The 72,089-nt window shown below is 43.3% G+C and overlaps 1 pseudogene; it reads left to right on the top strand.

Annotated features, from left to right (window-relative positions):
* The first annotated feature begins 52,441 nt into the window (after window positions 1–52,441).
* LOC137377879 (cytochrome c oxidase subunit 7B, mitochondrial pseudogene) lies at window positions 52,442–52,695 on the top strand (annotated as a pseudogene).
* The last annotated feature ends 19,394 nt before the right edge of the window (window positions 52,696–72,089 follow it).

Raw genomic sequence — 72,089 nt, 5'->3', positions numbered from 1 at the left:
CTTTTTGGAACATGTCCAAGCCAGACTAGACACTCAAGGCCCTCAATGGCTGGTACAGCTGGAGTTGTAAATATTGTTGCCAGTTCTTTGTGCAGCTACTAGATAAGATTATCTGTATTGCTGTCTTAAGGTCATCATAAGCACAAATGAATGAAGGCCATGTAACTTTCACCTGCTGATATCATATAGACAGCAAGTCTGTGGAATGATCAGCTATTGAAACTATGGTTAAAGTTAATGGCATGCAGGACATGAAGTAATGAATTTTGAGCCAATGGGCAAAAGTGAGACAATGTAATGCAAAGTTAGGAAGATCTGGGCCTGATAACTCTGCTACGGAGATATCAATTGTATTTGTGAGTCTCCTGCAGTCTTTGCATCCTTGTGTGTGTTGTCTGGCACTGTCAAATCCTCTAATAAATCTATAGAAGAAGTTCAACTTTCTCCTGCATACTGTAACCCCCTTGGAAAGTATTCTGTTTCAAGACAATTACTGAGCTACAAAATGAGGGCTGCATAATGGAGTTCTTTTTTTTTTTCTTTTCTTTTGGGCCTCCTTATCTCGAGAGACAATGGATACGCGCCTGGAGGTGGTCAGTGGTTTGTGAAGCAGCGCCTGGAGTGGCTATAAAGGCCAATTCTGGAGTGACAGGCTCTTCCACAGGTGCTGCAGAGAAATTTGTTTGTTGGGGCTGTTGCACAGTTGGCTCTCCCCTTGCGCCTCTGTCTTTTTTCCTGCCAACTACTAAGTCTCTTCGACTCGCCACAATTTAGCCCTGTCTTTATGGCTGCCCGCCAGCTCTGGCGAATGCTGGCAACTGACTCCCACGACTTGTGATCAATGTCACACGATTTCATGTCGCGTTTGCAGACGTCTTTATAACGGAGACATGGACGGCCGGTGGGTCTGATACCAGTGGCGAGCTCGCTGTACAATGTGTCTTTGGGGATCCTGCCATCTTCCATGCGGCTCACATGGCCAAGCCATCTCAAGCGCCGCTGACTCAGTAGTGTGTCTAAGCTGGGGGTGTTGGCCGCTTCAAGGACTTCTGTGTTGGAGATATAGTCCTGCCACCTGATGCCAAGTATTCTCCGAAGGCAGCGAAGATGGAATGAATTGAGACGTCGCTCTTGGCTGGCATACGTTGTCCAGGCCTCGCTGCCGTAGAGCAAGGTACTGAGGACACAGGCCTGATACACTCGGACTTTTGTGTTCCGTGTCAGTGCGCCATTTTCCCACACTCTCTTGGCCAGTCTGGACATAGCAGTGGAAGCCTTACCCATGCGCTTGTTGATTTCTGCATCTAGAGACAGGTTACTGGTGATAGTTGAGCCTAGGTAGGTGAACTCTTGAACCACTTCCAGAGCGTGGTCGCCAATATTGATGGATGGAGCATTTCTGACATCCTGCCCCATGATGTTCGTTTTCTTGAGGCTGATGGTTAGGCCAAATTCATTGCAGGCAGACGCAAACCTGTCGATGAGACTCTGCAGGCATTCTTCAGTGTGAGATGTTAAAGCAGCATCGTCAGCAAAGAGGAGTTCTCTGATGAGGACTTTCCGTACTTTGGAGTACACAATGAGAATCCCACTTTACATGATATCAAAGTTGAAGGAAGAGGAGGGTGTAAGAGAACCAGTTTAATCAGGCAGCTCCAAAGGTGAGCCAAACCATCCCAGTCCTACCCATTCAATAGGATGTATAGGCCCAAACACAATTTCCAAAATATTTTACAGAAACTCCATTACAGGAGCTTACATGTCTGTTAGGGAGACAACTCTATTTGTCACTGTAAATGTCCACAGCATGCACAGCTCTCACTGTGTCAGAGAACAAGAGCACAGTTCTCAACTTTTATGTTGCAAGATTATTCCAGGGAGCTGCAGTGGACTTTTGCTATATCAACAAATTGGCTGTGTACTCTTCTATAGGGCAAGTTACCAATGCTGTCTTTGCCAGCTCAAATCAATTTTTACAATATGAGAGTGCTGCAATATAAATGATTGAGATGACCATCAAATCTTTTTATGAATTGTTGCATTGCCAAAGTTTGTGAGAGCTGTTGATTACACGTATCAGACGCTGCATATTCCAAATGTAATCCCTCCCCCCCCAATATTTATTATGAACAGCAAATTCCCTAAATTTGCAATAAATTTGAGATGATATGCAAAGCTTCTTACACATGAATTAACTGAATGCTGGGAACTGTCATGATGCTTTCATATTTATTTGTCTAGTCTCCCAGTTCTGTTTCAACAGCAGTGACAAGAGGCAGGATGGTTGCTGGATAACAAGGGATATTTGTTGCACCCATGGCTCAGAGGACCTCTACATAGGATCACCAGGTCTGCAAAGGAGCGCAACTGTGATTGACACTTGAAAACAAGGATAAGAATTGAGTAAGCCATTGAGATTCTAAAAGGAGGGTTCGGTGTTTGGATAGTGTAATGAGTTCTTTTTATTATCTGATGCAACATAAATGAGATGCATGGAGTCCAGTTCATTGAAGATCTCTAGCAGGTTTATTAACAGCTAACCTATTAAAAACAGTACAGGGCAAACTATTTACAGAGCCTTCATCTGGGTGTTACAGTTGCAGAGTGACACTTGTTTGTAGTCACATGACTACATCCTGGCACTTGGCTCATTAGCATACTGCAACCTTAAAGGGACCTGTTGGCCAGGGGCTGTAAGAAACACAGAATCAGTTACAAACTGCTGGGATTGTTTGACCTGTAGTAACCTGGAGCTCGGACACTGGCCTGTGCTGGTAAAAACCAGTTTGAACTAATTACTTTATGGGATAAGACAAAGAACAGGACACAGGAAAAGGGCCTTATTTGGACACGGTGTGATACCGGGGTCTTTGGGCCTGGGCCAATTAAGAGAAGCTGTGAACGAGGTGAGCAAGCTTAAGCCAACCGGAAAGACACAGCTCAGATTTGGAGAGATAAGCAACAGGATAAGTATAGAGCTTTTTGGGCATAGAGCCAGCGAAAACTCCGGAGATCAATCATCGTGGAAGCAGAAGAACCTGCGTGAGCGACGCGGCGACGACGTAGAAAACGGAACGCCTGGCCAACGTTAACTCTCCCTTTTCGGGTAATATCCTTTGTATTCTGTGACTAGGTCAGGGAAAGGTCAGAGGAACCTAGTGGGTGTGCTTATGAATTCTAGATAGTTTTGTTATTAACTGTATAACTCAGTGGGAGTTGTATGTTTTTGTCTAACTAAATGTATAAGCCTTATTCTTACATTGTACAACAACGTGAATAAAGTAAATTGATAGTTAAAGAAAGGACTGAGTTCCTCCTCTTTGTGCTAAGCCAGTAACTGGATTAAGCTGGAGAGTGGCTTTCTTGAAATCCGATATCCCAAATACTCAACCTGAGCCTGACGGCCAGGATCAACTGGATATAGGGAATAAAGGGGACAAGAGGGAGCTGACTCCGCACCACGGTTCACAGACCACTCTTAAGGCGATCACACAACATCCCCTTTCTTTCCAAAGGTAAGTGCCATATGCTACAAGAAAAAACACATTAACTTAGATAACATTGAAAATTAGTTGTATAGGATCTAGATTATAAAATTTACAAGCATAAGAGTCCATATATCGTTTCGGTGATTTGACAACTCATCCAGATTTGGTTATGGTATAACCTTCTGGGGATATGGGTTTCATTCTTGGCTATTTTTGGTTTGCAGGCATATTGTCAATGTATTGGTTGTTGTCCTGTTGTTGCATCACACCCTCATCACGGAATATGTTCTTTCGAGTCTGCTGTGCAAATTTGGAGTATTGCATAACTCTCTTAGTTGGCTTTGGTTCCTTCTCAACACTGCTCCGTTAGATGTTGTAATCTCGTAGGACCTAGGCTCACTGCATACTTTGGATACCTCTGCAGGTAACCATGTTCTCATTGTGGGGTGTATGAACCTGGCCTTTTGTCCTACGTGTAACTGAAATAGTTCTGCCCCTGCATATCAGCCATGCACCATCTTCATTCTTCCTTGTTTTTTGAGCAGTGTCTCCTGCATCTCAGAGAACTTGGACAAATGATGGCTTGGCTGAGTCTTTCGCACCTGTCTTTTTTTTTATTCATTCATGGGATGTGGGCGTCGCTGGTCAGGCCAGCATTTATTGCCCATCACTAATTGCCTTTGAGAAGGTGGTGATGAGCTGCCTTCTTAAACTGCTGCAGTTCATGTGGGGTAGGTACACCCACAGTGCTGTTAGGAAGGGAGTTGCAGGATTTTGACCCAGCGACAGTGAAGGAACGGCGATATTGTTCCAAGTCAGGATGGTGTGTGACTTGGAGGGGAACTTGCAGGTGGTGATGTTCCCATGCAGTTGCTGCCCTTGTCCTTCTAGTTGGTAGAGGTTGTGGGTTTGGAAGGTGCTGTCTAAGGAGCCTTGGCGTGTTGCTGCAGTGCATCTTGTAGATGGTACACACTGCTGCCACTGTGCGTCGGTGGTGGAGGGAGTGACTGTTTGTGGATGGGGTGCCAATCAAGCGGACTGCTTTGTCCTGGATGATGTCGAGCTTCTTATCTGCCAAACATGATCTCTGCTGGTGAAGGTAATCCCATATCATCAGGTGCAGCTCTGAGGTGGAGCATGGCAATACGAAGATCTTGTTTCATTGTCCTACACTTCAGGATAAGTGATTTGACTGTGTGAACCATTCGCTTGGCAAAACCATTAGATCTAGGGTAATGTGGTGAGGCCCCATTTGGCACACATATCCCTGAAAGGTTTGTCTGTATACTGTGGCCCATTGTCAGAAATGGTTTCTTCAGGTGCACCGAATAGACTGAATATGGCACTCAATGTGCCTGTAATGACCGTGCTCGAAGTGTTTTTTACCTGTCTGACAACTGGAAATTTGGAGAAATAATTGGTGACTAAGACAAAGTCGTTTCCATTAACAGAAAATAGATCAGTGGTGATTTTGGACCAAGGGACTGATGGAATCTTATGAGGGTGTAAAGGTTTTTTGCATTGTTGTGGCTGGTGGCTCTGGCACGTCTCACACATCCTCACTAACCTTTCAATGTCACTGTTGATCCCTGACCAATAAACAGTATCTCATGCCAGTTGTCTTGCTCACTCTATGCCTATATGGCCTTGGTAAATTTGTGACAAGATGTCCTGTCGGAGAGCTTTGGGCACAATCACTTGTTTTCCCTTGAAGGTGATGCCTCTCGAGATACCAAGTTCATCTCTATCAGGCCAGAAGATTCAGAGGGTTTCTGGCACTGAAGTGATTTATGACTTTAACCCCTTATAGGGATGAAACCAAATCAGGAGTACATCCCTATGAACCACCTTTAGTCAAATTCTAACCAGTCAAATTTTCAGACACTTATTTGGGTCCAAAGAATTGTAGTAGCTTTCCCTCAAAGAAAGAAAACCAATAGAGAGTATTACCATCTTTTGGATACCCTATTTTTAATATTATGGCTAAGTCATAAGTATCCCAGATATTATCTCTCCACTTAAAGGAGACACAGAGAGGGGGTTCTTGTAGTTGTATACAGAATACTACATGAGACAATTTATTAACTTTTATAGATTTATTAAAGAATTTAACATGCAATAAACTTCTTAAGTGGATAAGTATATCACAATATCAAATATTACTGAGAGATGTAACACATATTCTTATTTCTAACATAGAATCCAAAAGTTTAACCTTGCTAATGTTACAGCAAAATTATCTCAGAATATCCAGAATATGCATCAAATTTAAAGTAAACTTTTTACCTTAAATGTCCCTCAGTTGAGAAGCATTGTTTGAGGTTCAGCACCTCTAATCTTTGCTTTCATAACCACTCATTTTATACTATTTCTAAGGTGTCATATGACCTCTTAGCATATAGGTGCTATCTTTCTCTGTGTGTTTTTCTTGCTTTCAAAATCCATATTTGGTAGTATCATGAATTAACTCTCCACTTAATATTTTACTGGAAACCCCCTGTTTTTGATTTAAGTTGTGAGCCTTGATCTGGTCAAAATGTTTATAATTGTGTTTACTTGGCCTCTTGTTCCTGTAAGTCCATTTTCAGTTATTGTTTTATTATCTATAATTTCCTTTTTTATGGTACCTTAAAGCAACCTCCAGAGCTGATTTGGCTGCATCAACAACCCCATAAACTAATTAAGTTTATTGCTACCTCTTACTGATGTCACACAGGATATTTCAATGTGTGTGTTTATCTTCCAATTCCCTGGCAACAGAAATTCTATTCTAACAGGGACCTTGAAATAGTTAACTCTATCTTCTTAAAGAGGAATTTCAGTATGTTCTGAAAACTGACCATTTATTCAATCTCTAACTCTAAAAGGTATAATATATTAACCATATCCAAATGCTACCTAATTAAGCCTTTTATACTTATATTCCATCACAGCACCTTTTTTACCATATCAGGACAACCTTCTATGATGACTCTCCACTGTGCCTTCAGTTGTCGGTCATTGGCTTTATCTGACTGTAGTTGATCACATTTCTGCTGACCAAAATGAAATAAATTGATTTTGAGCACATCTTCCACCTCGATGTCCATGCTGTCTACTTGTAGATCCAGTGGAACTTCTTCATTCTTGCTCGGGTTTGGCAATCTGCTCAGCATATCCGAGGTGACCATTTTGCTACCCGGTTTGTTGCAGACGTCGAAATCATACCCCTGTACTTTCACGAAGGTGGTGTGCTTGTCAATGGTTTGTGCCAGATCATCTCCAGTGGTTTGTGGTCGGTTTCCACTATGAACTGCTGACCGAACAGGTAGGTGTGGAACCTTGTGATCCCAAACACCAGAGCAGGTGTTTCACGCTCTATGTTTGAGTAATTGGATTGTGCTGAGGATAAACATTTGGACCCGAATGCAATTTGTTTGCCATCCTGCAGGATGCGTGCTCCTAGCCCTCTCTGTGAGGTGTCGACATCCAGGATGGCCTTCTTCCTTGGATTGTAGTACTGCAGGGTACAGGTTTCTACTGACAATGCTTGTTTGAGAGACTCAAACATATGCTGATAGTCCTCCTGCCATACAAATGGTACATCTTTCTTTAAGAGCTTTCTCAGTGATGATGCTTTGTCAGAAAAATTTGGAATGTATGGTGCCAAGAAGTTGAAAACTCCAGGACATCTCTGGAGGTCTTCCTTGTCTTGTAGGGCAGGCATATGCCTTACATCTTTGACTTTGCCTGGGTCAGGACGGATTCCACAACCTGAATAGACGGAGCCAAAGAAATTGATCTGACTTAGATTCTCCTGACATTTCTTGCTGTTAAAAATGAGCCCTTCGCGATGAGCTACTACCATCAGTGAATGAAGATTTCGATCATGCTCTTCATTGGTTTTGCCCATTAGTGCAATATCATCGGCAATGCATATACATCCAGGCACATTTTCTATAATTCAGTCCATGTGCTGCTGAAACAGATCTTGACTGACAGATAAGGTAGTCTCTGGAAGCAACATGTTCCAAATGGTGTTCTGAAGGTGGTAACTGCCTGAGATTCCTTAGCTAGGTGTATCGACCAATATCCATGTTTAGCATTCAACTTGGAGAAGAATTTTGCTCCTGTGAACTTGGGATTCAATTCCTCTATTGTCAGAATCTTGTGTGGATATCTCTTTAGAGAGAGGTTTAGACGCCTCGGATCTAGACATACCCTGATTGCTCCATCCTTCTTCAGTACACATGTAATTGAGCTGCATCATGTCATCTAACTCGCGCTTAAGCTTTTCTTGTATGTGCACGCTGCACTTTGGGAGGGTCGACTGACGGAATTGCATCCTCTCTGAGGCATTGCCTTTGAAATCTCCTATGGCGTCGAACCTGTCCAGGTACATCTGTTGATTGTCATGAACTGACTCAATATTGGTCCCCTTGGCCTCTTCAGCTGTCATAGGTAGCTTGGTGACCTCCTGGATAGTCACGATGTTGAGATCTTTACCTGCTAGTAGTCCTGCCACTGCTAGTATGCTCATGTCTACCAGGTGAAATATTTACGGTTTCCATGCTGACTTGCCATAGATGCACTGCATTGTTAGTGTGCCACTGCAGGGGATGGGTGACCCATTGAATGCCGATAGTTTTGCAATTGTCAGTTGTAGCATTGATTTCCAATGACTCCAATGTATAGCCTTCAGGATTCAGACTGGTAGGATATTTGCACTAGCTCCGGTGTCAACCTTAACCCTGAGTGTGTGTTTGCCAACTTTTGTTGGGCACATAATGTTAATAGTCGCAAAAGCTTTCAGTTGTTTGACTTCATCAACACAATGTGTCAGGTTCACAATGTGAAATTCCTCCTCATCTTGTGACTTCTCTCTGAGTCTTGTCTCAGGTCTGTTTCGCTGTGGATTTTGTGTATCAGCTTGTATTTACGCAGGTCTCTGGAGCTCTCATTCCTGCTGTTGCCCTGTTGCTGCACCTTTCATCTGTTTGTTTGTTTGTGTCCTACTGTGACTCGGTTGCGTCTTTGGATCGAGCTTTCTTGCATAGGCAGGCTTAGTGTCCTTTTGCACCACATGCCTTGCACAGATCTTGAAATGCAGAACAACGTCGCGGTGAGTGGGACAAACCACATTTACCACACAGCTTGTTTGCTCTTTTTGACCTGGTTATCGTGCTGCTACTCTTGACTGCACCTTGTGCTTGCAGATGCTGTTGTCCAGCTACAATGGCTTTGTATTTCCTGACATCTTCCAGCAGTGCATCAATGCTTTGACTTTTCTTTATCCCCCCAAGAGGTCTTTTTGAAATGTCTCAACAGGTGTGGAGACAATCACCAGCTCCATTATTCACTCTGACAGCTCGGTTTCTGAGAAATCACATTCATTGCCCTTACTACAGCATCTGCTGATGAACTGATCTATTGATTTATGTGGCTGTTGACTGTAGGACATCAATTCCAGGTGCTGAATTCTAAAATTCACTCGGAACTGGAGCTTACCTTCTCGCACTTTCCATATCTTTGTGGGATCTTTCTGGTCCTCGTCAGATAAGCCAGAGGTATTGATTCTGTGTAACCCCTCATTTCCAACTGCTATCAGTATTTTTAAAGCCTGTGTCTCTGGTTCTCCAATCACTTGTTCTGTGAAGCATAACTGCATTCTTTGTTTAAAAAGTTTGAACTTGTTGGTCTTCAATGGTCTTCCAGTTCATGCTGGAAAATTTGGTATTCCTCTTTCTGATGTTCTTTTGCTTTCTACACCATACTTAATTTTGTTCTATTCACTCTGCACTGTTCCCTCTTTAAGAAAATCTCTGTTATTTCGACTGGCTGCATTGATGGAGAGGAGCAGGTTTTTGACAGTGTTCTCTGTTTATCTTGCTGGCAGCACTTATGCTTGTCTGTTTATACAGCCATTCAATAGGCAGTTCAATTGCTTTCTTTTTTGCTTTTATGTTCTTCAAGCTTGAGTGGTTTAATTATTGTTTTTTTAGCTGTGGTTGTGTGCATGGAAACTTTTCTTCACGCTCAAGTGGTTTAATGATTTTTTAAACTTTGGCTGCATGAATGGAGGCTCTGCAGTGTTTGGTGGTTTCCCACACTTTTTGCTATCGGACACCTCCTGTGATGGTGCTGACCTCGATCAGCCTGGGAGTGGAATCAGATTTTCCCCATTTTTTTTATGGAGCCTTTGAAAAAAATCAACTTTTTAAGCACTTCAAAGCTTGTTTTTTTAAACAGGGATTCCTCGACTGTCAGCACAATGACTCACCCGATCGCAGGAATTTACTTGAAGCCTGTCATTCTGAGCTCTGTCTTCTACAGATGGAGATAAGTTCTTTTTTCTTTTCTCTGTTTGGGCTAGTATTTCTGTTGAACTTTCTCTCCTTTGGCTGTAGGAAGGGTCGTTTTCAGAGCTGTTTTACCTGTGGTCTTCAAATGTAGATTTTGTCTTTTCACCACAGCTGCCACCATGTAATGAGTTCTTTATGTTGTCTGATGAACATAAATGAGATGAGTCCATTTTATTGAAGATCTCTAACAGGTTTATTTACAGCTAAACTATTATATACAGTACAAAGCAAATTATTTACAGAACCAACATCTTGTTGCAGTTGCAGAGTGATGCTGGCTTGTAGTCACATGACTAAATCCTGGTACTTGGTTCATTAGCATACTGCAATCTTAAAGGGAGATCACTCTTAAGGTGATCACACAACAGATAGGCCCAGGGATGCCTTGTGGTATGCACCCAGCATCATCTCATGACAGCGCATTAAGTGCTTCACATCATAGCAATCAGGAAAGGCTAACGGTAGATGGCCTACAGGAGGTCTGAGAGGCTAATTATGACATTGCTGCTGCTATAGGCTTGGGCCCTGAAGAGCAGAAAGTAGTTACAGTGGCAGTGTTTGCCAGAAAGCAGAAATAGAGATTCACTTGGCACAGATGAATAGAATACTATTATTTAGAAGTCTCCACCCATCAAAAATCAGTCTCCTCTTAGCAATTACTGTATGATCTCTGTAAAATCCTTGTTCCCAATTGTCATACAGGAGAAACAAATACCAAATACACTTTACAGAGGGAAACATGACAGACTGTCTCTCTTCCTGAACATGCCTCAGATTTTTCCAAATTTCCCAAAATGCTCTATGAAACAGATACCAGTTTTCTAAACTCTATCTAACTTGGCCTGGTAAAAGCTGCCATGCACAGAAGAAGGTCTTGTGTGCACTATCGTTCTTTACCTTGCAGTGATTAATCCTTGCACCAGGGCTTCTGATAAACTTGCAGCAGCAGATCAAGGAACCCCAGCTAAATTTCTACCTTTTTATTTATGCAACCTTGCAGGGCACAAATTGGCTATTGTGTGTTTGCCTACATAACAACAGCAGCTAAAATATGAGAGCAATTCATTGCCTGTGAAGTACTTTGAGATATCCAGAGACTGTGAAACGTGCAATATTAATGTATGGTTGTTCTTCCTGTTCTACCTCTGTCGGAAGGATGTGTATGAGAATGCTCACAGTGAACCCTTATGACAGAGGATGAGAAGAAATGTATATCCCCAAAAGATAGTTTGCAGAATTGCTTAGTTCCACAGTTCACACAAGATTTTTCTAATCACTTTAGTCAAAGCTGATGATTCAGACAATGTTTGTGGATATTCAGTCCCATTAACCCTTTGAGCCTGTTCTACCATTCAATGAAATCACAGCTGATCTGCGACCTAACTCCCTATACCCACCTTTGTCCCATATCCCTAAATGCTTCAGGTTAACAAAAGTCTATCGATCTCAGATTTAAAATTAATAATTGTTCAAGCATCAACTGCTGTTTGCAAAAAAGAGTTCCAAACTTCTATCACCCTTTGCATGTAGAAGCATTTCCTAACTTCACTCCTGAAAGAACTGGCTTTAATTTCTAGGCCATGTCCCAACCAGCAGCAATGGTTTCTCTCTATTTATCCTATCCATTCCTCTTAATATCTTGAAAACTTCAATTAAATCACTCCTTAACCTTCTAAATTCTAGGGAAGACAACCATTGTTTCTGTAATCTCTCCTTGTAAGGACCTCAGGAAGGCAGGAAAGTGAGTGGCATAAAACTTTCAGGTGTCAACCCCCACAACTTTCATTACAGGGTCAGGAACCCAACGCTCATAACATTTCCCAGTCCCAAACCTGTGCCGCATAGCATTGCTGACACAGCGCTATTTTAAAATGGAAATCACTTAATTGACTTGGATACGTGTCCAGCACCCAATTGGAGGTACCGGAAGCATTTTGAATGTGGGAATAGGTCACTGAAGGCAATCTTAAAAGGCAGCCACGACTGGGCCAAAGTGGACATGCTGTATCGGTGCCGACATCCTCAGTATTGGGGATGGGGGTGGGGGCGGGTGGGCAGGAGTCAATGAAACCTGCACTGTTACATCATATGTTCTAAACGAGTACTTTGCATCGGTATTCACCGAGGAGAGGAACATGAAGGATGTTGAGGTTAGGAACAGATGTTTGATTACTCTAGGTCAAGTCGGCATAAGGAGGGAGGAAGTGTTGGGTATTCTAAAAGGCATTAAGGTGGACAAGTCCCCAGGTCCGGATGGGATCTATCCCAGGTTACTGAGGGAAGAAAGAGAGGAAATAGCTGGGGCCTTGACAGATATCTGTGCAGCATCCTTAAACACGGGTGAGGTCCCGGAGGACTGGAGAATTGCTAATGTTGTCCCCTTGTTTAAGAAGGGTAGCAGGGATAATCCAGGTAATTATAGACCAGTGAGCCTGACGTCAGTGGTAGGGAAGCAGCTGGAGAAGATACTGAGGGATAGGATCTATTCCCGTTTGGAAGGAAATGGGCTTATCAGTGATAGGCAACATGGTTTTGTGCAGGGAAGGTCATGTCTTACCAACTTAATAGAATTCTTTGAGGAAGTGACAAAGTTGATTGATGAGGGAAGGGCTGTAGATGTCATATACATGGACTTCAGTAAGGCGTTTGATAAGGTTCCCCATGGTAGGCTGATGGAGAAAGTGAAGTCGCATGGGGTCCAAGGTGTACTAGCTAGATGGATAAAGAACTGGCTGGGCAAGGAGACAGAGAGTAGCAGTGGAAGGGAGTTTCTCAAAATGGAGACGTGTGACCAGTGGTGTTTCACAGGGATCTGTGCTGGGACCACTGTTGTTTGTGATATACATAAGTGATTTGGAGGAAAGTATAGGTGGTCTGATTAGCAAGTTTGCAGACGACACTAAGATTGGTGGAGTAGCAGATAGTGAAGGGGACTGTCAGAGAATACAGCAGAATATAGATAGACTGGAGAGTTGGGCAGAGAAATGGCAGATGGAGTTCAATCAGGGCAAATGCGAGGTGATGCATTTTGGAAGATCCAATTCAAGAGTGAACTATACAGTAAATGGAAAAGTCCTGGGGAAAATTGATGTACAAAGAGATTTGGGTGTTCAGGTCCATTGTTCCCTGAAGGTGGCAACGCAGGTCAATAGAGTGGTTAAGAAGGCATACGGCATGCTTTCCTTCATCGGACGGGGTATTGAGTACAAGAGTTGGCAGGTCATGTTACAGTTGTGTAGGACTTTGGTTCGGCCACATTTGGAATACTGCGTGCAGTTCTGGTCGCCACATTACCAAAAGGATGCTTTGGAGAGGGTGCAGAGGAGGTTCACCAGGATGTTGCCTGGTATGGAGGGCGCTAGCTATGAAGAGAGGCTGAGTAGATTAGGATTATTTTCATTAGAAAGACGGAGGTTGAGGGGGGATCTGATTGAGGTGTACAAAATCATGAGAGGTATAGACAGGATGGATAGCAAGAAGCTTTTTCCCAGAGTGGGGGATTCAATTACTAGGGGTCACGAGTTCAAAGTGAAAGGGGAAAAGTTTAGGGGGGATATGCGTGGAAAGTTCTTTACGCAGAGGGTGGTGGGCGCCTGGAACGCGTTGCCAGCGGAGGTGGTAGACGCGGGCACGATAGCGTCTTTTAAGATGTATCTAGACAGATACATGAATGGGCAGGAAGTAAAGAGATACAGACCCTTAGAAAATAGGCGTCATGTTTAGATAGAAGATCTGGATCGGCGCAGGCTTGGAGGGCCGAAGGGCCTGTTCCTGTGCTGTAATTTTCTTTGTTCTTTGTTCTTTGTTGGCACCTTCCAACAGCGTAGAGACACTTACCTCGGTTGTGCCACAGTTCAGTGTAGAAAGGGGAGCATTGGGTGAACCTCACAGCATGTGCGAGCAAGAACAGGAGGGTGAGACAGAGTCACCAGTTGGCAGTCCCTCCCCCTCGGAGGATGGAGGACAGACACAGTGGTGCTTCACTGGTTGACGATGCTGGGCCTCGGGTGTCACAGACAAGGAGAGCCTTCCTCAAGAACCAGAGGCAGATAAGTCCATGTTTGTTGGAGTTCCCTGAGGCCTTGAGGAACCATGGCCAAACAATGGAGGAGTCCATGCAATTAGGGGTCATAGCGGTGAAATAACCCTGTGTGCCGCAAGGGCTCGGGAGAAATCAGGCGAAGTGCTGCTGAATCAGTGTGGATCTTGCTGCTATTCCAGCCTGCAGTTCACCTTGATGTGTGGGAGAGCAAGGCAGGGTGTCCTGTGCTGCCTGGTTGCTGGCCACCTCTGGAGCTATCCCTCCTGCCTCCTCTTCCTCCTCCTCTTCCTTCTCTCAGTCCTCCTCCGAGTTGGAGCTCCTCCTCTTCATCCATCTCCTGGCCTCTTTCCAGTGTCATGTTGTGCAGGTCGCAGCAGATGATCATGATGCGAAAGACTCTGGCTGGCTTGTACTGGACAGCACCACACAGCCGGTCAAGGCAATGGAAGCGCATCCTCAAGAGGCCAATGATCTGTTCAATGAAGGTCAGTGTTAGTAGATGGCTCTGGTTGTGGCACCTTCTCCATCCATGTCTGGGTTTCGAACAATTGTCAGGAGCCACCTACTTAACGGATAACCCTAATCGCCCAGCAGCCACCACGGAGTCTGGATATGGGCCTGAAGAGGTGCAGCACCTGGGACTCTCACAGGATAAATGAGTCATGACAGCTGCCTGGGAATCGGGCATAGACCTGCAAGATTCACTTCCTGTGGTCACAGACCAGCTGGACATTAAATGCTCTCACCTGGTTGACTCTAGCGAGTTCTGTGCACTGACTGGTAAAGCCAGAATGCCAGATTAAATCCTCAGCTAATTGCCTCTTTGAATATTTCAATTACATACTCGACAGCTGCATAAGGGTTCCCCACTTGCCTGCAAACCCACCCGGGTTAAACCTGGAAGTGGGTGTGATCATATCAGGTTCCCGACGCAACGCCACCTTTTGGGGTGTAACCCACCAACCCTCCCCGCCCCTCCCCACCCCCCAACCCTCCCCGCACCGCGCCCCCCCCCAACCTACCTACACCCAAATCAGCCTCTCTTTGGCAGTTCTGCCCATTGTTGCTGAAAACAACCCTGAAAATACTCAAGATATTTGCTACCTTTCTGACATGACCTCGTCTATTATCCCAATATGTATGAAAATTAAAATCCCCCATTAAACCACACTGCCTTATTACATGCTTCTCTAATCTCTGCATTCTTACATTCTGTCACTTTACATCTGCTAACCAGGGGCCTACTACAGTTATAATCCTTTTCTATTTCTTAATTCTACCGATAAAGTCTCCACAGTCTGCTTCCTGGTTTGACAAGTCATGTACAATTCTGGTGTAAATGGTGGAATTTCAGGCACAGCAGCAATGGCTCTCAGTAATGCTGTCTGATAATTGCATTATATGCATCATTTTTGTATGGAGCATCTTCTGCCATAAGCCAATTCTACTGGAACTTGGGGATATTATAAAACACCTGGAATTCTGGCATCTCAGAATTTGGACCCCAAATATTTTGGATTTAGCCCTAAACTAAATTACTCACAGTCCAAATTGTACTCCACACAGAATATATTGCTTAACTCCATTACACTTTGTTGTTTTACTTTAATAGGGCTGTGATTACACTCAGATAATTCAGTAATTCATAGCAATACCTTCCAAATTATTACACATTATTTTGTTGTAATGGAATCTAATCACACTGATAATTAATATATGGTTCCATGATGGCTCAGCTGGTGAAGCGAGCATGTAACTTAGCTATACAGATAAAAAGGTCAAAGGGTTGATTTTCTGTCTTCAGTGAGTTAGCTGATTGTAGCCAGGAATGGTAAGGATACAAGAATTAACTTTATTACCCATGAGTTTGAGAGGGGAATTATTTACCTGGATTACCACCACATAATGCTCTGGCTAGAAATGCACCAATGGGGGTGTCAGGTGAGGATAGGATTGGGATACACTCTGAGTTCAATAACCTGCCAACACTCAATAAACAAGTTCTAAAATGCAGAATAATGAGATGACAGAAACACTGAAAGGTTCCCAGTAACAATGGAATGGTACCGCTTCAAGATTCAGTTCTTTCAACAATTGAGGAATAAGAACAATTCGGCACAATTAAATCATATTCAGTAAATTAACCAATCCCTATCAGAGAATCATGCTCATAAGAGCAGGTAGAAGAATTGGCACTGAATTGTTATAGCTATATCCCTGACCAAAGTTCCCTCTGGGATGATAGAATCAATGACTTTACCCTATTAAATGGAGGTGATAAGTGGTCTCTATTCAAAACAAGGCTGAGAAACTGCACCAAACACCATATCTGTCAGTCCTACTTTACATGGTCTACAAATCATCAGCGAGCAATGGAGACTGGGTCATTGACTATAGTCAAGGCTGAGTTAGACAGATTTTTGATTGTCAAGGGAGTCAAGGGTTTTGGGGGGCAGGCCGGAAAGTGGAGTTAAGGTCGCAATCATGATCTTATTGAATGGCTGAGCAGGCTTGAGGAGTGGAATGGCCTGCTCCTGCTCCTATTTCTTATGTTCTTATGTTCTTATTTATCAACCAGTTCATGACTATCACAGTAAAAGTGTGATAGGCATTGATTTTATAGCCAACTTCAATTAACACAGAGAACATTTACTGAAGAGCAGGAATGTGAATCTTCTTACAAAAACTCTCACTTGACATAGCCGTATAAACCAAACAAAGCCTTCTACTGGATTCCAACTGATTCCAGTCCCCACAACAAACGTAATTCCATAGTCATCTGTTGTGGAGCCACCGTAAGAGGCTGTAGATGAAGGTCACTGGAGGAAGTGATGTTATGACTGCAGACAGGACCACTGGAAGTGTTGAAACTCTGTGAATAAAGCATATGAATTGCCAGGGGATCGGAGCTTTCAACTAATCTGGCAGTAGATCAAAAAATTTGAAAAGAAGTAGCTGTTGATATTATTGTATTCGTTTTCCTGGGTCTTTTGCTTCATGGGCAGGGCCTAAGCCGAAAAGAGCAAGAAGAGCTCAACAGCGCGAGTGGAGGTCCAGCACAAAGTGAAAGGCTGGGTGTGACAGCTGCCAGTACAGCAAAAAACGAACGAGCTGTGTAAACAAAGAAAGCAGCTGAAGTCTCTCACTCATAAAAGGGGCAGGCCTGCAAAAATGAACATGTCTAAAAAGGAAACAGAAAGCTGTGTCTGTGAGCACAAAACCTGTAAAGCAGAGACCCTGCAAAAGAATTGTTTCTGGTAAAAAGAAAACCTGTGAAAAAGCCTATATTTGTAAAAAAAACATCAGGATGATCCAGAAAATGGCATTCAAGTATCCAATTATGGATTGGAAGGCATCGAGTACATACGTTTGAGCTTATGACCTACTGGCAAAGGCAAGATGAGGCCATTGACCAGTTTGTTGCAAAGTGCCAAGACAAAGCTCAAGAATGTGACTTTGCAGAAATTGAATTGTCGGAACAGGTTATAGAGCCAGTAATCGTGTATACCCCACTAGAGGACTTTCAAAAAGACCTGCTAGAAAAGAAGAAAGGGCACACCATAGATGCACTACTTACTGATGGAAGGAAATTTGAAGCTTTCATGGCTGAGTGCCAGCAGTTACAAGAGTTGGGGCCGGCTCTGACAATTGGTATGGTAACCCAGGCTCAGAAGTCTGCTAAGCCTCGTGGCAAATGTAGCCTGACTCACCCAATTTGCAGTTGTTAAGTGTACCAGGACCAGAGAGGCATGTGAGGGCACTGGGCAAGGCAGTGCAGAAGGTCGAGCTCAGATACTGCACACAGGAATGGTGGCAGGTCACATGCAGAGAGAACGTTTGTAAAACAGGATGGCAAATGCAACAAAAGGTATGCCAATACACAACAAAAGCCCAAGCAGGTACATCTGGTCAGCACAGTGCCAGATTTTCAGGAAGATATGGATGCAGAATGCACTCATGCGCACAGCGAGCAAGCATTTCACCTAGTTAATTTGGATCAAACTGTCAATGCTATTACATAATCTGAGGCATTTGCATGATCGGGGTTATATGTCCACAGAAGAGTAGCAAGCATAAACTCAGAGCAAAAATCGACACCAGAGCAGTGCAAATATTCTGCACCTCCACATACTGAAGGATTTGTATTTGAAGAAATGAGAATCTATGGTACAACCCACCATGGCTAGGGCTGACTGCGTACAATGGTTCTCCAATCAAGTGCATTGGAACGATAACCTTGCAGTGCAGCTATGGAAGCTCCAAATGGCTACCACAAATGTTTTATATTGTAGATACAACTGGACCAGCTGTCGCAGGACTTCCAGTATGCTGAGATTTACAAATCATCACAATACATGAGGTCAGTATCACACCACCGGGTATAGAAATTTGCAACACAGAGTGCACTGAGTCAGTTAGAGATCTGAAACTACTTTACCCAGATGGGTTTGATGCAATCGGTGATTTCAAGGGTGATGCCATATTGCATGTGAAGGAGGATGTAGTTCCTACTATCGACGCGTGCACATTCAAGAGAAACTTAAAGTGGAGCTGGATGAGATGGAACGCAACGGAGTCATCCACTGACTGCACCAGCATTCTGACTGGTGTAGCTCCATTACCTGTGTGCTGAAGAAAGATAGCAATCTCAGGATTTGCTTAGACATATGACAACTGAATTTAGCCCTCAAGAGATGCCTCCATAAAATTCCAACTCTGGAGGAGCTGAATCCTAAGTTTACTGGTGTTAAGTATTTTTCAAAGCTTGACAAGAAGCATGGCTGCTGCTCTGTCCACTTAGCCAAAAAGTCCCAGCTACTCACAACTTGTAGAATGCCATTCGGGAGATACTGTTTCAGACGGTTACCGTTTGGTCTGTGCATCAGCCAATACATGGACAGGATAACAGAAAATGTGCCGGGCTGTATCTGTATAGCTGACGATAGTGCTGTGATGGGGCAGGCCAAGGCAGAGCATGACCAAATGTTGCAGTTGCTAATGCTGGCTGCTTGTCATGAGGGCCTTCTGTTAAATAGCAAGAAGTGCCTGGTCAATGTTGGGCACTCTATTGGGTAGATATATTTTGCCACAGGAATGAGCCCAGACCCAGATAGGATTGAAGATGTCAGAGCCATGCCAACTCCTCAGGACTTGGAAGATCTACAATGATGCCTAAGGCTGTTCAACCTTTTGGCCCCCTACATCCTCAATTTCGCTGAGCGAGCAGCACCACTTAGAGAACTGCTGCATAAAGATACCCCTTACTTGTGGCAGGAACACCACCAGCAGGTCTTTGAGTCCTTAAAGTTCGTACTGTCAAGTCACGGCAGCGTGCTACAGTATTATGACCCGACCAAAGAGACCACACTTGAGGTTCATGTATCCCAGATGGGATTAGGTGCCTGTATCATGCAGGAAGGGAAGCCAATCACCTTCGCGATGAAGAGTTTGTCGGAAACCCAATCCAATTACTCTAACATCGAACGTGAAACCTTAGCTCTGGTTTTTGGTATCGCTAGGTTTCACATTTCACCGTGCAGACTGACCACAAGCCACTTGAAACCATATGGCACAAACTGCTTGTGAGTGCTTCCCTGCGGTTTGGTCCAGGGCTACGATTGTGACATTTGATATAAACCGAGCAGCAAAATGGTCACAACGGACACCCTGAGCAGGTTGCCTAACCTGAATAAAGATGCAGATGTCTTGTTAGATTTACATGTCCACGTTGTGGATACTGAGATTGAAGATGTCTCAAAGAACGATCTCATGATTAACATAATTGACATAATTGCTCTGGAGAGAGTACAGAGGAGATTTACAAGAATGTTGCCAGGACTTGAAAGTTGCAGCTATGAGGAAAGATTGGATCGGCTAGGGTTGTTTTGCTTAAAACAGAGGAGGCTGAGGGGTGACTTAATTGAGGGATATAAAATTATGAGAGGCCTAGGTAGAGTAGACAGGAAGGACCTGTTTCCCCTCGCGGAGAGGTCAATTACCGGGGACACAGATTTAAGGTGATTGGTAGAAGGATTAGAGGGGACATGAGGAAAACCTTTTTTACCCTGAGGATGGTGGGTGTCTGGAGTCTGGAATTCACTGCCAGGAATGGTGGTGGAGGCAGAAACCCTCAACTCATTTAAAAGGTATTTGGACATGCACCTGAAGTGCTGTATCCTGCAAGGCGATGGACCAGGTGTTGGAAGGTGGGATTAGATTGGGCGGCTAGTTTTTGCAGCTGGCATAGACATGATGGGCTAAATGGCCTCCTTCTGTGCCGTAATTTTTCTATTGTTCCACGGTTCATGAATATTGGACCCCACAAATGCGAGCAACTAAGAGATAAGATAGCACGTGACCCTACCCTATTGATGTTGTGGGAAGTGATTGTGGAAGGATGGCCTGACACCATACAGGAAGTAACCGAACTGTTTCTGGCCCTATCGAGATGAGCTTGGTATATCACGAGGGTTGATTTTCAAAGGGAAACAAGTCCTGATACTCGAGGCTCCATGTTCTGATATTTTAACTCAACTGCATCAAGGGAATTTGGGAATAGAACGTATCAGACGCCTTGCCAGAGAGACGGTCTACTGGCCAGAAATCAACAGTGACGTTGAGACAGTGGTAAAATCCTGTGAGGCATGTCAAAGTTGTCAGCCAAATCAACAGAAGGAACCCTTGATTCCACATGAAGTACCTTCACATCCATGGGTGAAGATCGGCACTGATTTATTTCATGTTCAAGGTGTTGATTTCCTCCTTGTCACAGATTACTTCAAGTTTCCAATCATTAGGCAGCTACGAGATACGTCAAGTTGAGTGGTTGCTGATACAGTCAGTGCTCTGTTCAGTCTATTTGGCATGCCAGAAGAAATCATCTCCGATAATAGCAGGAAGACCATTCCAAGACATGTGTACCAGGTGGGGAGTCCGTCACATGACATCGTCACTGCATTTTTTTTATCTTTCATGGGATGTGGGCGTCACTGGCAAGGCCAGCATTTGTTGCCCATCCCGAATTACCCTTGACAACTGATTGGCTCGCTACGTGATTCTGGGGTCAAATGTAGGCCAGACCTGATAAGGACAGCAGATTTCCTCCCCTAAAGGACATTGGTGAACCAGATGGGTTTTTACAACAATCTAATGGTTACCATTAGACTAACTTTTAATTCCAGATTTTTATTAACTGAATTCAGATTTCATCAACTGCTGTGGTGGGATTCGAACCCATGTCCCCAGAGCATTAGCCTAGGCACCTGGATTACTTGTCCAGTGACATTGCCACTATGCCACCACCCTCCCACATTATCCGAAGTCCAACGGTATGGCTGAACGCATGGTGCGCACCATCAAAGCACTCATTTTAAAGTGTAGGTAGATGGGTAGAAGACATTGTATGACAGTCAAGCAGGACCATAATTAGCTCAATTGTGAGTAGGACAGAAGGTCAGAGTCCTCAATCATGCATTGGGAACTTGGTATCCTTCAGAGGATGCTAGGCTATGCGACCATCCTAGATCATATGAGGTCCAGATGTGATGGAATATAGGTATAATTGGCTTAATTCGGTAGCATTTAGATATAGTTAATATATTATACATTTTAGAATTAAGGATTTAATAAATGGTCAGTTTTCAAGACTGACTGACATTCCCCTTTAAGAACGTAGAGTTAAAATTTTCAAGGTCCCTGTTAGAATAGAATTTCTGTTGTTAGGGACTTGGAAGATAAACACACACATTGAAATATCCTGTGTGACATCAGTAAGAGGTCTCAATAAACTTAATTGGTTTATGGGGTTGTTGATACAGACAAATCGGCTCAAAAGGTTGCTTTAAGGTACCATAATAAAGGTAATTATAGATAATAAAACAATAAATAGAATGGACTATAAGGAACAAGAGGTCAGGTAAACACAATTATAAACATTTTGACCAGATAAATGCTCACAACTTCACAAACAGGGGATTTCCAGTAAAACATTAAGTTGAGAGTTAGTTAATGATACTACCAAATATGGATTTTAAAAAGCAAGAAAAACACACACAGGAAGGTAACACCTATATGTGAAAAGTCAGATGACACTTCAGAAACAGTATAAACATGAGAGTTTTGAAGCAAAGATTAGAAGTGTTAAATTGCTCAAACAATACTTCTCACCCCATGGTTTACTTGGGGAATTTAAGGTAAAAGTTTACTTTCCATTTTGATGGATAGTCTAAGATACTAGCAAGGCTAAACTTTTGGATTCAATGTTAAAAATAAGATTATGTGTTACATCTCTCAGTAATAGTTGATATTGTGATATACTTATCCACTAAAGAGTGTATTGCATGTTAAATTCTTTAATAAATATACAGAAGTTAATAAACCATCCCATGTAGCATTCTGTATAAAACCACAAAAAACCTGGCTGATCGGTTTGTGTTTCGAATTCCACACTCACATTTACTCCCAATAACCCTTGATACCCTTGCCTAACAAGAAACTATCTACCTCCGCCTGAAAAATATTCAATGACCCAGCTTCCACCGTCTTCTGAGGCAGAGAGTTCCAAAGTCGCACAACCCTCTGAGAGAAAATACTTCTCCTTGTTTCTGTCCTAAAAGGGCGACCCCCAAATTTTCAAACAGTGCCCCTAGTTCTGGGCTCACCTACAAGAGGTAACACTTTCTCCACATCCACCTTGTCAAGACTGTTCAGGATCTTATAAACTTCAATCAAGTCTCCCCTCACTCTTCTAAACTCAAGTGAAAACAAGCCCAGTCCATCCAACCTTTCCTCATAAGACAACCCATTCATTCCAGGTATCAATCTATTAAACCTCTTCTGAACCGCCTCCGATGCATTTACATCCTTCCTTAAATCAGGAGACTAAAACTGCACACGGTATTCGAGATGTGGTCTCACCAATGCCCTTTTTAACTGAAGCATGACATCCTTACTTTTATTTTCAATTCCTCTCATAATAAAGGATAGCATTCCATTAGCCTTCTTTATTACCTGTATCCAACCTTTTTGTGACGTTTGCACTAGAACACCTAGATCACTCTGTACTTCGGAATACTGCAGTCATTCTCCATTTAAGTAATACTCTGCTTTGTTATTCTTCCTGCCAAAGTGAACAACTTCACATTTTCCCACATTATACTCCATCTGCCAGATTTATGCCCACTCACTCAATCTATCTACATCAGTATGCAACCTCCTTATGTCCTCTTCACAACATACTTTCCTACCTATGTTTGTATCATCTGCAAATCTAGCTACCATGCCATTGCTCCTCTCATCTAAGTCATTAATATAAATTGTAAAAAGTTGAGGCCCTGCGGGACTCCACTCATCACATCCTGCCAATCAGAAAAGGACCTATTTATGCATACTCTGCTTTCTGCCAACCTTAAACTTGCTTACTTGTAAATAATGGTTTGTATCATTCATGTACAGTTAGTCTGAACTGCAATATAATTGTATATCGTACATATGTTTTTATCTTTGAAAAATAAGTGATGTTGTGGGACCAGCATAAGAGACAGTAAGTGAAGATCATCGGAGCAACTGATGTCACATCACATATGACCAGGGAGTTGTGGGCATAGACTGATGGAGTGAGACGTGTGTTGGTGTGTTGGTGTACTGGTGTAGTAGCTGTCTGTGCATATATATATATATGTTCCAGTTAAGTTATAATAAAAAACCATGTCTTCTTTGGATATTACTTGTAGCCCTGTGAATCTTACAATAGTTCACATACCAAAGGAACAAGTATTGTTACACCTCTGATTTCATCCTTCTCCATAGCAACTGTCAGAGACTGAACCAGAGTGTTTGCAACTTTGTTGCTATATTTGACACTGAGATGAGCATCTGACCACATAGCCACTTCATCACCAAGATTACCTACTTCCACCTCCACAACATTCTCCGTCTCCACCCTTGCTTCAGCTCATTTGCTGCTGAAACTTTCATGGATGCCTTTGTTACATCTGGACTTGACTATTCCAATGCTCTCCTGGCCGGTCTCCATAAACTTCAGCTCATCCAAATCTCTGCTGCTGTATCCTAATTTACACCAACTCCTTTCTATCCATCATCCCTGTATTTGCTGACCTACATTAGCTCCTGGTACATTTACGCCACAAATTTTTAATCTTACCCTTGCATGCAAGTCCTTCCATAGTTTCACCCCTCCCAATGTCTGTAATTTACTCAAGCCCTACAACTCTCCGAAAACTCTGAATTACTCCAATTTTGACCTCTTGCGCATCCTCTTGTGCCTTCCGCTGCCTGGGCCCTAAGAATTCCGGAATTCCCTCCCTGGAACTCTCCACCTTCCTACCTCTCTCTCCTCCTTTATGACCCTCCTTAAAATCTAACACTTTGACCAAGTTTTTGGTCAATGGTCCTAATGTGTCCTTCTTTAAGCTCCTGTGAAGTGCCTTGGGATACTTTAATATGTTGAAGCTGCCATATAAATGTGAGTTGTTGTTCAGTACACATTAAAGCTGCCAACATCTTCCTGCCAGAGAGAGCAGCTTTGAAATAATTTTGTCCTTCAAATAATAAAATAAAGGAATAGCAGTCATTTCAGTGGACGGGGTGGGGGGTGTGTAGAGGGCGGTGAATGAAAGTCTCGTCATGTAATTAGAAGGGTAAAGTTCTCTCCTCCCCACTTCATTTGGCATAATTGACTGATAACACTGTTCCTTTTCCTTGAGGACTGAGACTATCTCTTCCTTTGGCTCTCTAATTCCCCAAGTGTGCAATTTCCCCTCCCTCCAATTGAGTGCTGGGATTTTAATCAGAGTTAATAGAGATAAGGCAGGATTCCTCTCCGAGAAACAATTATCACCACAGAAACCTTTTATGAATCTTTCATGATATGTTAATGTTTACAGAGAATTCGGTGGGAAAAAAATCCCTATTCTATAACGGTAATTTGATCTCTGGGAACACATTGGCTCTGGATAGCTGACTCATTCCTGCAACATGAAGTATAATTATAGTTTAATTGTTCAATAAAATTGTGCATGTCTGAGCGATAACATTTTAATCAGTCCACTAGTGCCTAATTTAAGGTGGAATTGTTGCTGTTCAGAATGCCTTCAATGGGAAGGAGGTGCTATGGTATTTCATGCCAGCTGCTGGCATTAGTGCCAGACTGGATTGTTTGCTTCTACAGCAGTTCGAAAGTCACAGTATTTTTATCAGTGGTCATGGTGTTACTGGTAACTCACAGGTAACTTAGACATAAATTTCAACTGTTACAGCCTTGATATATTTTTGAAAAGGGCAGAAGGAATTGTGTGCCATTTTCTGAGTTAGAAGCTGTTCCATGATCCACCTTTCATTCATCACTGGTAACTGGAGTTAGCATTGCACTGACCATCTCATTAAATCCCTCTTCCCCACCATCTCAACCTTCATCTCTGACATCAAGTACACAGAGCTCAAGCACTTATTTGCTACTAAAATTGAGACCATCCATTCAATTGCCTCTATTGCTATGCCCCCTTTGTTTGCCCACCAAGGCAAACTTCCCCCAAGATTTCTTTGGCCTAGCCCTGAATCTGCATCTTTCTCTAAGTTTATCCATAACTCTGCTGCCTGTATGCTAACCTGCACCAAGTACTGTTCACCTAGCACTCCTGTATTCGCTGACTTAGATTAGCTCCTGGTTCAAAAATGCCTCAAATTTAAAAGTCTTATCCTCATGTTCAAATCCCTTCATGGCTTCATCTTTCTTTATCTCTGTCACTTCTTCAAGGATCTCTGCCTTCCTCCAACATTAACCTCCTGCGCATCCCCCTCTCCCTTTGCCGCACAACTGGTGACCGTGCCTTTAACTATCTAGGCTATAATTTCTGGAATTCCCTCCTTAAACTTTTTTGCCTCTCCACCTCTCACCTCCTTTAGGACAGACCTTAAAACCTATTTGATCAAGCTTTAAATTACACTTCCTAATATCTCCTTCCCTGACTCTGTCAATTTCTGTCTGATTATGTTGCTGTGAAGTGCCTTGGAGCATTTTACTATGTTAAAGGCACTATATAAATGTAACTTCATGTTGTTGTTTCTCTTTGATCTCCATTCATACCTTCTCTGAGCTCTTCTTGTTCCTCAGATCCACGTTTTGCTCCATTGACCCCATTCCCACTAAACCACTGACTATCTTTCCTTAATAAAAACAAGAAATGCTGGAAATACTCAACAGGTCTGGCAGCATCTGTGGAGAGAGAAGCAGAGATAACGTTTCAGGTCAGTGACCCTGCAACAGAACTGACAAATATTAGAAATGTAAAAGATTTTAAGTAAGTAAAGTAGGGGTGGGGCAAGAGATAACAAAAGAGAAGGTATTGATATGACAAGGTCACAGAGAATAACTGACCAGAAGGTCATGGAACAAAGGCAAATGGTATGATAATGGTGTGATGAAAGACAAAGCGTTAGAGCAGAGAGGGTGTTAATTGACAGTAAAATGAGCAGCCCTGGCCCCAAGCACAAACATGAAAAAAAACAGTGGGTAGGCACAATAGAAACAAACTAAACAAACTAAAATAAAATAAACAAATAAAAAAGAAAAAAGAAAAATAAAAAGGGGGGTCCCTCATGCTCTGAAATTATTGAACTCAATGTTCAGTCTGATAGGCTGTTGCGAGCCTAATTGGTAAATGAGGTGCTGTTCCTTGAGCTTGCGTTGATGTTCGCTGGAACACTGCAGCAATCCCAGGACAGAAATGTGAGCTTGAGAGCAGCAGAGTGGGGGGGGGGGGGGGGGTGTTGAAATGGCCAGCAACCGGAAGCTCGGGGTCATGCATCGGACTGAGTGGAGGTGTTCCGCAAAGCGGTCACCCAGCCTGCGTTTGGTCTCCTCTACATAGAGGAGACCAGATTGTGAACAGCTAATACAGTATACTAAATTGAAGAAGTACAAGTAAATCACTGCTTCACCTGAAAGGAGTGTTTGGGACCTTGGATAGTGAGGAGAGAGGAGGTAAATGGGCAGATATTACACCTCCTGTGATTGCAGGGGAAGGTGCTGTGGGAAGGGGACAAGGTGGTGGAGGAAATGGAGGAGTGGACAAGGGTGTCACGGAGGGAGTGATCCCTTCGAAATGCTGACAGGGGAAGGGAGGGGAAGATGCGTTTGGTAGTGGCATCACGCAGGATGTGGCAGAAATGGCGGAGGATGATCCTTTGAATGTGGAGGCTGGTGGGTGGCTAGTGAGGACAAGGGGAGCCCTGTCGCAGTTCTGGGAGGGAGGGGAAGGGGTGAAGGTAGAGGTGTGGGAAATGGGCTGGACACTGTTCCTTGCTGTCCCTCATGACTAGTACTCTTCAAGTACTGTGCACTTCCCTTTCAAAGCTGCATTCATCATTCCTTCCTAAAAAAAAACACCCTCGATCATCTGTTCTTGCAAATTACTGCCCAATCTTCAATCTCTCTTTCTTCTCCAAAATCCTTGAATGTGTTGTCACCTTTCAAGTCCATGCATATCTTTTCCACAACTCTATGTTTGAATCTCACCCATCCTAATTCATATGTTTGTATCTGGTTTCTGTTTCTGCCACAGCACTGAAATGGTCCTAATCAAGGCCAAATACCATCCCCTGGAACAGTGATCATGGTGCATGATCCCTTTTCAAACTTTCTGCAGCTTTTGGCATGGTTGACAATACCTCCTCCAAGTGCCTCTTTCCACCTTGGAGATATTACCTCTGGAGTTCTCCAAAGATCTATTTTTGCCTTCCCCACCCTGATCCCAACCCCCACCTCCTGGTATTTCCCTGTCCACATTGTTACGAAAGTCCCTCTGTGTTTTGTTAAACATATTTTTTGAGGATTCATTTTTGAAAGATTGAAGAAATGTTAAACTTTGGGGTTTTCAAAGGGGGTCGTGTAAAGGCCACTGACTTTGAAAAACAGTCCCTGGAAATGTTTTTTAAAGGGGCACTGAGAGGTCTTGTGAGGAAAATAAGCCTTTCTGGGAAACTACCTGCCTTCCAGCTCAATAAACAACAGAGAACTTTGGACACCTCGAGAAATTGTTCACAAAGAAGTAACAGGTCATGATTGATGGAGGTCAAAAGGTTGACCTCCTGTTGTCGGCTTTGGTTTTGAATTGTTTTGAGTTGGGTTTGAACTGTATAAAAAGGGAGAGAACTTCCAAGGAGAGAAGAGAACATCCAAGGAGAGAAGAGAATTCCCAAGGAAGAAGAGAAGACCACAACCCAGCTCAGCTTTCTAGCACCTCTCTAAAAGACCCTGAGAAGTCCATTGTGTCAACTCATCTTGTCTCCTGATCTTTGAAGAAAAGCCTGCTAAATTAATTCTCAACGCTGCCTGAAAAGAACTGTTCTAAAAATTCCCAGTGACTGGCCTACATGTACCTGGAGGCCAGACTGTATGCCAGTTTTGGAACACAACATATCTCATCTGCTGTTTCTTCAAGAATGAGCAAGTATTCAACCCAAATGGTTTTTGTCTGTAATATAACTCTAAAATAACAATCCCTTCATTTTTCCAGTTAACTGGTGTATGTGTGTGTTTGAGTGTGAGGGGCTAAAGTAAAAAGCGAACTTTAATATTTCAATCTGTGTGTTTATGTTTTACTTCATTACTGGTTAAGACTTGTTTTATAGTAAACTGGTAATTTTGTTGTTTATTAAAAAAAACCTGGCTGGTGTGTTTTATTCTGGAATAAAAATAGAGTCTATGATTGACTATCAGCAAGTGGGCAAATTTAGATATATGTTGTGACCCGATGTCACGGAATTTCCATTTTTTTGTGTAAAATATGGGAATCTATATTTTTAAAAACTAAAAAAAGGCTTTCATGGACATTGAAACATCAGGAGATAGCTGAACTTTATGGATGTTTTTTTTTAAAAAAAGGTCAACACGATGCTCCTGGTTTTGACCAGTAACCACATACTAGAAACCAGGTGATTTCAAGGAAGTACCACAGGGGTTTTGACCTAAGAGCTAGCCTTTGCTGTGACAAGAGAGAATTTATGACTTGGCATGAGACTTGCTTGGAAAAGTTAGTTTCAATTTGAAATGTTAGAAGATTGGACTGAAACAGGCAGTTGGAATCTGAATATGGACCTGCCAGGAGATCAGAAGAAAAAACAAACAACTAGTACCTCTCTTTAAAGAATCCTTGCTTTGGAAAAACAAAAGCTTGTATGAAGTTGTACTGTTGCCTCCTGCATTTTTGAAGAAACCCGGAATGATTGCAGAAACCTTGCATCTTCAAAAAAAAGAACTTTGCATTGAATGTGTGAGGACTAAAACCTCTGTTGCTGCACCCCTGATAGAAGAGCTTTGTGAAGCTTCTGCATTGAATTTCTTTGAACGCCTACCCAAAACAGATGGTTCATCAACCTCGCCTGGAAGAAAATCAGAGTAGCATCCAACTATTCGACTTTCGGACACCTCACCAAACCAAATGACTTCCTTCCAGATCTTTGCAGAATAAGTGTTTTTTTCATTCCTTCTATTCCACGGAAACAGTTGGAAACAAAAATCCCTTTTTTTCCTGGTTAACCAGTTTTTGGATGTATGTGTGTGTGTGTGTGAGGGCTAGGATAATAATATGGGGCTTTAGTACTTAATTTTGCATATATATTTACTTCATTAATGGTTAAGACTTGGTTTTATAATAAGCGGATAATTTTGTTGTTTATTAAAGAAGCCTGGCTGGTGTGCTCTATTCTGGGGACAAATAGAGTACCTAATTGGCTGTTTTGGTAAGTGGGAAAATTTATTGATAAGCTGTGAGCTGTGGAGAAGTGGAACTAGATTAAATAGTGCACTCCTTCCACCTCAGTCGTAACAACATGTTGCCCTTGGTGATATCATCCGAAAAGATGAGGTCAGTTTCACATTTACACTAAAAACATACGAACATACAAATTAGGATCAGGAGTAGGCCACTCAGCCCCTCGAGCCTGCTCCGCCATTCAATAAGATCATGGTTGATTTGATTGTAACCTCAACTCCACATTCCCGCCTACCCCTTATAACCTTTCACCCCCTTGCTTATGAAGAATTTATTTTTATTTATTCATAGGATATGGGCGTCACTGGCTATGCCAGCATTTATTGCCCATCCCTAATTGCCCTTGAGAAGGTGGTGGTGAGCTGCCTTCTTGAACCGCTGCAGTCCATGCGGAGTAGGTACACCCACAGTGCTGTTAGGAAGGGAGTTCCAAGATTTTGACCCAGCGACAGTGAAGGAGCGGCGATATAGTTCCAAGTCAGGATAGTGTGTGTCTTGACGGGAACTGGCAAGTGATGATGTTCCCATGCATCTGCTGCTCTTGTCCTTCGAGGTGGTAGAGGTCGTGGGTTTGGAAGGTGCTGTCGAAGGAGCCTTGGTGCATTGCTGCAGTGCATCTTGTGCATCTATCTACCTCTGCTTTAAAAATATTCAAAGACTGCTTTCACTGCCTTTTGAGGAAAAGAATTCCAAAGAAAAAAATTCTTCTCATCTCTATCTTAAATGGGTGACCCCTTATTTTTAAACAATGACCCCTGGTTCTAGATTCTCCCACCAGAAAAAACATCCTTTCCACATCAACCTTATCAAGACCCCTCAGGATCTTATATGTTTCAATCAAGTCACCTCTTACTCTTCTAAATTCCGTCAGATACAAGCCTAACCTGTCCAAGCTTTCCTCGTAAGGCACCCAGCTCTGCCTCTCCAACACCTCTCTCCACCCCTCTATTGCATTTGTGTTCTCAGATTGCGAATCCAAAATCCAATCCTGGATAACCCATAATTGTTGTTGTTGCCAACAATGCTTTGTTCAGGGATTCACTGGGATCACCGTTGCAGTGACCATACTATGCATTTGGGATTACTATAACACTGAAATCATTCTGTAGAGTGTAACTGAGTTTACTATCGTACTAGCCCTACTCTGTACAGAGTAACTGAAGTTATTATTGTACTAGCCCTACTCTACAGTGTAACTCAGGTTACTATCATACTAACCATACTCTGTACAGTGTAACTGAGGTGATTATCTTACTAACCCTACTCTGTACAGTGTAACTGAGGTTATTATCATACTAACCCTACTCTATACAGAGTAACTGAGGTTATTATCATTCTAACCCTACTCTGTACAGAGTAAGGTTATTATCGTATTAACCAGGGTTGGGGCAGACCATGACTCATGGGCCTCCTGCCTTGGGCGCTATGGCATTGGAAGGATGAATGAGAATGGACAGAGACTGCTTGAATTGTGTACCTATTATAACCTCTGCATCACCAACTCGTTCTTTCACACTAAACCCTGTCATCAGGTTTCATGCAGGCACCCAAGATCACGTCGTTGGCACCAGCTGGACCTCATCGACACAAGGTGAGCCTCCTTAAACCGTGTTCAAATCACACGCAGCTTCCACAGTGCGGACTGCGACACCGACCACTCCCTGGTGTGCAGCAAGGTTAGACTCAAACCAAAGAAGCTGCATCACTCCAAGCAGAAGGGCCACCCGCGCATCAACACGCTCTGGAAGTGGTTCAAGAGTTCACCTACCTAGGCTCAACTATCACCAGTAACCTGTCTCTCGATGCAGAAATCAACAAGCGCATGGGGAAGGCTTCCACTGCTATGTCCAGACTGGCCAAGAGGGTGTGGGAAAATGGCGCACTGACACGGAACACAAAAGTCCGAGTGTATCAAGCCTGTGTCCTCAGTACCTTGCTCGTTGCCAGCGAGGCCTGGACAACGTATGTCAGCCAAGAGTGACGTCTCAATTCATTCCATCTTCGCTGCCTCCGGAGAATACTTGGCATCAGGTGTCAGGACCGTATCTCCAACACAGAAGTCCTCGAGGCGGCCAACATCCCCAGCTTATACACACTACTGTCAGCGGCGCTTGAGATGGCTTGGCCATGTGAGCCGCATGGAAGATGGCAGGATCCCCAAAGACACATTGTACAGCGAGCTCGCCACTGGTATCAGACCCACCGGCCATCCATGTCTCCGCTTTAACGACGTCTGCAAACGCGACATGAAGTCCTGTGAAGTTGATCACAAGTCGTGGGAGTCAGTTGCCAGCGATCGCCAGAACTGGCGGGCAGCCATAAAGGCGGGGCTAAAGTGTGGTGAGTCGAAGAGACTTAGCAGTTGGCAGGAAAAAAGACAGAAGCGCAAGGGGAGAGCCAACTGTGTAACAGCCCCGACAAACAAATTTTTCTGCAGCACCTGTGGAAGAGTCTGTCACTCTAGAATTGGCCTTTATAGCCACTCCAGGCGCTGCTCCACAAACCACTGACCACCTCCAGGCGCTTACCCATTGCCTCTCGAGACAAGGAGGCCAAAGAAGAAGAACCCTACTCTGTGCAGTGTAACTCAGATTATTATCATTCTAACCCTACTCTGTACAGAGTAAGGTTATTATCGTATTAACCCTACTCTGTGCAGTGTAACTCAGATTATCATACTAACCCTACTCTGTACAGTGTAACTGAGGTTATTATCATACTAACCCTACTCTATACAGAGTAAGGTTATTATCGTATTAACCCTACTCTGTGCAGTGTAACTCAGATTATCATACTAACCCTACTCTGTACAGTGTAACTCAGGTTATTATCATACTAACCCTACTCTATACAGAGTAAGGTTATTATCGTATTAACCCTACTCTGTGCAGTGTAGCTCAGATTATTATCATACTAACCTACTCTGTACAATGTAACTGAGGTTATTATCGTATTAACCCTACTCTGTACAATGGAACTCAGTTTACTATCATACTAACCATACTCTGTACAGTGTAACCGAGGTTACTATCGCATTAACCATACTCTGGGTTTTTGGATATACTGATATACTCGGTGTGCTATTGTCTTGAGAAACTCTCTGCCAATAATAAAAACTTTGGAAAGTTTTTGAACTGAAGAACACTGTTGAAATAAGATTGAAATACACTGACCGAAATTTACACCACCCATAGGAGCAGGCTGGTGGAGGAGGTGGGGGTGGGGGTGGGGGTGGGGGGCCGGGCGGCAGCAGCGAGAAGCGGCCCGCCTGCCCCAGGCCAATCAAGGCTATTAAGTGGCCAATTCACTGCCTTTTCCCGCCGCCACTAGTATTTTACCAGCGGCTGGCGGGTGTCTTCGGTCCCCAGAACGCCGCCAGGAAAAACCTGGCAGCCTCCTTGCAGGCTGGGAGGGGCCCTCCTGATCAGGCTCCCCAAAGCCCCAACCGCCCCCACTAAAATAAAGACCTCCCCAAACAACTCCCTTTGCCTCGCCGGGGCTCTGCTGATTGTCCGCGGCGAGGCCGCAAAACTTACCTTTCTTCCGGGCTGGTTTGCTGCCAGTGCTGGGTGCAGGCCCAGCAGTGGTCACTGCTTCCGGTGGTGCTGCTGGGACTAAGAGCTGCCAGCCAAGAGCTGCTGGCCCACTGATCAGCCAGAAGCTCTTGGATGCGGCACTTCCTGCCTCAAGGAGGTGGAAGTCCAGGCCAAGTCCAATTAAGGGAGTGGAAAATTCTGGCATGGCTCTCCAGGCCCAGCAGAGACAGGCTCACCCACGACTTTTGGCTGCTGGGCTGGGCCTCCCGCCCAATGTAAGATTCTGACCACTGAATAGGATGAACTGTAGCCAAAGGGGCACAGTCCAAAGAACAGAACTGAAATCCATTAGCACACAATGAGGTGGAGCAGGCAGTCTAGAATAAGAACAGAGAATTTTTAGGAACAGGAAATCAGTCCCAAAAATGTCAGTCCCATTTTGGTAGATCAACCCGACTTGCCAGACTTCTCACAATATCCCCGAAACCCCTTTCTCTCCAGAAACACTTTTGAACTCATTTCTAATGTTTGCCCATTGGCCTTTCTGGGCTATTGAAAATTGACATTCATTTTATGTTTTCAAGTCAACCAACGTGTGCCCTCTCTCAGTGACATTGTTAATTTAGGGAAGTTTATGTATTGTGAACTTGTGTTCACTAGGAGCCTGGATGAAGAATATGCAGTGTGGGCTTTAGCAGATGTATTTTGCCGTAATAGTAACTTGGAATGAAAAGGGTGTGAGATAACAATCTACGTGAAAAGTAAGTTGGAAGATACGAACATCACAAGATAGCACTCAGTTCTGTTAAGTTAAAAGTTCACAATCAAATTTGCTTGAAAATCAGACAATATCTCCTTTGAAGAAGAAACCAGAATGAATAAGAGACAAATAAGTAGATTAAACACTGGCTTGGCCAAGATTTCCAGCTGTTCTGATCTTGTTGTTGGCTTTGGGTTTTCTTTTTGTTTTCTGGTCCTATTTTTTCTCTCATATGTCACTTTTTTATTTTTATTCACAATTAGTTTTTATATTTTTCAGTATATTTTTGCACTCAGCAAGATGAAGATGTCACGACTGCAGAAGGTAAAATGAATGTTTTGCCCCCACATTTTGCTCACAATATTAACCTGCAGTTTTCCCAGCAAGTACAGAGTGGTTAGAAGAGTAAAGCTCCTTCTACATTGCCTCATCAACCATTTCCAGATTAGATGCAGAGCAAATTTCCATGGACATTGTTCCACCAAGTACTCCCAGGTTATGATAAGAGGCATGGTAAAGCTCCAATTGCATTATTCCAAAATGGGCTTTCGCTCTGAATATGCTCTGCAGTATCAGTGTGCCGCTTCTATTTCTCACACCAGCCATTTTTCTTTGTGGGGCCGCTTGGTGCTAGTTCAGGGGCCGTCTTATGCTTATGGCCCACACTCAGTGGCAAGTGGTCCAAAACTATACTTACCCATAACAAATGGAAGGAGTCTCAGTCCAGATCTGAGATAAAAGGAGAGTGTTCTTACTAATTCTGCTGCTCAGTTTATTTTATATTATTTATTTATTAAGAGATACAGCACTGAAACAGGCCCTTCGGCCCACCAAGTCGCTGGAGCTGTGAGGCTGCGGTGCTAACCACTGCGTCACTGTGCCGCCCACAACATTCTTCTCACAACATTTATATGGGTAAAAGCAGGGAAGTTAAAAGTAAAGAAATGCCAGAAATACTATTCTGCGGTTGCTAACTATGGTTAACTTTGATTTATGGGCAGAACCGCAGTTGATCAGACTGAACACTGACATCCAAAGGTGATTCCATTTGCTTAAAAACTGTTCATCTCTAATATCTTCCACGTACGGACCACCCGGCATCGACCGAGGCACTGGAAGCGACAACGGCAAACCCAGCCCTGTCGACCCTGCAAAGTCCTCCTTATTAACATCTGGGGGCTTGTGCCAAAGTTGGGAGAGCTGTCCCACAGACTAGTCAAGCAACAGCCTGACATAGTCATACTCACGGAATCATACCTTACAGACAATGTCCCAGACACTGCCATCACCATCCCCGGGTATGTCCTGTCCCACCGGCAGGACAGGTGGTGGCACAGTGGTCTACATTCGGGAGGGAGTTGTCCTGGGAGTCCTCAACATTGACTCCGGACCCAATGAAGTCTCATGGAATCAGGTCAAACATGGGCAAGGTAACCTCCTACTGATTACCACCTGCTGCCCTCCCTCAGCTGATGACTCAGTACTCCACCATGTTGAACACCACTTGGAGGAAGCAGTGAGGGTGGCAAGAGCACAAAATGTACTCTGGGTGGGGGACTTCAATGTCCATCACCAAGAGTGGCTCGGTAGCACCACTACTGACCGAGCTGGCCGAGTTCTAAAGGACATAGCTGCTAGACTGGGTCTGCAGCAGGTGGTGGGGGAACCAACACGAGGGAAAAACATACTTGACCTTGTCCTCACCAATCTGCCTGCTGCAGATGCTTCTGTCCATGACTGTATTGGTAGGAGTGACCATCGCACAGTCCTTGTGGAGACGAAGTCCCGCCTTCACAATGAGAATGCCGTCCATCGTGTTGTGTGGCACTATCACAGTGCTAAATGGGATAGATTTTGAACAGATCTAGCAATGCAAAACTGGGCATCCATGAGGCGCTGTGGGCCATCAGCAGCAGCAGAATTGTACTCAACCACAATCTATAACCTCATGGCCTGGCATATCCCCCACTCTACCATTACCATCAAGCCAGGAGACCAACTCTGAGTGCAGGAGGGCATGCCAGGAGCAGCACCAGGCATACCTCAAAATGAGGTGTCAACCTGGTGAAGCTACAACACGGGACTATCTGCGTGCTAAACTACGTAAGCAGCATGCGATAGACAGAGCTAAGCGATCCCATAACCAACGGATCAGATCTAAGCTCTGCAGTCCTGCCACATCCAGCCGTGAATGGTGGTCGACAATTAAACAACTAACTGGAGGAGGTGGCTCCACAAATATCCCCATCCTCAATGATGGGGGAGCCCAGCACATCAGTGCGAAACATAAGGCTGAAGCATTTGCAACAATCTTCAGCCAGAAGTGCCGAGTTGATCATCCATCTCGGCCTCCTCCTGAAGTCCCCAGCATCAGAGATGCCAGACTTCAGCCGATTCGATTCACTCCGCATAACATCAAGTAATGACTGAAGGTCCTGGATACTGCAAAAGCTATGGGCCCTGACAATATTCCGGCAATAGTACTGAAGACCTGTGCTCCAGAACTTGCCGTGCCCCTAGCCAAGCTGTTCCAGTACAGCTACAACACTGGCATCTACCCTGCAATGTGGAAAATTGCCCAGGTATGTCCTGTACACAAAAAACAGGACAAGTCCAAACCAGCCAATTACCGCCCCATCAGCCTACTCTCAATCATCAGTAAAGTCATGGAAGGTGTCATCAACAGTGCCATCAAGCGGCACTTGCTTAGCAATAACCTGCTCAGTGACGCTCAGTTTGGGTTCCGCCAGGGCCCCTCAGCTCCTGACCTCATTACAGTCTTGGTTCAAACATGGACAAAAGAGCTAAACTCAAAAGGTGAGGTGACAGTGACTGCCCTTGACATCAAGGCAGCATTTGACCGAGTATGGCATCAAGGAGCCCTGGCAAAACTGAGGTCAATGGGAATCAGGGGGAAAACCCTCCGCTGGCTGGAGTCATACCTAGGGCAAAGGATGATGGTTGTGGTTGTTGGAGGTCAATCATCTGAGCTCCAGGACATCACTGCAGGAGTTCCTCAGGGTAGTGTCCTAGGCCTAACCATCTTCAGCTGCTTCATCAATGACCTTCCTTCAATCATAAGGTCAGAAGTGGGGATGTTCGCTGATGATTACACAATGTTCAACACCATTCGTGACTCCTCAGATACTGAAACAGTCCGTGTAGAAATGCAGCAACACCTGCACAATATCCAGTCTTTGGCTGATAAGTGGCAAGTAACATTCGCGCCACACAAGCGCCAGGCAATGACCATCTCCAACAAGAGAGAATTTAACCATCTACCCTTGACATTCAAAAGCATTATCATCACTGAAACCCCCACTATCAACATCCTAGGGGCTACCATTGACCAGAAACTGAACTGGAGTAGCCATATAAATACCGTGGCTACAAGAGCAGGTCAGAGGCTAGGAATCCTGAGGCGAGTAACTCACCTCCTGACTCGTCAAAGCCTGTCCACTATCTACAAGGCACAAGTCAGGAGTGTGATGGAATACACTCCACTGGCCTGGATTGGTGCAGCTCCAACAACACTCAAGAAGCTCGACACCATCCAGGACAAAGCAGCCCGCTTGATTGGCACCCCATCTACAAACATTCACTCCCTCCACCACTGACGCACAGTGGCAGCAATGTGTACCATCTACAAGATGCACTGCAGCAATGCACCAAGGCTACTTAGACAGCATCTTCCAAACCCGCAACCTCTACCAACTAGAAGGACAAGAGCAGCAAATACATGTGAACACCACCACCTGCAAGTTCCCTTCCAAGTCACACACCATCTTGACTTGGAACTATATCACCGTTCCTTCACTGTCACTGGGTAAAAATCCTGGAACTCCCTTCCTAACAGTACTGTGGTTATACCTACCCCAAATGGACTGCAGCAGTTCAAGAAGGCAGCTCACCATCACCTTCAAGGGCAATTCGGGATGGGCAATAAATGCTGGCCTGGCCAGCGTCACCCACATCCTATGAATGAATAAAAATAAGTTCTGATGGAAGGTCACTGACCTGAAACATTAACTCTGTTTCTCTCTCCACAGATGCTGCCTGACCTGCTGAGTGTTTCCAGCATTTTCTGCTTTTATTTCAGGTTTCCAGTTTCCACAGCATTTTGCTTTTGATTCTTTCATTTCCCAACCCTGCTGAATAAACAGCAACTTTGCACAATTACACAGAGAGCAGCTCTTACCCTTCTGAATGAAGAACAGCTCTGCACAGTTAGTCAGGATCTAATTCTGCTGAATAAAAGCATTTCCCTACAATTATGATGTTACAGTCCAATACAAAACAGCATTCAGGGATACCAAATCCTCGTGAGTAGATATTGCATTAACTTTCAAATGGCAATTTCAATAATGATTCCCCCAATTGACTGCCGTAACTTCAGTAGAAAATGGATAGAAAGCCGATTTGTATTTGTATCCTGTATTTCCATTGATCTTTCATCGAAATCATGGGGCTGAATTTTATTTCCAGGTCGCAAGTCTCAACACAGGGAGGCATGCATTGGGGCAATCAGCAGCCAGCCGAATACAATTGAGCAATGGACGGCCAATTAAGGATTGGGAGTCAAAGGGGCCGTCCAGTGACGGAGGCAGCAGCGGAGGTGGCAAAGTTGGTGTCAGGTGATGCCGCAGAAGTTCCAGGCACCATACTTAAAAGGCTGACAGCCCCTGTCTGACTATTGTTCGCCTCATTCAGGAGTGCCAGGTATCGGCTTGGAACCCTGTGGGCAAAAGGATGACCCTGGTTGGCCCCACAATTCAGCGATGCTTCGCTCCAAACTCTGCTCCTGGCTGCAAGAGAAAGGCGGGAGGTACTCTTTCCCAGGGACAGGAGGAGGAGACCAGCCCTGCCTGACCAAGCAAGCCTGGACGGAGATAATGGAGGAGGTCAGCAGCCATGGAGTCACTGCCAGGACCTGGATCCAGTGCCAGAAAAGGGTCGGTGACCTGATCCAGTCTGTCAAGGTGAGTGTTCCATTCAATTCCAGCCCTTTGGGCCTCGCTTGTTATTTGGCAAGAGACTGCATTTGGTGGAGAGGAAGGGACGACCCAGGTGTGGCAATGGGGTTATGGCATCACCAATGGGGCCTAAGGCATAGCTGCACCTCAGTTACAGGTGCCTCTGTCAATGCATTCCCCTGCATAGTCCCTGCAGAGTGGCCGCACGCAGGAGACATATGTGTGTCCCCATCGTGGCTCGATGGGCTATCATCAGAGTTTAGGGGCTTTTACCTGCTGGGAGACTAACCTTGTTCATCATTACATTTGCAGGAGAAGACAGCCTGCAACAGGAAGGAGGTGCCAAGACCGCGCGGAATTCCTTATCTGAATGTCTTTACACCAATGGAAGAGGAGGCCGTGGAACTGGAAGGGCAACAAGTCAACCACGCCATAGCTGATGGCGAGATGGGGCACGCACCAAAGAGAGTGAGTGAGCATTTCATGAGAACCAGGGTGTCTCTGGAGGCAAAGAGCCATGCAGCACCTGTGATCCCCATGGCATCGATGGAGAGCTACATTTGGGGTGGTATGAATGAGACGTTGGGCAGACCCTAATCCTTCTATGTCCGTGATTTCTCACGCAGGTCAAAGTGACTGAGAAAAGAGAGAGGCGCTCAAGAGACTGTGGGACAGTCGGCCCCCTCTGAGAAGAAGGAGGCAGCCTCAGAGGGTCCATCGTCATGTTATTCCCCCACACTCTCCACCAGCACAGATACTCTCACATCGGTGGGTAGTCGGAGGTGCTTAGATTTCGGCACACAACCTGATGAGCACAGCACAGGCACGCCAGGAGAGCTGAGGAGGCTGTGACAGCCAAGGCCACTGGCAGTCAGAGGACTGCTGGAGGACAGGCTCATGCTGAGCCCTAAGCTGATGACATGCCTCTGCATCAGAAAAGGCATTGGGCTCCACGATATTCTCACTGGTCAAAGCATCGCCCCTCTGCAGCGTTAGGTTGTGCAATGCACAGCAGACCAGTACAATACGCAAGACCTTCATCGGGCCATACTGAAGGGCTCCACCGGATCGATCTATGCACCTAAATCTCATCTTCAGGAAACTAATGGCCTGATCGATGGCCACTTGGATTATGCATAAATGGGTCCTTTGCTACTTGGCAGGATGTGACAAGCGGAGTGCTGCAGGGGTCTCTGCTGGGGCCTCTACTTTTTACAATTTACATCAATGACTTAGCTGAGGCACAGGTAGGAAAGTATGTTGTGAAGAGGACATAAGGAGGTTGCAGACCGATATAGATACGTTGAGTGAGTGGGCAAAAATCTGGCAGAAGGAGTATAATGTGGGAAAAGGTGAAGTGTTCACTTTGGAAGGAAGAATAACAAAGCAGAGTATTACTTAAAAGGAGAATGACTGCAGAATTCCGAAGTGCAGAGGGATCTAGGTTTTCTAGTGCAGGAGGCACAAAAAGTTAGTATGCAGGTACTGCAGGTAATAAATAAGGCTAATGGGATGCTATCCTTTATTACAAGAGGAATTGAAAACAAAAGTGAGGATGTTATGCTTCAGTTATACAGGGCATTGGTGAGACCACATCTCAAATACTGTGTGCAGTTTTGGTCTCCTTATTTAAGGAAGGATGTAAATGCATTGGAGGCGGTTCAGAGGAGGTTTACGAGATTGATACCTGGAATGAGCAGGTTGTCTTAAGAGGAAAGGTTGGACAGACTGGGCTTGTTTTCACTTGAGTTTAAAAGAGTGAGGGGAGACATGATTCAAATTTATAAGATCCTGAATGGTCTAGACAAGGTGGATGTGGAGAGGATGTTTCCTCTTGTGGGTGAGTCGTAGAAACATAGCAAATAGGAGCAGGAGTAGGCCATTCGGCCCTTTGAGCCTGCTCCGCAATTCATTATGATCATGGCTGATCATCCAACTCAATAACCTGTTCCTGCTTTCCCCCCATACCCTTTGATCCCTTTAGAACCAAAAGCTATATCTAACTCCTTCTTGAAAACATACAATGTTTTTGCCTCAACAGCTTTCTTTGGTAGCAAATTCCACAGGCTCACCACTCTCTGGTTGAAGAAATTTCTCCTCATCTCCGTCCTGAAAGGTTTAGGCCATATCCTTAGACTATGACCCCTGGTTCTGGACTCCCCCATCATCGGGAACATCCTTCCTGCATCTAACTTGTCAAGTCGTGTTAGAATTTTATAGGTTTCTATGAGATCCCCTCTCACTCTTCTGAACTCCAGCAAATATAATCCTAACCGACTCAATCTCTCCTCATACGTCAGTCCCGTCATCCCAGGAATCTGTCTGATAAACCTTCGCTGCACTCCATCTATAGCAAGAACATCCTTCCTCAGATAAGAAGACCAAAACCGCACACAATATTCCAGATGTAGCCTCAATAAGGTCCTGTATAATTGCAGCAAAACATCCCTGCTCCTGTACTCGAATCCTTTCACTATGAAGGCCAACATACCATTTGCCTTTTTTACCACCTGTTGGACCTGCATGCTTACCTTCAGCGACTGGTATACAAGAACACCCAGGTCTCGCTGCATATTCCCCTCTCTCAGTTTGTAGCTGTTCAGATAATAATCTGCCTTCCTGTTTTTTCGACCAAAGTGGATAACCTCACATTTATCCACATTATACTGCATCTGCCATGCATTTGCCCACTCACTCAACCTGTCCAAATCACCCTGAAGCGTCTCTGCATCCTCCTCACAACTCACCCTCCCACCCAGTTTTGTGTCATCTGCAAATTTGGAGATATTACATTTAGTTCCCTCATCTAAATCATTAATATATATTGTGACTAGCTGGGGTCCTAGCACTGATCCCTGCAGTACCCCACTGGTCACTGCCTGCCATTCAGAGAAAGACCCATTTATCCCTACTCTTTGTTTCCTGTCTGCCAACCAATTTTCTATCCATCGCAATACACTACCCCCAATCCCATGCGCTTTAATTTTACACGCTAATCTCTTATGTGGAACTTTGTCGAAAGCCTTCTGAAAGTCCAAATAAACCACATCCACTGGCTCCCCCTCATCAACTCTACTAGTTACACCCTCGAAGAATTCTAGTAGATTTGTCAAGCATGATTTCCCTTTCATAAATCCATGCTGACTTTGCCCGATTCTATCACTGTTCTACAAGTGCTCTGCTATAAAATCTTTGATAATGGACTCTAGAATTTTCCCCACTACCGACGTCAGGCTGACTGGTCTATAATTCCCTGCTTTCTCTCTGCCTCTCTTTTTAACTAGTGGGGTTTCATTAGCTACCCTCCAATCCATTGGAACTGTTCCAGAGTCTATAGAATCTTGGAAGATGACCAGCAATGCATCCACTATTTCTAGGGCCACTTCCTTAAGTACTCTGGGATACATACCATCAGGCCCTGGGAATTTATCAGCCTTCAAACCCATCAATTTCCCCAACACAATTTCTCTACCAATACTGATTTCCTTCAGTTCCTCTCTCTCACTTAGCCCTGTGTTCCCCAACGTTTCTGGTATGATATTTCTGTCCTCCTTCATTAAGACAGAACCAAAGTATGCATTGAGTTGGTCAGACATTTCTTTGTTCCCCATAATAAATTCCCCTGTTTCTGACTGTAAGGGACCTACATTTGTCTTCACCAATCTTTTACTCTTCACATACCTATAGAAACATTTACAGTCAGTTTTTATGTTCCCTGCAAGCTTGCTCTCATACTCTAATTTCCCCTTCTTAATCAATCCCTTGGTCCTCCTTTGCTGAATTCTAAACTACTCCCAATCCTCAGGTCTGTTGTTTTCTTCTGGCAAATTTATATGCCTCTTTGTTGGATCTAATGCTACCGCTAATTTCCCTTGTAAGCCATGGTTTGGCTACCTTTCCCATTTTACTTTTGCGCCAGACAGGGATAAACAATTGTTGCAGTTCATCCATGTGCTCTTTATATGTTTGCCATTGCCTATCCAACTTTATCCCTTTAAGTAACGTTTCCCAATCCATCATAGCTAACTCGCACCTCATACCTTTGTAGTTTCCTTTACTAAGATTCAGGACCCGAGTCTCAGAATCAACTACATCACTCTCCATCTTGATGAAGAATTCTATCATATTATGGTCACTCATCCCCAAGAGGTTTTGCACCACTACATTGTCAATTATTCTTCTCTCATTACACACTACCCAGTCTAGGACAGCCTGTTCTCTAGTTGGTTCCTCAACGTATTGGTCCAGAAAACCATCCCGTATACACTCCAAGAATTCCTCCTCTATGGTACTGTGACTAATTTGATTTGCCCAACCTATATGCAGATTAAAGTCACCCATAATTACAGATGTTCCTTTATCACTGCATCTCTAATTTCCTGTTTAATGCCATTCCCAACATCACCACTACAGTTTGGGGGCTTATATATAACCCCCACTAATGTTTTTTGCCCCTTAGTGTTTCTCAGTTGTACCCATACAGATTCCACATCGTCAGAGCTAATATCTTTCCTCACTATTGCGTTAATTTCCTCTTTAACCAGCAATGCAACTCCACCGCCTTTTGCTTTTTGTCTGTCCTTCCTAAATACTGAATACCCCCAGATGTTCATTTCCCATTCCTGGTCACCTTGCAGCCATGTCTCTGTAATCCCGACTGTATCATACCCGTTTACATCTACTTGCACGATTAATTCTTTATTGCGAATGCTCTGCGCATTAAGGCACAAAGTCTTAAGGTTTGTCTTTTTAACAGTACTTGTCCCCTTCCCATTATTTTTCACTGTGGCCCTGTTTGATTCTAGCCCTTGATTTTTCTGCCTATCGCTTTTCTTATTCCGCTTGCTGTCTTTTATTCTTGTCTTTGATCCCCCCCTCCTCTGACTCCTTGCAAAGGTTCCCATCCCCCTGCCATTTTAGTTTAAACCTCCCCAACCACTCGAGCAAATACTCCCCCTAGGACATCAGTCCCGGTCCTGCCCAGGTGTAACCCGTCCAGTTTGTACTGGTCCCACCTCCCCCAGAACCGGTCCCAATGTCCCAGGAATCTAAAACCCTCCTCCTCACACCATCTCTTCAGCCACGTATTCATCCGATATATCCTATTTCTACTCTGACTAGCATGTGGCACTGGTGGTAATCCTGAGATCACTACCTTTGAGGTCCTACTTTTCAACTTACTTCCTAGCTCCCTATATTCTGCTTTTAGGACCTCATCGTTTTTTTTTTACCTATGTCGTTTGTACCAACGTGTACCACGACCACTGGCTATTCACCCTCCCCCTTCAGAATGTCCTGTAACCGCTCTGAGACATCCTTGACCCTAGCACCAGGGAGGCAACATACCATCCTGGAGTCTCTTTTGCTGCCACAGAAACGCCTATCTATTCCCCTTACAATTGAATCCCCTATAACTATTGTATTCCCACACTTTTTACTTCTCCCCTGTGCAGCAGAGCCAACCGTGGTGCAACGAATTGGGCTGTTGCTGCTTTCCCCTGAGAGGACATTCCCCCCAACAGTATCCAAAGCAGTATATCTGTTTTGCAGGGGAATAGGCACAGGAGATTCCTGAACTGCCTGCCTAGTCCTCTTGCTCTGCCTGGTGGTCACCAATTCCCTTCCTGCTTGTGGAGTCTGAGCCTGCAGTGTGACCACCTCTCTATATGTGCTATCCATGATACTCTCCGCCTCGTGGATGCTCCACAGTGTCCCCAGCTGTCGCTCAAAGTCCAAAACCCAGGCTTCCAGGAGCTGCAGCTGGAGACACTTTCTGCATACATGCTGGTCCTGGGCACTGGAAATGTTTCCAGCTTCTGACATGGAGCACACCATGGCTTTGAGCTCTCCTGCCATGACTTAACCCTTTAAATTAACCTTTTGGAAGATTTTAATGTCAAATAATATCAGTTACTCTAGGGCCCGTCTTCCCTGGTCCTCGTTACTACAGAACGCCCTAAAAAAAACACTACTTACTATATATGAAATAAACTGTAAACCTTTCTTACCTTAGATACTTACCCAGCTATTTAGAGCTATTCCCTAACAGCAGTGACTCACCAACCAATCACCTTGCAGCTTTCCTGTGACGTCACTGTTGCCTTTTTTTTCCCAAAACTCTGGTGTGCTGGAAGAGGTCCGACGGCTCTCCGCTCCTGAAGGTAATTGAAGGCCCCGAGCCTCATGCTGCATTTATCCGCTTCTGGTTCTCGGTGTTTCCACACAGGTCCGACTGCTTTCCATTCCTGAAGGTGTGAAGGCCCCGAGTATTGCGCTGGATTTATCCGCTCCTGGTTCTGGCTGGTTCCACACAGGTCCGACTGCTCTCCACTCCAGAAGGTTAAGTGAAGGCCCCAAGCCTCGCACTGTATTTATCCGCTCCTGGTTCTGGTTGTTTCCACACAGGTCCGACTGCTCTCCGCTCCTGAAGGTAGTCTAAAACTAGGGGTCACTGTTTTAAAATTAGGAGTCACCCTTTTAGGACAGAGATGAGGAGAATTTTTTCCTCTCAGAGAGTTGTGCGACTTTTGAACTCTCTGCCTCAGAAGGTGGTGGAGGTGGGGTCATTGAATATTTTTAAGGCCGAGGTAGATAGATTCTTGAGATTCCCTACATATCTCCAGTGGATTCCTGGAATGATTTGGTGGCATAGATATTCATTCAGTGCCAAGGTGGCCCTCAACACTACTGACATTGGGTGCCCACCAAGTCGCATAGGCCTCATCTCATCCTGCATCATGGAACGTAGATCATTGGCAGCCTCACTGGAGAGGCGCACTCTTTGAATACGCTGTCGCTCGGACATCCGCAGGTAGTTCAGCCACAGCTGGTAGACCCTCTCTGGAGGGTATCTTCTGTGCTGGAGGTTGTTGGTGTACCCCTCTACAACTTTCTCCAGCCTCCTGTGCTTGGGGCTGGCCGTCCTGTGGGTCCCCAAGTTGCTGTCGCTCCCCTACACGTGCCTGAAGCTCTTTCACTCTCTGCTCCTCCTCTTCCATGGGGGCTTTGAAGCCAGGATAAATGAGGCCCAGGGGAGGTTGCCTCTCCTGAGCTCAAGGCCTCTGGGCCAAGGAGAACTTCCACCCCCCTCCTTACCTCTTACTCGTGACGTTCAATGAGGTAGCACTGCCCCGTGCCACCGTGGTGTGGGTGCCCTGCAGTTCCGGCACCTCAGTCCCCACTCCTGATGGTCTTTCGCGATGCTCCCTTCTCCACCCTTCCTGACAAGTGAAGCTGCCTCACCCGATGGCTTTCCATTGAAGCCAACACTGAGCTCCCACCTCCTTGTTGCCTCCTTTTCCCAGACAAGGCCCTGAAGTCGTGTAGTTCTCGTGCCCAGTCAGGAAAATGCAAAACTTCTCATAAAATTGCTGTCAATTGGGTTCTTAAATTCCATAATTGGCTTCCCGCCTTGTGAATTTGCAAAGCCTGCCCTCCATGTTGGCCGTCAACTGGAAAATCCAGAAGGGACGTCACGATATCAGACTTCCTGTCTGGCGTCTTTCATCTCAATTTTATGCTCCCCTGCACCCCCCACCCCACCTCCATTGCCATCTCAAACGGCCCCATAAATTCAGCACATGGTGGCCCATTGGAAAAGCCCAGGTCGAAATTCTCGCGCATTCAATTTCATAGACCACATCTGCCAGAGTTTCAATCAAACTGACTAGCATTAGTGCCAAGAAATCATTGACTGTTGTTCCAAATCTCTTAAACATATAGTTTAATAAAATCAATCAGCAAATCGTTGAAGATGTTGGGGCTTAAATTGGTCTTCAGTCAGCAAAATAGGCAATAATGGATTGACTTGTTTTACACCAATTTTCTGTGCACTGATTTTGACTGATAGCCCCTGTGGTAGCTTGGAGTGTGCTGGAGCACGAAAAATAATTTGGATATTCAGTCTCTGGGCAATGAAGTATGTCAGCAGGTCAAAATCCAGCAGATAGCACTCCTTCTTCAGTCTTCCTAGCAATTTTTTTTCTCAGGTATTACTCAGAAGGTGCCTTGGATCTGTGAAAACAGTTGCCTGGGTAAGGGTGGAAGCTAACAATCTGCCTCTGGTACAAGCAAACCTTACCTTAGATCCCACTTTTAACATCTTCTTCCTCTGCAAAATCGCATAGGATTTTGGACGGTGTTGTGTTTAATTATAATCCTGGAGACCCCAAAGGGGCTATTCTGTAAAACACCCATTGATCTGTCCAGGCTTCTGAATTATTGCCTCCAGATGCTTATCATATGTCAGTAATTATCCCTGTGGTTGTATATACCTCACTGTCTATTTGCTTAGTTGCTAAAAAAAAAGTACGGCAATCAGAAATCAAAAGTAAAATTACACCTAAGAATTCAGCAAGCTTTCACAACTTCCACAATTCTTACAATGGCCCGAGTCACCTTTGTGCATTTTATTTGGGCAAGCTGAACTGACAATACATTCACCACCAGAAAATCAGGCAATCGTTGATCATTCATTTGATACAATGTTTATGGATTTATGTAGTAAAATGAAGCTCTCTGGCAGAAGACCAACTGGACGATCAAGGACTGCAAGTTTTGGATGGAGATCCAATGAGATTGATCTCTTTGCAATTTCATAGCCTTCACTTGTACCTTTTGTGTTAGCAGGAATAATCAGACCTGCTGGAAAATAAATGAGTCAGTAAATGTATGAAATCTTGTACAGAGAAATGCCATATAGATGTGGTAATTCATTTGTTACAATTGCCACTTATGATCATTGCAACCATTTATTATTCACACGTGGTCAAGCTAAATTGTGTCGCACATCACAGTCATGATGCAGGTTAAGCATGGTGCTATATGAAGTTAGAACATTAACTCCAGTCAACTGGATCCTTAACCAAAGGTTTTGCGTCCTTATTTTTTAAGTGTGCAGCCGGTGATTAGTGAACACATCTTTTCAATCTGTTGTAATACTTCACAGCTTTCAAAGATATGTTTATGCAGGCCTGATATTTGATCGTTTTAAATTGCACACCCAGCCCAAACCATGAAAAAAAGCGTCATTGTCCCTTTCATCTGCCTCCTAATTCAGACTGATTAGAAGACTGCTGCCGTCGCGTCGGATTTGAGTAATTGCTAAGTTAAAAATCACAGGACAATTGTTGTAATTAATCATGTGAGGTGAGGGCTTTCTGATATCTGCTTCCTGTGTAACTTTAGAATTCCATGCTCATTAGAGGCAGAAATTTTTAACTCTGATAGATAAAAAAAAATGTAAAAACCTAGGAAATGTTGATGGTTTTGGGGAGAGGAGGGGCCATGGGAAGTGGACAGCAGTGGGGGAGGAGAGGGGGAGTGGAACAGCATCAACCAGCATCTTTGATCATTACTAATTTGTTTCTTGATATTGTCCCAGTAACAATCCATCTGAGTCCTGGTTGCTAACCATCAGTACCTGCCTCACTGTCTGACTAAAGAGAAATCCTACAGATGGATCTTGTAATCCACACTGATACTAGGGTTGTGAGCAGTCTAGCCTTGGACCAAACGGACTAGATTTTGAGTGAGCTATATGAAAATTTCCAAGACATAAATCTGATCCAGTACTTTTTTTAAACACAGATCTATTTCTTTCCACTTGTTACAGTGCCTCTTAATATCGATGCATCAGTTACTAATTTTTTTAAACCAGCAAACCCATGATCCCACTCTATTGCTAGTCCATCCCGCCACAGTTATGGACTTACCAAAAATTGGCAATCCCAAGCTCCCAGGAAGCCTCAGAATGTTTCACAAATCTGTTGCTAAAACCAGTTCTGTATATTGCATATTTTTATATATTGAACTATTAGCTGTTCACCATCCCCTGATACTAAGAAGTTCAACCTATGGGTCATGGGTTGTATGACTTTAACAAGTCTTGATAATATATTCCAAAGAGCCCAGGCAACTTAGTACTGTTTGTATTTACATTTCTTATTCTCAGATTTGTCCTGTTTGAAATTTCATGGCTTGGATGTTTGGAACAGGCTTTTTTTCATAGCACTGTTATCTCATTGGTGGATGAATCCTAAATCAGAACAAAATGACTGTCAGTATCAGCAATCTGAATATGTCAAAACTAAAGAAAACATTGATCCAAACTTTATGGAGTTGATAATTTATTCCTGTGCTCCAGTAGCACTGCTACATTACGGGTAACGCCTCAACGCATAATCTGGGATACAAGACTAAAGTCTGTTGTGTTCCTGCTGCAGCTGATAATCATTTATATTAGTTAACTTTTCTATTTAGTAGTTTGCAGGTCATTGACATATCTGTTGGTTCTCTCTCTTCCAACCCCCTTTTGCTCTCTATTTTTTCAATGTTACTAAAATACATATTTATCTCCTGGCAAACAATTCTGAAGTACATACTCTAAACATTATCAAGGTCTCCAGTAAGAGTTTTCATGGGTGTCCCAGAGTTCTTTATTGAGATTGAGGATAAATGTTTCAAGAGCAGGGCGACAGCTAAAAGGAAAGTTACACCTTGACAATAAAGTCATTCCTTGTATTGCTCTCTTTGCTGTTTGTTGTGAACGCTTATTCTGCTGAACTCAGGGCCAGTATGTCACAATCTTTTAGTTAATCTTGCCAATAAGTACTCAGAACCTCATCTCCTTTATGAATGCATTGCTATAATGGCAATATGTTTTTAGATTTGAAGGCAGCCATTAAACCCTTTCACATTCACACCAATTGTATAGAATTCCAAAAGACCAAAATTCTTCCTATTAATTCCCAATTCACCCGAATGCACAAAACCTTTTCTCATTTACTCTGTGGGATAAATTTCCAATGGACCAAACCCCTGCCCATTCACTTTCAATACATAAAATTTCAAAGGACTAAAATTGCAATTTATACTTTTCCAAACTGATAAAACAGCCTATTTAAGAAACTTTAGTGATTTTTGCCTAAAAGGTTGTTGACCATTTTTCCCTGGGGAAGAAAGACTGAATGAATGGTGAAATGGGATTGTGATAGAAGAATTCACACTGAATATTTTCATCTGCGGTTTGTAAGTACATATCTAAGCATATCTTTGTAAAGTGGTCCTGAATCTATCAGAGTTCAGTTGAATAAAACTGGCAGATGCCCACATTGTTCCTGCTATGTCCATCATTCCTAATTTACTGCTCAATTATTTTTTGCAACAGGATTCTCTAGAGGCCAGGAATTCCATACCCCACATGCCCTTTAATAGCTGCGCGTTTGATGTTTCCTGTGAAAGGTGTTCCATTTAAGTCGGAAGCAATCCCTGCAGACCTGTAACATTTGGAATATTTTGCATAGAAGTGTTTGTGGCTGCATAATGGTGCATGCATAATAAGAAAAATGAATCAGGACAAATGCCCCAAGAGTCACACATCACTGTTAATGAACCATACCTCTGATGCAGTCAAAAATTCAAAGCCACTTCATGTGAAAGAGTACGTGAATTGGTGCAGAATTGGGATAGAGCAGAAAATGTGAGTGTGTGGCAGACTGGCGTTAAAAGGTAATATGACCACAATAGCTGTCATGTTTCGCCTACATAACTACGGTCACTGTATGTTAAAGTAATTCATTGCATGTGAAGCACTTTGTGACATTTCTGAGAAAAGTAGTAAAGTGCAATGTAAATACAGTTTTTTAAGGCTTTCTTTCATTGCAATGGTGAAATGATGTATTGGCATTTCCATAGACTTGGCCAGCATTCCCTCATGGAGAAAGTTCCCAATGATGGATTCTACTGTCAGTGAGGGAAGAAGTGAACAGGGAGCTGAATATTTTCCCTCAGCAAATAAAGGAAATTGAAAGGGTGAGAATCAACTGTGTAGGGATTTTTTTCAGGAACTTTTTAATCATTGGATAAAGGATCCTGTGAGTAGAGGCTTTGAAGAATATACTCGGACTCACTTTCTGATTTTCTCAATGCTATCACTGCAATTCCACCAGGATATGTGACATTACCATTGGCAAAGTATAAACACAGTTCAGACTGACACAGAATAGGTCCTTATTGGATGAAATTACATACAAATGCATTTACACCTCAATACCATGATTGAATCTCACTTGCTTCCTGGCAACAAGATGTGCCAGCTTGTTTCTAAGTTTTCAAAATTTATGCATACTTGACTCTTCAAATAACGATTCTAAAACACAGTTGATTAAAATCAGTCTAATTCCAGCTAAGCAGTGTGAAATGGTCCTCCACACGTACCTCAAAATGGCAGAATAATGGTTTGTTTCATGTCAGCAGGATAATGCATAAGGTGCAGATGAACTTGAATTAGGTTTGGTAGCCTATCACAATAGCCAAGAAGTTACTACTTGTGCTATTAGTGTATGAAAACATATTGCATTTGTATAACATTCTTCTGCTATTATAAGGGGAGACATTGGCTGTTTGGATTAACATTTCCATTAAAACAAAAACTTTGCAAAAAGTAAACTCTCACCTAGTATGAATTGCTGTGATGAATTTTATATCATCCTATCAAATCCTTCCAATAGCTTAGTGGGTAAAGGCACCACCTGTTGTAGAACTGAGCCATAAAGACCACAAGATGCCAAGGTCCTTGAATAACTGATCTTAACCAAGACCATAGTTGGGGCACTACTATTGCCATTGCTACTTCCTAATTATGGAGTGTAACAAAATTAACCAGATTTGCAGCTACTGATCACTATTTCCTGCTGGAAAGCATGCATATGTATAATCACTAGGTGCTGACAGGACGAGGCTCAGTTGTGATGCTGCCCACAGTCAAATACCTTACTATCTCACACTGTTTGGACTCATTTAAGGAGAATGACCACTTGGGTGAAGCATCAAATCACTGTTAAAGATAGCTCAGCATAAGTCAGCATCTTAAGAAAAGGAGGGGGAAAGTGAGGGTGAAAACAGTTGAAACTGATTAAAACCTGATTAGCCACAATTGGGCAGTAACTTGGAAATATCATGCCAAAAACAGCAACTTAACCCCAAATGTATAATATCAGATCTGATAGGTATTCTGAAGTTTCACATGATTTGGTTTTGGGTATGAGAAGAAGAATACATTTTCAGGACATTTTCACAGGAAGTTAACTAAGTGTGGCAGTACCCATAATGGAATGGATTGTAGATGACTTGTGTAAAAGAATAAACTTGATGGGCCAATTGCCATTTTCTCATTCTTTCCTTCTTTCTCTTTCTCACGAGTTTTCTCTCTTCTCTTATTGTTCACTGACACCATAATGGGGCAAATTTCCAAACCCTTATGGAATTAATCCTGGTACACATGACTTTGTTGATGATCCCAGGGCCCTACCCAAGATGGTAGCAGCTGTGGCAGCAGAGTGATAAGTGACCCATTGCCATTTTCAGGCTGCCGCCACCCCATTTATGCTGGGTGGAGGAACTTAAAATTGGGTCTAGTACATTCCAGCATTCCCAACTTAGCCTTCTGACATACTTGATGGGCCTCACAAGAAATACATGCAAAATTGAAGAGGATACCTTTGCTGCAGAGATGGTGCCTTTGACCAGCAGCTTACTTTCTCTGACCGGTCGGTGCATTCACCAAATTGTAGCAAGACAAGCGCACCAGAAAATAAGTCCTGACTTCCATGACAAATATGGAAATGCTATCCTTTTGGGAGGACTAGTATTCTGTGTTACAGTCTGGAGATATATTTCAATACAGACTGGGCTCACATGGAACTTGTCTCCTATTGGCAAGATCACCCCTCAAAAATGAAGGCAAGACTAGATGAATGGACCAAGTGTTTGCAAGAAATTATTTGAGTACAGATGGGCTGAAATACAAGTTTGCCTTCTGCCTCATGGCTTCTGCTGCACTGATTACCTCTGTATATTAGGTTTCATAGGAAATCAATAAATTATAGAAACTTAAAAAAAGGTATCTGAGACCTAGGTGATACATTGACTTGATTGTAATCTTGCTCCATACAACTCCTCCTGCTGCTTTCACTGGTGAGTGGCCTTCAGTTCCAAACAGTACCAAGGTTCTCTGGTACATCTCCTGTAGCAGGATCTCCGAGTCTTCTTCAAATGGAGCAGTATATCCTGATATACCTTGTGAGCAATTAGTTTATTTTTCAACCCCCATCACAACTACCCCTTTTAATTATGAACTATAACCCTTTAAGAGCTGTTGCCTCCTTGGATTTTTGCAGTCCACAACCAAGCATGCTGCTGGCTGATCTTTAGGCAAACTTATCCAGCATCAGTAGCTTATTCAAAATAGGGGACAGGCCTTATATTGCAAAAGCTAACAGCCAATCTGGTGCAGGTACAGCCCCTAATTTGACCAAGATTTTAAGGGGCAGGCACATGGCCTGAAATATTTTCTGTTTCTCAATGACCAAACCTAACACTATGCTCAAGATGCAGTCCAAACAGTGGATTGCAATTTCTGCATGATATTTTCAGACTTGCATTCTACAGTTTGACTCCAGCACTGGTTTTAATAGTCTTAGGATTAAATCAGCAACCCTGTATTTAGTTGATTCAGTTGGGAGCCCAATATCAGTTCAAGCGTGGCTCCTGTTTGTCCAGCCGAGCTACTGAGAGATGAGAAGGAGAATTTTATTATGGCTGGGGGAGGGGGTTTTGCTGGTGGTGGAAATGTAATTAATCAAGTGGTAAGCGATTATTACTGTCATAAAATTGACTGCTTATATTCTGAAATTGGTCCACGACGGATAATTATTTGACCAGAACATTTGTAACTGGCTTCTTTCACCTCAGAAAAAACGTAGTGCAATAAAACGGAGATTTGAAATGAAAGATTATTGCTTCTCCTGCTGAGCTGATTTGTGCACAGCTGCGCAGATGAAGTTGTTTGACTGCAGACTTCACACTTTGATTTATCTACACAGAGATGATGAATTAGATTTTTCACAGTGCGTTAGACACAGTGGGGAGTTCCTGTACAACCTTATGCTAGCTTTATTTGATATAATGATTAATGTCTGTATTATATTCATATCAGGTGTAAACAAAAACGAGGCCATTCGAAGGATTTCTATGATCTGAAACAAAAGGTTTTGCAGTTCAGTGCTACCAGGCCCCAGCGCTGATTGGTATCCTGGTAGCTAAATCAAAAAAGCTAAAAGAAAATACGCCAGTGTATTATTATAATATCTGAACTACCCTGTGCAACAGGCTTGTGATTACAGAGCTCTGTCCTGCCTATTGATAACAGATGAAAGTGGATCACTCTGCTCCCTTGTCCAATCGATGGAGATGATTCACCTGCTGTCATTCAGCCTGTGTTTTATGCTCTCCCCCAACATTTACTTGGGTTCAATTTGATGGGATCTGGAGAGTGACCAAAAACAGGAACTCCACATTGATTGCTTTCTTCTTATTGGTTCATGGATGCTGAGGCAAATTGTAGGATCCCTATCACCACCACCCCAGCTGAAATCAGCTAACTCAGCATAGACCAGAAAAGGCACAAAGAAGCTTCCAGTCTTTTTAACTATTCCACGTTGAGCAATGCAGTAACATTGTGCTCTTAAAAGTGCCTTTTGTTTACTCCCAGTGCCACGTACTGCCACCTGACTTCTTCAGCTGGTTGAGAACTGGCTATAATCTTAGGGCACAGGATGACTTCAGTCATGAAGTTCTCACTACCACTATCTGTATTGCTCCAGGAGTGACAAATAGAAGTTATGACGTAGGGAGAGTCAAATCCTTAAAGCTCTTCCTACCCTCACCCTCCACTCATATGGAAAGATTAATGGTCTCGCTGCCTCACGCTAGTCAGTGCACGAGAATGATGAGACTTACCCAACGAAGGCACCTATCAGAGACAAATATGCAATGTTTCAACTTGACCTGCTTTGAACTTTGGCTGGGAGGTACAAGTCAGAAAGAAGAGTCTTATTGAAAAGGGAGTGGCTTGCTGGGCATAATGGCATGTTTACACATGTTGTTGTGTCAGACTTGGCCCAAATTCACAGTAGCAAACCAAACTTCACACTTGGGCTTGGCTAAAAGAAATCAAAACAAAGCCTTGATTTCAGCTATGTTTTAAGAGGCATGTCAGCCTCATAATATACCCCATGTATCAGCCCTAAAGAACTAGGACTGTGCTCCATTTAAAGTTTAGAATGACTATCTTACACACCACTGATTAAAGCTTTAAACAGTACTGCAAGGATTTAAACATCAGCTTTCAGTCTGACAGGAATTTTGGACAGGAAATAAAAGCAATAAAATTGTACCATTTGCCTTTGTCAAAAAGCAGACCAAGGAGAGGAGTTCATAAAGAAAGTTGACTTCAATTCAAATAAACCAGGATGGGCTGGAGTCCAAAAATGTAATCAAAAAAATTAAATCTGGGCAATATTCCAATTAACAAAGCTCAGCTTTCTCAAATCTCCAGTAACAAAAAAACATCTCAAAACTGATCCGTGACCACAGCACAAACCTCAAAACATATCTGAAAATTTCAGAGATATTAAAAACTTGACATGATTAGCATAACTTGAAGCAGGATTTTTTTATTTCATTTTTTCTGCAAATTAAGTGTGGCCTATCATTGCTGGGATTAGAGCATTTGATCTATACTTTTTACATCGACTGCCAGGATCAAGTGAGACATGGGTTTTATGCAGAGTAAAACTACCTCTGCTGGCCCATCAAGTACTCTTTGTTAGGTATAACATGGGTCAAAAGCAGATTACAGCTACCTCTACTCTGCCATGAAGCATTCCCAGTCAGGTACAGAGTGAGGTTAGATATAGAGTAAAGCTCGCTCTGCACTACCCACAAAGCATTCCCAGATCAGACACCACACAAGTTAGATGCAGATTAACCACCATTTACAGTGCCCTATCAATGAGGTGTAAAATGGGCTAGAAATAAAATAGAGCTAAATTTGTTGTCCCATAAAGTACTCAATGGTCAACTATAACATGGATTAGATGCAGAGTAAGGTTAACTCTACTGCCCCATTAAGCACTCTCAAGTCAGACAGTAGTCTAGATACACAGTAAAACTTAATCTACACCATTCAATCAAAATACTCCACAGATTAAAAACTCCCTCTATTTCCCCCAACAGTGTGAGCCTCAGAAGAGTACAATACCTTTTTCAAAGTAATATATGGAGGGGTATAATGTATAAAGGGTGTACAATTCAGATTGATTTCTGACACAAAGGGTTTGTTTTATAGACTGCTACATTGAAAATGCTATAGAGGTGGGTACACAGTCAGAATGCCATGCAGAGGGCTATGTTATATAGATGTGTACCTTACATAAAGGGTCTGCCTTCGATGTTCTATTGGGTACAATGGTGCAGGTCATTCCCATAAACAGTTCAGCCATCTTATGTTCAGGAATGTGCTTCCACTGGCCAGTATTTAATTATATAATAACATAATCTGAGAGTGTAACAATTGATCTGGATACTGTGGCTTCCACATGCACTTGTCCATTCGTGTGCACTTCTCTAATTGTTCTGAAGACCCTCGGATGAAACATTTTAATGCACCAAGGCCAGATATGGGTTGTTAAGCTGCTTTATTTTACAAAGAGCAAGTAAGTGTACAGAACAAATTGATTCAACTGACTATAGAACCCTCCACAAGAACATTCTCGCCCTGGCTTAGCTGACTGACAAAACTGACCCAGAGTTAAAATCAGGACCTATGAATTAATTATAATTATATATTGAACATTGAACAACTTCTCCTTCAACTCCACGCACTTCCTTCAAGTAAAAGGTATCGCTATGGGTACCCGCATGGGTCCTAGTTATGCCTGTCTTTTTGTGGGATATGTCGAGCATTCTTTGTTCCAGTCCTACTCAGGCCCCCTCCCCCAACTCTTTTTCCGGTACATTGATTACTGTATCGGTGCCGTTTCCTGCTCCCGCCCCGAACTAGAAAACTTTATCAACTTTGCTTCTAATTTCCACCCTTCTCTCACCTTTACATGGTCCATCTCTGACACTTCCCTTCCCTTCCTCGACTTCTCTGTCTCCATCTCTGGGGATAGGTTGTCTACCAATATCCAGTATAAGCCCACCGACTCCCACAGCTACCTCGACTACACTTCTTCACACCCTTCCTCCTGTAAGGACTCCATTCCATTCTCCCAGTTTCCCCGTCTCCGATGCATCTGCTCTGATGATGCTACCTTCCATGACGGTGCTTCTGATGACCTCCTTTTTCCTCAACCGAGGATTTCCCCCCACTGTGGTTGACAGGGCCCTCAACCGTGTCCGACCCATTCCCCGCACCTCTACCCTCACCCCTTCCCCTCCCTCCCAGAACAAGGGTTCCCCTTGTCCTCACTTTTCACCCCACCAGCTTCCATATCCAAAGGATCATCCTCCGCCATTTCCGCCACCTCCAGCGTGATGCCACTACCAGTCGCATCTTCCCCTCCCTACCCCTGTCAGCATTCCGAAGGGATCGTTCCCTCCGCGACACCCTGGTCCACTCCTCCATTACCCCCACCACCTCGTCCCCGTCCCATGGCACCTTCCCCTGCTATCGCAGGAGGTGTAATACTTTCCCACTTACCTCCTCGCTCCTCACTATCCCAGGCCCCAAACACTCCTTTCAGGTGAAGCAGCAATTTACTTGTACTTCTTTCAATGTAGTATACTGTATTCGCTGCTCACAGTGTGGTCTCCTCTACATTGGGGAGACCAAGCGCAGACTGGGTGACCGTTTGCGGAACATCTCCGCTCAGTCCGCAAGCAGGACCCTGAGCTTCCGGTTGCTTGCCATTTCAACACTCCCCCCTGCTCTCATGCTCACATCTCTGTCCTGGGATTGCTGCAGTGTTCCAGTGAACATCAACGCAAGCTCAAGGAACAGCATCTCATCTACCGATTAGGCACACTGCAGCCTGCCGGACTGAACATTGAGTTCAATAATTTCAGAGCATGACAGCCTTCCTTTTTATTTTTATTTTTAGTTATTTTTTCTTCCTTTTTTTTACATTCTTTTTTACATTTTTTACAATTTTTTTTGCATTTATTTCATTTCATCTTAGTTTGTTCAGTTTGCTTACCCACTGTTTTTTTTCAGGTTTGCACTTGCTGCTGTTCAATATTCAGTGTATTTACACCTAATCTGTACCAATGCTTTGTCTTTCAACACACCACTAACATATTGTTTGCCTTTGCTCCATGACCTTTTGGTCAGCTATGTGGCCTGGTCCAATCTGGACCTCCTTTGTTATCTCTTGCCCCACCCCCACCTCACTTGCTTATAACCTGTGACTTTTCTAATATTTGTCAGCTCCGAAGAAGGGTCACTGACCCGAAACGTTAACTCTGCTTCTCTTTCCACAGATGCTACCAGACCTGCTGAGTGGTTCCAGCATTTCTTGTTTCTATTACTTATGAATTAATAGATCACTTAAAAGTGAAGATCTTTTTTTTAACTTGAATATCTATACAATCTTTTATAATAAACTGGTGTTCTCTTCATATTTGTAGAGTTTGTGAAGGCATAGGAAATGGAGGTTCAAAGCTTTCTATGGGCATCCAAGAGAGTTGGTTCCACCTGACTATGGGTCTGAGGCTTCAGTATTTATTTGTGGGGTGATGGGATTTCTCAAATCTCTGAATGATTGTATAAATCTACAGCATTAGCATTATTGGGGGATGGGGTCAAATTCATCAGGAAACTCTTTTTTCAGGAATACTCAAATAAGAGACAGGATAGTTTTGCATTCCATCAAGTGTTTTCTTCTACAATGAAAATGCTTTGTGATGACATGGAAGTCTTTGAAACTGCTGTCAGATCAGAAACAAAGGTCCCAGTGTTGCTTTGAGTAGTATTTCAAAGGCCCTCGTTGTCTAAAAGCACATGAGAAGGTGCTAGTGAAACACACAGTTAATGTGCTTGTGTTCTCATCTCAGTGTATTTTCAATTAGTTTATGTTTCATATGGGGGAGGGAAGCAGTTAGAAATTTGTGTGCCATGGTTTAACTTCAAAAATGTTCTCAAAGTCTTACATGCTGTTGTCAAATCTTTCCAGATCAAGCCTTTTTTTTATCAACTCTTTATGACAGACTTCATGGGATTAACAACCCTTTTCATTCAGAAAACTAACTGCTGTGTCTTGAACTCCAGATGGAGCTTTAAAAACATCAAACCAGTATTATCATTCAAATTGATTTTTTTTTCTCTCTCTATGTGCTTGAGGTGTGAAAGGATGGACAGATTTTCAGTTCCATGCACAGTGGTACCATTCTACTGCTCTCAGGATAAATAAACCACAAGGAATTAGTCATTTGTTTTTTTCTTTAAAATTCAAATTCCCATCAAACTATCACTGCATTAGCATACATGAATAAAACGTTAATGAGCACAATCACAGTCTCACACACACACACACACACACTCTTACACTGACACAGTCATGCTGACACACACTTGCACTGACAGACACACATTGACATTCACACCATTTACAATCTCACACACGGCCACACACAAACCCTTATTGACACTGTTATGGTCAAGTGAGGAGGGGTCAAAGGGTTTCCCTCTTTATCCCTCTCCTTGTTTGACCACAACAGGTTTAATTCTTTCTTAAAGTGGATGTACTGGCCAATTCAGTAGGTGTTTGATTACTTATTTCCTATGATCATAACAAGAACGTGGGACGGCACAGTGGCGCAGTGGTTAGCACTGCAGCCTCACAGCTGCAGCGACCTGGGTTCAATTCTGGGTACTGCCTGTGTGGAGTTTGCAAGTTCTCCCTGTGGCTGCGTGGGTTTCCTCCGGGTGCTCTGGTTTCCTCCCACATGCCAAAGACTTGCAGGTTGGTAGGTAAATTGGCCATTAGCAATTGCCCCTAGTATAGGTAGGTGGTAGGGGAATATAGGGACAGGTAGAGATGTGGTAGGAATATAGAATTAGTGTAGGATTAGTATAAAATAGGTGGTTGATGGTCAGCACAGACTCGGTGGGCCGAAGGGCCTGTTTCAGTGCTGTATCTCTAAACTAAGAACCAATCAGACAAGTTTACTTGAGTTAACAAAGAGAGAGATTAACTTTATTGTACCTAAACCAACTAATAAAATAATAAACAACGTGCCAAATTTCACTCACACACATTCTGGAGGTTTACACACACACACACACACACATGGGTTACAGAGGGGAAAGGTAGATTGGTTGAGTTAGACTCCATAAATCAAAAGGGTATACGGTCTGTGAGGTTTGGTGATTTGGCTGGCTTCTAGATGAATTCAGTGGTCCTGAGACTTTTAGTTTGAAGAGGTAGATGACTGGTTAGGTGAGTCTCTTTGGAGACAGCAATGTGAATGATTTCCTCCAACATGGTTTCTGATTGTAGCCAGAGTATGCAAATGAGTTCAATCAAGAGGCAGGATTTGAAAGCTTTCATGCTTGAATGGAGAGGATAAATTGAGCCCAAGGATCGAGGCCCAGTCACTTACCTCCCGGGAGCGGAGCAGCACTGCAGGGAGAACGCCAAGCGAGAGAAGAGGATAAATTGAGCCTGAGGATCGAGGCCCAGTCACTTACCTTCCGGGAGCAGAGTGGATAGCTGTCCAGGTGTGCCGGTGTTTGAAATAAAGTCAACAGTAACATCACAGGAAAGCTGCAAGGTGATTAGTTGATAACAGCTGTTAGTGCTTGGAAATAGCTCACAAAAATCAGGGGAAAGTTCTTATTTTAAACCTACCATATAAGTGATAAGGTTAGTACTACTAAAGTGTGTTTTTTTATTTAGATTGTAGTGGGTAGTGTATGGAGTAGAACAAGGTCCCTAGTGAAATTAGTATTTTTTAAAGGCAGCAACTAAGTAATCTAAAGGTAAGTCATGGCAGGAGAGCTTGCACCCGTGATATGCTCCTCCTGCGCTATGTGGGAAATCAGGGACGCTTCCAGTGTCCCTGATGATCATGTGTGCAGCAAGTGTATCCATCCGCAGCTACTGGCATTACGGAGCTGGAGCTGCGGGTGGATTCACTGTGGAGCATTTGCGATGCTGAGGACGTCATGGATAGCACGTTTAGCGAGGTGGTCACACTGCAGGAAATGGCTGCACAGGCAGAAAAGGAATGGGTGACCAACAGGCAGAGTAGTAAGCACAGGCAGGTAGTGCAGGACTCCCCTGTGGCCATCCTCCTCTCAAACAGATATACCGCTTTGGCTACTGTTTGAGGGGATGGCTTCCCAGGGGAAAGCAGCAACAGCCAAGTTCATGGCACCACGGATGACTCTGCTGCACAGGAGGGAAGGAAAAAGACTGGGAGAGCCATAGTGGTAGCAGATTCAATTGTAAGAGGAACAGACAGGTGTTTCTGTGGCCGCAAACGAGACTCCAGGATGGTATGCTGCCTCCCTGGTGCTAGGGTTAAGGATGTCTCGGAGCAGATGCAGGACTTTCTGAAGGGGGAGGGTGAACAGCCAGTGGTCAACCTACATGTCGGTACCAACGATATAGGTAGAAAAAGGGATGAGGTACTGCAAGATGAATTTATAGAGTTAGGAGCTAAATTAAAAAGCAGGACCTCAAAGGTAGTAATCTCAGGATTACTTCCTGTGCCACATGTTAGTGAATATAGGAACAGGAGACTAGACCAGATGAACGCATGGCTGGAGAAATGGTGCAGGAGGGAGGGATTTAGATTCCTGGGACATCGGGACCGATTCTGGGGAAGGTGGGACCTGTACAAGCGGGACAGGTTACACGCAGGCAGGACCGGAACCAATGTCCTTGCAAGGGCGTTTACTAGTGCTGTTGGGGAGGATTTAAACTAGAATGGCAAGGGGATGGGAACCTGAGTGGGGAGACTGAGGAGGGGGAAACAAGGATAGAAACAAAAGATAGGAAACAAAAAGGCAAAAGTGGAAGGCATAGAAATCAAGGCCAAGACACAAATAGGGCCATAGTGCAAAATAATGCGAAGATGATTAAGAATGTTAAAAAGACAAGCCTAAAGGCATTGTGTCTCAATGCGCAGAGTATTCGCAATAAGGTAGGCAAAATAACCACATAAATAGATGTAAATGGATACGATATAGTTGCAATTACGGAGACATGGCTGCAGGGTGACCAAGGATGGGAACTGAACATCCAAGGGTATTCAATATTTAGGAAGGACAGGCAAAAAGGGAAAGGAGGTGGATTGGGGTTGTTAGTAAAAGAGGAAATCAATACAACATTGAGGAAGGATATTAGCTCAAAGAATCCTGATGTGGAATCTGTACGGGTGGAGCTATGAAACACCAAGGGGCAGAAAATGTTGGTGGGGGTTGTATGTAGACCTCCAAATAGCAGTGGTGATGTAGAGGATGGCATTAAACAGGAAATTAGAGACGCATGCAATAAGAGTGCAACTGTAATTATGGGTGTCTTTAATCTACATATAGATGGGCAAACCAAATTAGCAATAATACTGTAGAGGAGGAACTACTGGAGTGCGTAAGTGATGGTTTTTTGGACTAAAGAACAGGCCATCCTAGACTCGGTATTGCGTAATGAGAAAGGATTCGTTAACAATCTTTTTGTGTGGGGTCCCTTGGGGAAGAGCGACCATAACATGATAGAATTCTTCATTAAGATGGAGAGTGAGAGAATTGATTCTGAGACTAGGATCCTGAATCTAAATAAAGTAAACTATGAAGGTATGAGGTGCGAGTTGGCTATGATAGATTGGGGAACATTACTTCAAGGTTTGACAGTGAATGGCTAGCATTTAAAGAGCGTATGGATGAATTACAACAATTGTTCATTCCTGTCTGGCGCAAAAATAATAAAGGAAGGGTGGCTCAACCATGGCTTACAAAAGAAATTAGGGATAGTATTAGATCCATGGAGGAAAAATATAAAATGGCCAGAACAAGCAGCAAACCTGAGGATGGGAGCAGTTTAGAATTCAGCAAAGGAGGACAAAGGGATTGATTAAGAAGGGGAAAATAGAGTTTGAGAGTAAGCTTGCAGAGAACATAAAAACTGACTGTAAAAGCTTCTACAGATATGTGAAGAAAAAAAGATTAGTGAAGACAAATGTGGGTCCCTTACAATCAGAAATGGGGGAATTTGTAATGGGGAACAAAGGAATGGCAGACCAATTAAATACATAATTCTTCACAAAGGAGGACACAAGTTACCTCCCAGAAATGTTGGGGAACATAGGGTCTAGTGAGAAGGAGGAACTGTATGAAATCAGTATTAGTAGGGAAATGGTGTGAGGGAAAGTGATGGGATTGAAGGCCGATAAATCCCCAGGGCCTGATAACCTACATCCCTGAGTACTTAAGGAAGTGGCCCTAGAAATAGTAGATGCATTGCTAGTCATTTTTCAAAATTCTATAGATTCTGGAACAGTTCCAACGGATTGGAGGGTAGCTAATGTAACCCCACTATTTAAAAAAGGAGGTAGAGAGAAAACAGGGAATTATAGTCTGGTTAGTCGAATATCAGTAGTGGGGAAAATGCAAGAGTCCATTATAAAAGTTGTAATAGCAGAGCACTTGGAAAACAATGACAGGATTGGACAAAGTCAACATGAATTTATGAAATGGGAATCATGCTTGACAAATGTACTGGAATCTTTTGAGGATGTAACTAGTAGAATAGATAAGGGAGAACCAGTGGATGTGGTGTATTTGGACTTTCAGAAGGCTTTCGATAAGGTACCACATAAGAGGTTAGTGTGCAAAATTAAACTACATGGGATTGGAAGTAAGGTACTGACATGGATAGAGAACTGGTTGGCAGACATGAAACAAAGAGTAGGAATAAACGGGTCTTTTTCCAAGTGGCAGGCAGTGACTAGTGGGGTACCGCAGGGATCAGTGTTAGGACCCCAGCTATTCACAATATATATTAATGATATAGATGAGGGAATTAAATGTAATATATCCAAGTTTGCAGATGACACAAAGCTGGGTGGGAGTGTGAGCTGTGCAGAGGATGCAGAGAAGCTCCAGTGTGATTTGGATAAGTTGAGTGAGTGGGCAAATACATGGCAGATGCAGTATAATGTGGATAAATGTGAGGTTATCCACTTTGGTGGCAAAAACAGAAAGGCAGATTATTATCTGAACAGCGATAGATTGGGAAAGGGGGAGGTGCAGCGAGACCTTCGTGTCCTTGTGCACTAGTCGCTGAAAGTAAGCATGCAGGTGCAACAGGCAGTTAAGAAAGCAAATGGTATGTTGGCCTTCATAGCGAGAGGATTCAAGTACAGGAGCAAGGATGTCTTACTGCAATTATACAAGGCCTTGGTGAGACCACATCTGGAGTATTGTGTGCAGTTTTGGTCTCCTTATCTGAGGAAGGATGTTCTTGCTATGGAGGGAGTACAGTGAAGGTTCACCAGACTGATTCCTGGGATGGCAGGACTGATGAAGAGAGATTGGGTCAATTCGGCTTGTGTTCGCTAGAGTTTAGAAGAATGAGAGGGGATCTCATAGAAACCTACAAAATTCTAACAGGACTGGACAGACTAGATGCAAGAAGGATGTTCCCAATGGCGGGGGAGTCCAGGACCAGGGATCACAGTCTAAGGATAAGGGGTAAGCCAGTTAGGCTCCAGCATTATCCTTCCATAACAAGCTTTCTGGAGTTTAACATAATAGCAGAGGATGGTTGCCTAAACGTGAAGGTTGGAAACTAAGAATTCGTTTTTTGTTTTACAGAGAAAACTATAATCTCACAGGCTATTGTGGAAAATATGGCAGAAAGTAAATTGACAGGGTATGATTACCCTCTGATGTTCTCTGAGTCTGACCCATAAGACCAGTGGAAGAATAAACTGGATATATGGTCACAGGTTACATTCCTACCAAAGAGGAAATAAGGTATGGCCTTGGTGTTGTCACTTCCTACCAAGATAAAATCAGAAGTCAAGTGTTTGTGAACTGGACGCTCATCAGTTGGATAATGATGACGATTTGGATCTTCTGTTAGAATTCTTGGATGAATTTACAAGAAAGATGACCTATTGAATGTGTATGAGGCATGGTCATAATTTGATATGTTTCGTAAAACAATGGAGGAATATATCATGGACTTTAACAGCCTGTATAGAAGATTGAGGATATTCAATTTGAAGATCCCTGGTTCATTGCTAGCTTTTAAATTGCTAGATTGTGCTAGGGTGTCACCTATGGACAGGCTCCTGGTTCTAACTGGGGTTCAGTTCTTGGAAAAAGACTTCCTGTTAGATCAGATGTCTGCTGCCTTAAAGATTAAAAGCCCTGAAGAATGCAGGTGTGATTGATGAAGTGTATACGAAGCTAATAGAAGAGTTTAGTGAAAATTGTGAAATCTGTAAAAAGTATCGGAGGACGGCATTACATCCTATTGTAAGTCTTCCATTGGCATGTGACTTTAATGAGATAGTTGCTGTGAATTTAAGGGTATGGGATAGACAAGAATATTTTCATTCTACATTTTCTAGACCTAGCAACTAGATTCAGTCTTTCTCCAAGTTATTTCCTGCAGTCCTGGTAGAACAAACAGGGAATTCTGCTGTGACACAAAGAATGGATGACTCAATTCTTACTGGATTTTGATATGGTCCAGATACTGGATGTAGGCATAAGTACAAAGGAAGAGTTAAAGACAGGAGGAATGAAGATGACAGTACCTTTAGCAAGTCTGACTATAGAGTAGAAGACAGAATTGGAACAGCAATAATAGGTGAATGAATCCCAGGAATACCCAAGGAACTGTTAATAGGTGCTTCAAGTCTAACTCAAAGTATCATTATGCAATGAACTGCCCAAAGCGGAGAGGCAGAGCCTTAGAAATAGCACATGACACAGAGAATTCTGAGGCAGAAGAGGAGGATACTGATGAATCTGAATGAATTGTACTGGTCACAAGGAGTTTTAGTCCTGTGATGAATGTGTTACTTTCAGAATCATTTAACTGTCCTGTATTAGATAGTGCTTGTACATCGACAGTATGTGGAACATCTTGGTTACAATGTTATCTCGATTCACTCAGTAGTGAGGATCGACTACTGAGGATCGAAGGTTAAGGAGTATAAAAGTACCACCAGCTTTGGGTTTGGTGCTGACAACACATTGAAGTCACTGAAGAGAGTAGTAATTACATGTAAAATAGCTGGAGTAAGCCACTTTATCAGCACTGGTGTAGGCTCTAGTGAGATACCTTTACTGTTGATTATTTTTTAAGAAAAAGGCACAAATGCAACATGAGTTGGAGCAGGATAAGGTAATTGTTTTTGGAAAGTCAGTAAATTTGTAGTTTACCCAGTAAGGGCATTATTGTATCCCCTTAAGAAAACCTATGTTTCTAGTCAGAGTGTTAAAGAAGTATTAATGGCATCAGATGATAAGAATCAGACAGAAAAAAACCAAATTGTCTCAACGTTATACAAATAATTTGCTCACCCTTCTCGTCAATGATTAAAAGCCCTACAGGATGCAGATGTGATTGATGAAGAGTATACAAGGCTAATAGAAGAGATTAGTGAAAATTGTGAAATCTATAACAGGTATTGGAGGACGGCATCACATCCTATTATACGTTTTCCATTGGCACATGACTTCAACAAGGTAGTTGCCGTGAATATAAGGGTATGGGATAAAGCCAAGAATATTTTCATTCTATATTTTATAGACCTAGCAACTAGATTCAGTCTTTCTATAATAACAGGACAAAAGGGTGACTATAGACAAAATTATGCAGAAATGGATAGGGACTGGACTTGGGGAACCAGCTAAGTTTCTGACTGATAATGGAGGGGAATTTGCCAATGACGAGTTCAGAAACATGTGTAAAAACATGAACATAATGGTTATGAATACTGCAATTGAAAGTTCTTTCAGCAATAGGATATGTGAAAGGAATCACGCAGTGGTTGATGAAATGCTGCATTAAGATCTTAGCTGACCAGCCAAACTACAAGTTGACAACTGCCCTGGCATGGGTGGTTCATGCAAAGAATTCACTCCAGATGGTTGGAGGATTTAATCCATATCAATTGGTCTCTGGGCAAAATCCCAAATTGCCTTCTGTACTGTGCAACAGTCCTTCTGCTCTAGAAGGTAGTACAATTAGTTCAATTTTTTTCTGCACATTTGAATGCTTTATATGCAGGGAGACAAACTTTCATCAAAGCTGAGGTCTCTGAAAAACTTCGGAGAGTTCTGAGACACCGTATAAGGCCATCTGAGGTGGAATTTAATTCAGGAGATTAGGTTTATTATAAAAGAGAGGGTCATAGGGAATGGAACTGCCCTGGTCAGGTAAGAGGTCGTGATGGTAAGACAGCAGTTATCAGGCATGGAAATCAAGCTATTAAGGTTCATTCCTCATGATTATTCAAGGTTGATTACAAAATCTCAGAATCTGAGAAGCTGATAGGGGGAAACGAGGGACCTTGTAGCTCAAATGATCATTTGTTTTGTGATGAAGGTCCTGAGGAACAGAATGAGGTAGATCAAGAGTTGGATAGTAAGGTGAGAGAGCATGATGCTCAAGAAAGAGCTATTGCATCCAAAGGACAATTGCGCTGAGTAGGTTATCGGGTAACACAAATTCCAGAAGGGTCTAATAAATGGAGGGGTGCAACAATTGAGGGATGTGCAGGAAAATCTACTGGCAAGTTTAAATATTGGTTGAATGTTCAAGATCCATGGACTGGCAGAATGGGGTGAAACAGTGGAGAGGAAGAAAGCGGAGTGCGAGTTCTAATAGTGGGACCGCAAGTGTATTGGAGAAAGAGCCTCCGATAGTGTGCGAGGGAGATCTTATAGCAGTACTCCCGAAATACATCACAGTGCTAATAGAGGCCGTAGTTTGAACAGATTCCACAATGTAACAAAGGCTAGCGAGCTGTCTCGAAATAGAACTACAAGGAGGAGTCCTCATGACCATGAAGTTTTAGTGGCTGCCAATAAACCTGAGGATAACCTAAGAGAAACAAATCATAAGGACTTAGAGAGTTGGATAGAGTTTGGTGTTTATTTTAAGGTATCAGATAGGGGACAGCCAACCTTGTCACGTAGATGGATTTGTACTGAAAAAGTCCTTCCTGATGGGACTTATAAGGCTAAAGCGAGGTTAGTTGCAACGGGTTTTGAAGAGCGACTGGATGATTCTGATGTTAGAGTGGACTCTCCTACAGCTGGAAAAGTAATCTTGAAAATCTTTTTAGCTCTTTTGGCCACATATTCATGGGAGTGTGGATCCATTGACATAAAAGCCACATTTCTGCAGAGTGATACTTTTCAGAGAGAAGTGTTTCTGAAACCAACTAAAGAGGCAACAGATACAGATGGAAACTGAACAAATTTGTCTATTGCCTTAATGATGCTTCCAGGGTGTTGTATTTCTCGGTGAGATCTGTTTTGTTGAAAATTGACTGTGTTCAACTAAAAGCAGATCCTGCAATGCTTTATTGGTATCATAAAGAGAAACTTTCAGGCATCTTCATGTTGCACGTTGATGATTTCTTATGGGGCGGTACTGCGAATTTTGAGAAATATGTTATTTATAAGATTAGGGCAGAATTTAAAATTGGGAGTCAGGCTAGTCGGGCCTTTAAATGTATTCATTTAGATATTAAGCAGACTAAGTCTGGAATGGCTTCAACAATCCTATTTAGAGAGTTTTACTCCCATCCGGTTAATCGTGCTCGATCATCACAGAAAGATGATGATATATCTAAAGCAGAGACTAAGCAATTGAAAAGACTAGACTTGATGCTAGTTTTGATATGCTGGAGCTAAGTATGATGATGAAACACCCAAAAGTTGAAAATGTTTTAAGGGCAAATAATAAATTAGAAAATTAAATATGGAGAAATGTGTCCTGAAGTTCCCATCCTTAGGTGGCCCAAAGAACATGAAGCTAGTCATTTTTAGTGATGCTAATCTTCCTGATGGGTATACGAGTGCAGCTGGTTTCATAATATTTCTGATGGGTGAAAATGGGAAATGTTGTCATTTATCTTGGGAAGCTAAGAAAATAAAACAGGTTGTTAAAAGACACTTTAGCTGTGGAAATACTGGGTCCTGTGGAGGCAGTGGATATGGATTCTATTTGTCAAATGTTTCGGGTGACATTTTGAACAAGGGACATACTGAAGATCGGATACCCATTGAATGTTATGTGAATAATTGCTCTTTGTGGGACTATGCACACTCTACAAAAATGTGAGTTAGAAAAGACTACGTATTGACCTTGCTGGATTGAAACAAATGTTGGAGAGAAAGGAAATATCCAAACTTAAAAGGGTAGATGCAAGTCATCAGCAATCTGATTGTTTCACAAAAAGAAATGCTAGTACAAAGAAATTGTTAGAGGCGCTAGAGGAGGGGTGTCTCACAATGTAATACTTTGTACCCAGTATGGAATTTATTTTGAAATGTTCTTTGAGCATGTTAATACTATGTACATAACATGGAATTTATTTTGAAATGTTGATTGAGCATATTAATCTAAGTTTTATTATAAAAGAAAGAAGGGAATCTGTTAATTATGTATCAATTGTTTAATTATATGAAGGTGGAAGGTGTTAACTGGGGTCTTACACGAGCACTTATAAGCTAAAGTGCTTTTAATGACCTGTTTTATTTTCTTAGCTTCCCAAGCTAAAGGACAACATTTCCTATTTTCACCCATCAGAAATATTGTGAAACCGGCTGCACTTGAATACCCGTCAGGAAGATTAGCATGTGAAGCATTACTAAGGCTGGTGGAGGGTTTGAGTGAGGAGCTACCTGTTTGTAATCATTTTACTCTGTACAATAAATGTGAAACTGAGTAAAGATAGGCTCCAGCATCATCCTTCCACAACAAGCCATTCTGCAGCACTAGCATCCCTCACCTTGACAATCAAAAAATGTGCAGAAACAAGCTTAACGATTTTTGTTTAAACATGTTCCAGATTGTAATACAAAAAGAAAGAGACAGACCACTTGCAATTAAAAGTACAAGAGTTCAACTGTCTTGTTCTAACTAGTATGAGGTGAAATAGGGAATGTTGAGAATCTTGCAAATAACTTATTGAAAAAAACAAAATATGCTATCTGGACAGATACCATTTTTCACCCTTTGGCCTTATGAGAGCACTTGCTGCTAATACCTTTAAATTGGAGACTTGAGACCAAAATTCCTTAACACCTCAGACTGAGTGCAGTTCTTGCAGCACACAGGGATGACACACAAGAATGTTGAGGCCTGCAAACCGAACAAAATTCATCCATGGACCTCATCAGAATAAATCAGATGAGCTGAGGCACCAACCAGGCACCCTACAAAGCTCACCTGTTCGGGCCTTAATAATTTTGCCCCGCACCATGGCACAGAAAGTTAAGTTCGGAAGCAGGAGGGGCATGAGGGTGGACCACCAACAGCCTACAGCTGCTTTGTGGAGCCAGGAGGAGTACTTCTGCCCACTCCACAAAATTCAAACATTTTCAACATTTTTGTACAATAAAAGCAAAATACTGCAGATGCTGGAAATCTGAAATAAAAACAACAAATGCTGGAAATACTCAGCAGGTCGAGCAGCATCTGTGGAGGGAGAAGCAAAGTTAACGTTTCGGGTCTGTGACCCTTCATCAGAACAGGCAGAGGCTAGAAATGTAATAGGTTTTAAGCAAGTAAAGTGGGGGTGGGGCAAGAGATAACAAAAGAGAAAGTGTTGATAGGACAAGGTCACAGAGAATAACTGACCAGAAGGTCATGGAGCAAAGGCAAATGTTATGTGAATGGTGTGTTGAAAGACAAAGTGTTAGTGCAGCGAGGGTGTTAATTGACAGAAAGCTGAACAGCTTGGCCCTAAGCACAAACATGAAAAAAACAGTGGGCAGGCACAGTGGAAACAAACTAAAATAAAATAAACACATAAAAATAAAAAATAACTAAAAATAAAAATAAAAATGGGGGCCGTCATGCTCTGAAATTATTGAACTTAATGCTCAGTCCGACAGGCTGTAGTGTGCCTAATCGATAAATGAGGTGCTGTTCCCCAAGCTTGCGTTGATGTTCACTGGAACACTGCAGCAATCCCAGGACAGAGATGTGAGCATGAGAGCAGGAGGGTGTGTTGAAATGGCCAGCAACCAGAAGCTCGGATCATGCTTTTGGACTGAGCAGAGGTGTTCCGCAAAGCGGTCACCCAGTCCGCGTTTGATCTCCCCAATGTAGAGGAGACCACATTGTGAGCAGTGAATATAGTGTACTAAATTGAAAGAATTACAAGTAAATCGCTGCTTCACCTGAAAGGAGTGTTTGGAGACTTGGGTAGTGAGGAAAGAGGAGGCAAATGGGAGGTATTACACCTCCTGTGATTGCAGAGGAAGGGGCTGTGGGAAGGGGACGAAGTAATGGTGGTAATGGAGGAGTGGGCCAGGGTGTCGTGGAGGGAACGATCCCTTCAGAATGCTGACAGGGGAGGGGAGAGGAAGATGCGTTTGGTAGTGGCACCATGCTGGAGGTGGCGGAAATGGTGGAGGATAATCCTTTGGATCTGGAGGCTGGTGGGGTGGAAAGTGAGGACAAGGGGAACCCTGTCGCGGTTCTGGGAGGGAGGGGTAGGGGTAAGGGTAGAGGTGCGGGAAATGGGCCAAACACAGTTGAGGGCCCTGTCAACCACAGTGGGGGGGAATCCTCGGTTGAGGAAAAAGGAAAGATATATCAGAAGCGGTGTCATGGAAGGTTGCATCATCAGAGCAGATGCATCGGAGATGGAGAAACTGGGAGAATGGGAATGGAGTCCTTACAGGAGGCAGGGTGTGAAGAAGTGTCGTCGAGGTAGCTGTGGGAATCGATGGGCTTATAATGAATATTAGTAGACAGCCTATCCCCAGAGATTCAGACAGAGAAGTCAAGGAAGGGAAGGGAAGTGTCAGAGATGGACCATGTAGAGGTGAGAGAAGGGTGGAAATTAGAAGCAAAGTTGATAAAGTTTTCTAGTTCCGGGCGGGAGCAGGAAGCAGCACCGATACAGTCATCAATGTACCGGAAAAAGAGTTGGGGAGGGGACCTGAGTAGGACTGGAACAAGGAATGTTTGACATATCCCACAAAAAGACAGGTATAACTAGGACCCATGCGGGTACATATAGCAACACCTTTTACTTGAAGGAAGTGAGTGGAGTTGAAGGAGAAGTTGTTCAATGTGAGAACAAGTTCAGCCAGGCGGAGGAGGGTG

This window comes from Heterodontus francisci, chromosome 15 (genome assembly GCF_036365525.1).
Source record: "Heterodontus francisci isolate sHetFra1 chromosome 15, sHetFra1.hap1, whole genome shotgun sequence".
Taxonomy (NCBI): Eukaryota; Metazoa; Chordata; class Chondrichthyes; order Heterodontiformes; family Heterodontidae; genus Heterodontus; species Heterodontus francisci.
The sequence above is the reverse complement of the archived record's forward strand: the minus strand, read 5'-3'. Positions and strand labels throughout refer to the sequence as shown.